This window comes from Oryctolagus cuniculus, chromosome 17 (assembly GCF_051225735.1).
Source record: "Oryctolagus cuniculus isolate XC-2025 breed Fujian yellow rabbit chromosome 17, ASM5122573v1, whole genome shotgun sequence".
NCBI lineage: Eukaryota > Metazoa > Chordata > Mammalia > Lagomorpha > Leporidae > Oryctolagus > Oryctolagus cuniculus.
Genome location: NC_142883.1, coordinates 70801620 through 70873708, shown reverse-complemented (window position 1 = coordinate 70873708; position 72089 = coordinate 70801620). Strand labels below are relative to the sequence as shown.

At 41.6% G+C, this 72089-nt stretch overlaps 1 protein-coding gene and 1 pseudogene across 1 annotated transcript; both read left to right on the top strand.

Moving 5' to 3' along the window:
- Positions 1-2171: 2171 nt before the first annotated feature.
- Positions 2172-5063, top strand: LOC138848319 (GDNF family receptor alpha-2 pseudogene; annotated as a pseudogene).
- Positions 5064-30157: 25094 nt separating this feature from the next.
- LOC138846270 (uncharacterized) lies at positions 30158-69226 on the top strand. The gene is given in 8 exon segments (XM_089317158.1): positions 30158-30767; positions 32758-32873; positions 62978-63104; positions 63354-63446; positions 64619-66769; positions 66772-67071; positions 67074-67140; positions 67142-69226. Coding segments are annotated over 7 exon segments (2973 nt in total). The 5' UTR covers positions 30158-30767; positions 32758-32822; the 3' UTR covers positions 67326-69226.
- Positions 69227-72089: the final 2863 nt, after the last annotated feature.

Genomic DNA, 72089 nt, shown 5'->3' with positions numbered 1-72089 from the left:
GAACCAGCGATGGAAGACCTCTCTCTCTCTCTCTCTGCCTCTCAACTCTTTATGTAACTCTTTCAAATAAATAAATAAATCTTTAAAAAAAAAAGAGATAGATTTACTATATTGGTAAAAGGCAGTTCTCATGGAGGGTACATATGGAAGCGACCAAGAAACCTTAGCAAAGTTTTTGGTTCGTTCATCCCACAATGAAAAAGCCAAGCAAGATGGACTAAGTTTGTAAGTGCTAGGATTGCATTAAAATGGATAATTAAAAACTTAATGAAGATAATTCAAGGAAGGACAATCCATTTATCTGAAACATCATGAATGATTATATATCCAAGTGGTAGCAGTAAATTCAGAGATGAACAAATATACAAAAGATATACAGTGCTCAAAAATATTGCATTTCCGTAAATAGACTTTTTTACTTGATAGGGACAATAATAATATAAAAGGCAGCTTAAAAGGGGGGACTTGGTAAAAAATATTATATTACAATTACAAAAAAGAAAAGAGCATATGTATTTTTTTAAGATTTATTTTATTTATTTGAAACAGTTATCAGAGAGAGGTAGAGCCAGAGAGAGAGAGGGAGGTCTTCCATCCACTGGTTCACTTCCCAAATGACCACCACAGCCAGAGATGTGCTGATCTGAAGCCAGGCACTTCATCTGGGTCTCCCACATGAGTGCAAGGGCCCAAAGACATGTGCCATCTTCTACTACTTTCCCAGGCCATAGCAGAGAGCTGCATCAGAAGTGGAGCAGCTGGAACTTGAACCAGCACCCAAATGGGATGCCAGTGCTACAGGCCGGGGCTTTAACCCATTGCCCCATAATGCTGGCCCCCATATGTATTTAAAATAAAGATCATGGCAATAATTAGGAAATTTTTCAAGGAAAAGTATTTATATATAGAGATACTCTATTTTTCAAGATTTAGTAATTTATTTTGAAGGAGTTATAGAGGGAGAAGGAGAGAGAGAGAATTTATATCGGCTATTCACCCCCTAGATGGACACAATGGCCAGCACTGGCCACAGCCAAAGCCAGGAGCTTCTTCCAAGTCTCTCACAAGGGTGGCAGGGCCCAGAGAGCTGGGACATCATCTGCTGCTTTCCCAGGCCAATTGCAGGAAGCTATATCAGGAGTGGAGCACTTGGGTGATGAACTGGTGCCCATGTGGGATGCCAGTGCTTCAGTTTGCAGCTTTACTTGCTATGCCAAAACACTAGCTCCTAGAGATACTCTTTAAAATGTGATAATGGAAGGCACTGTTGTATAGAACTCAGGAATAGACAAAACATATATAGCCAATAATGAGAACATTGTTCCATTAGACTATGCTGGTTCTAAGAAATGTGTGTAATTCAGTGGCTAAGAGAGAGTGTCAGTGGTCTCACAATTAAAATTGAGCAAGATGTCCTGAGGTGCACAGTGGGAGGAGTGGCTGACAGAATATAGATGATGTACACATCTGTTGGAAATAAATTCAAAGATAAACCTAAAAATACAAAAGGGCTGCATTTGTTAATATATATTGTTTATTGTAAGTAAAAACTGAATTTATAGGTGGAAGAATTGAGAAACTGCCAACCAGTTATGAGGACCACTTGGTGAAAAACCTCACTACATTTGCATCAAAATTCAAGGGAAAACAGAAATGAATGAAACATAAAGTGAAATTTTGCAGAATATCCAATAAATCTTGAAGGAAGCATACTTGTAAGCAGCACTACACCACTGAGTTCATAACAATATGATAATTTGTGGGTTATCAGAACTAAAGTAAGATTTAAAAATATACCACCTGGAATGTGAAAATGAATATACTGGACAAGATTTTAAAAACTGGGTACTTAAAATTGTTAACAAAATAGAAATTGTCATTTTGTTGATGATATCATATTGTTGTAATTGGCTGTCCCTAGGATACTGATGATTCACACAAGTGATAACAGTAAATTAAAACAAAATAGAACAAAATAAAGGCAGCTGCTGCCACGGGGCGGGGTGGGGACCGGGAGGAGGAGGAGGGTGCAGAGGCTCGGGTGGGTGGGTTTGCGCCCCAGCAGGACGGGTGGGGGGGAGCCAGTGAGTTTCCCGCCCAGGCACCAGGGAGAAAGCCAAAAAAAAAAAAAAAAAAAAAAAAACCCAAAAACAAAAAACCTGTGGGATTTATTTAACGTGATCTTGGCAAACGCCTTCTGCCTCTTCTTAGCCAAGACCCTCCGCTCTTCGGCCAGCCCTTCCTCCCTGCAGGGCCCGAGCTCCACCGCTGGCGCCCTGGTGACTGTGTCCAGGCGACTGAGCTGTGCGGAGCGGAATCCGACTGCAGCTCCAGCTACTGCACACTGTGGCAGTGCCTGGCGGGCCGCGACCGCAACCCCGGGCTGGCCCACAAGGAGTGCCAGGCGGCCCCGGAGGCGCTGCAGGAGAGCCCACTGTGAGACGGCCGCTGCAAGTGGGGCATGAAGGAGCTGCAGTGCCTGCAGATCTACCGGAGCCTCCACCCGGGGCTGACCGAGGGGGAGGAGTTTTAGGAGGCCTCTCCCTGCCAGCCAGTCACCTCCCACCTCTCCGACGTCTTCAGGCTTGCCTCCTCTTCTCAGGGACAGGGGCAGACCCTGCGGTCAGCGCCAAGAGCAACCAGGCCAGCAACCTGAACGGCAACTGCAAGAAGCTGCGCTCCTCCTACATCTCCATCCTCAACCCAGGAGCTCGCACACGGAGCTCTGCAGCTGTTGCCAGTGCCACAAGGCCCTGTGCCTGTTCTTCAACCGCGTGCCCAGCAAGTACACCTACCACATGCTCCTCTGCTCCTGCCGAGACCAGGCGTGTGCGAGCGCCGCTGCCAGACCATCCTGCCCAGCTGCTCCTACGAGGACAAGGAGCGCCTACCTGCCTGGACCTGCGTGCCCTGAGCCGCACCGACCACCTGTGCCAGTCCAGGCTGGCCAACTTCCACACCAACTGTCGAGCCTGCTACCAGACACTCACCTGCTGCCCAGGGGACAGTTACCAAGTGTGTCTGGGCTCCTACGCCGGCATGGTTGGCTAAGACATGACACCCCACTACATGGACTCCAGCCCCACTGGTGTGGTGCAGCTGCCACAGCAGGGGAACACAGAGGAGGACTGTGAGAGGTTCCTGAGGGACTTCACTGAGAACCTGCACCTCTGGAATGCCATCCAGGCCTTCAGCAATGGCACAGATGTGAGCATGTCCCCTGTGGGGAGCAACCCGGACTGGACTGAGTTACTGGAATTAAGACTTATTCTATGCATCTGCTCTCCCACAATATGGCGCTGGGAGAGGAGAAAACAGCTTCTACGCAGCTGCCTTTGCCAACTTGAGTGATGACCTCCAGGAGCTAATCCTGCTCCTGATTGGAGGAGAGCAGCGTACTCGGCGTGTGGGCAGCCGAGTTGGGATTGGCGGAGGAGGACTATAAAAGAGGAGAGAGACAGCATGCACCAGGAACATCTAAGGGGAACATCTATCTGAAGGAACACCTGTGCAGCCCCCAAGAGAGCCGGCCGGCGGTGTGCCGCTCCCCCGCGGAAGTGGGGAAAGTGGCAGGGGGAACCGCCCTTCCACGGAGGTGGAAGGGACGGTAGCCAACCCGGGAAGAACCAGCAGCAAACCCGGGGAGGGCCGAGCAGACAAAAGAACAGCGCAGGGTCCTGTGTCGTTCCCCCACGAAGACGGGGAGCGACAGTCCCCAAAGGGCCCCTCTTTCCTGGCCACATAGGCCCTCGGGTGGAGAAGATGCTTTCTCTGCTGGATGACCTGGGTGACAGCACTGGCCTGGGCACAAGTGCCATGACCACCTGCCCTTCTGTCCAGGAGCAGGGGTGAAGGCCAGCAGCTCCAGAGTTGGGCCTGTCCTTCAGGGAGCTGATGACAGACATCATCCCAGGAAGCAGCAAGGTGATCAAACCCAACTCAGGCCTCAGCCGAGCCAGGCTGTCAGCTGCCTTGACTGTGCTCCCCCTCCTCATGCTCACCTGGGCCTTGTAGACCCCACCCTGGGGAACTGTGTCCACAAGTCTTCTGGAAGCGCCTCTGACAAGAACTCCTGCCTGACACAGCAGACACAGAAACACACGAGACAACCACACACACCTTGCAAACAAAACAAAACAAAATAGGACAAAAGCGAGTCTTGTCTCTGAGCCTGTCTCCTCCCAGGTTTCTTCTCTGAAGTTTTTCTAAGCTGGACAGACAAGCGGGGGGCAGCCTCCATCCTCGGCTGGAGTTTTCTTCTCTGGACCCCTTTGAAGCAACAGACCAAGACCCCTGCTGCCAGGGGGACTGTGACTGTGCCTGCTGCAGGCTGAGGCAGGGCAGCCCATGCTGGACACCTGCCAGGGGCAGCAGGCACTGGGAACCTGTGGATCCCATCTGTCCCTCCTCTTAGCTGCAGGAGTGCTGACTGCTTCTGTGCCCTCAGCAGGCCGGTGGGCCAGAGTCTGGCATGGGTGGGGGACCCCTGCAGAAGGGGTGATGTACCCTGAGCTCCCTGGGAGGCACGGATGGCAGAGAGCCCAGCCCAGCCCAGCCCACCTGGGGCACCAGCTCCAGGGTGGAGGTGGGGGCTTCTGCCTCCTTGGTGGCAAGAGTTTTAGGGTCAGAGAGAAAAGAGGCTTTGTTGGTGCTGGGTGGGTGGGTGTCTGGTCTCACTGGACAGGGGCAGCAGGATCCGGCAGTGGGTGCAGGTCTCCAGCAGTTGTCTGCATGCCCCTCTCATGCCCATGCCCCCCTCCATCTCTGAGACCTAAGTCAGCTGTACATACAGTCTTTCCAAATGTGTGTATATGCACATCACATCCGTGTGTCCTGTGGTTCCCTGTTTTTTCTTCCTTTTTTTAAGAAATGGACCTATTGAAATAATACCCCTTCCACTCCTCCCTCCCAAGATGAATGAAAAGGTGTTATTCTAAAGTTTACTTTTTAATAATGTTGTCTACAATGGGAACAGACAGCCCCTGGCCCCTCCACTCCCTCTGTGTGCCTGGCTGCTGTCAGCCCAGCTGGGGCTGGGGCTGGGGCCCCTGTTCCGCATTCGTGGTTAATTAAGCAAAAGGCACCAATAAAAAAAAATACATCTGTTACAGTTATATGCTAATTACTGTAAGTAGTGTAGGAGCAATGGTAGAGTAAGAGCCAATAAAAGCAATTTGCTACACAATGTTCTGTTACAATTAAATAATAATTAGATAATTACAAAAAGCTAAACAAGTTAAATCAAGTAAATATCAGGGCAGTTACCAGGATAATATCTGCGGTATTCTCTTGTGTTGACTGATGCTACCAAAAATCTCAGTACCAGTGATAAATTCGGAGTTCCCTAAAACCATAAAATAGTTTAAAAATGTGTGATTCTCATAGTATGAACAAATACTTTGGTGATAAACCATTCAGAGATACTGTGTACATGAAGGATTCCAAGACAACTTAGACATTTTTCAGAGGGCTAATAATCTTACAATGAGAAAGCCAATGCAGCTGTCTATGGGCTCTTGATGCTAGATCAAGATACACTAAGAAAATGAAATTACAGAAATTATATGTAGGTAATATCTTTGAATTCAAAGACAAAAATGGATGGGTGTAATTTTTATAATAAAATGATGTTGTGATAACCATGAGTGAATAAAGTATTTTGGCAGAAACAATGAATGCCTTGAAATATAATCAAAATCATATAAAAAATTGCAGGAACTAAAATCCAGAACAGGTCTTGACCTTTCCAGAGTGATCTTAAAGGGAGAACATGAGCACTAGTAAATTTCAACATCAATAGGAAAGTAATCCCATAAAAAATCCAAAAAGGGTGAAAAGCATCCTTGAAACAAAGAGTACTCTGGCCTAGATGTCTCTGAGAAGTTTTGAAGATAGAAATTGCTTGTTCCAGAATTTGGAGTGAATTGACAGCACAATGAAAAAGCTAACAAACATGGTCACATGCTCAGGGTGCTAGTACTGGTATGCACTATGATTTGATGATATAATTGGGAAATATTCAGAAACTCAAATACAGGGCCAGCGCCACAGCTCACTAGACTAATCCTCCACCTGCAGCACCAGCACCCTGCGTTCTAGTCCTGGTTGGGGCACTGGATTCTGTCCTGGTTGTTCCTCTTCCAGTCCAACTCTTTTCTGTGGCCCGGGAATGCAGTGGAGGATGGCCCAGGTCCTTGGGCCCTGCACCCGCATGGGAGACCAGGAGGAAGCACCTGGCTCCTGGCTTTGGATCAGCGCAGCGGACCGGCCTTAGCGGCTACTTGGGGGTTGAACCAAAGGAAAAAGGAAGACCTTTCTTTCTGTGTGTCCCTCTCTCTCTCTCACAGTCTAACTCTGCCTGTAAAAATAAATAAAAAAATAAAAAAATAAATAAATAAAAAATAAACTCAAATACAAAGTAAAGCTTAAAAACCTTTTACTTATTAGATATAAATTACATTGTGGTTACTGAGGGTAGAAATGCTATTTTGTAGGAGTAATAATGAAGTGATAAACACATAAAAGAGAATTTGTTAAAAAATAGTTCATTCAATTACCTTTAAAGTGGAAAATAAGGGGAAAAAGTGAATGGAAATAAAGCAAAGGTCTTGGAAATTACCAGGAGCATCATAGAGAACAATATTCATATTTACAGGTATGCTTTGAACATTCAACATGGCAGTTTAATTTATAATTCTCTAGAATTTCAGCCAAACTAAAATAATATAACCTCTGGGAACTAAGAAATATTGAATGGGTCAAGATGACTCTAAGAATCTGGGGACATGAAATAGTTGCAAAGACACTTTTGATTATTTCCATGTCACAAAGAGAAAGCCCCCCAATAAGTCCTGGGATTAATAATAGCAGTTCTAATTCACAATCAGATACTAATGATAAAAATGGATCACACAAGTACATTAAAAACAATGATAAATAAAATAATGCATATTTAATAATATATAAGTTAAATAATAGTATGATCAGCAGATATGAAGATCCTTGTGGATTAAGAGTCTCATAAATTATTTTACTCCCAGAAAATGTTTAAAATCATAGATTTTTTGAAAATTTAAGTTTTTGTGAAATTGATTAAGCCACAATAAAAGTTTACCATGGTTATCTATAGTTTTATGTACTAGGATTGACTTGTACTACACATCATTGATGTATACATATTATAGAAATAAAAGTGACCTTTCTACTTTTTACTTGTTAAACCTTATGATAGCGGTGCATTATACTTGTAATTATACAGTAAATTGAAAGTATTTTATTGCAAAAGTTAAAGAAAAAAGGAAAAGAAAGCGAGAGGATTAAGGGAGGGAGGCTGAAGTATGATGGTCTTCTTAGAACCGTATCTATGAAATACATTAGATCTATTTTTTAAGGATTGATTTATTTATTTGAAAGTCAGAGTTACACAGAGAGAGGAGAGGCAGAGAGAGAGAGATAGAGATAGATAGAGAGAGAGGTCTCCCATCTGATGGTTCACTCCCCAGTTGGCCACAACTGCCAGAGTTGTGCCGATCTGAAGCCAGGAGCCAGGAGCTTCCTCTGGGTCTCCCATGTGGGTGCAGGGGCCCACGGACTTAGGCCATCTTCTACTGCTTTCCCAGGCCATAGCAGAGAGCCAGATGAAAGTGGAGCAGCCGGGTCTCGAACCAGCACCCACATGGGATGCCAGCACTTCAGGCCAGGAAGTTAACCCGCTGTGCCACAGCATCAGTCCCTGAAATCTATTTTCTTATATTAATAAAACATAAAAAATTAAAAAGGAATATGCATGTGAGTATATAACCTATATTCTGATGATGGGAAATAGCAGTAAGCAACAATGTAGCAGCTATAATAGCAAGACAAACACAAGAGAATTGGGTGAAGCAATATGTATTAGATATACACAAAACTTGAGAAATAACAGAAAAAAGTCAACAATAAGTAAAGAAAATACCATGTCAGTTACCAGAAAAGAGTCAAAAGTTTATCACCACGAAAGGGAGAATGATAATATGTGCCCATATATATGTGTGTGTGTGTATAGACACACACACACACACACACACACGTGTGGAGAATCATTACCCTTTACTAAGGTGGCTCTGAGGCACTGTGAATCTGAAGGTTTCCAGGACAGCTTATAAAATGTTGGAGCTGAGGATGACCTCACAATAAAAATTTATGTTGTCATGACTACAGGTTCACAGGGCTGGAACTGGTCTAGATTAGAATATTTTGAAGAAAAGTGAGCTCAGTGATTTTGAAGACCAAACAAAATCCTACATTTCTACACTGAGATTGTATTTCAATGTACCTGAATATCTATAAGGCTAAAATGCAAACTCCTCCTAATGAGGGAGATGAAATCAGCCATAGATTGTGCTTAGATACTAAGAACATATTTGATTGGACACCTTCCTAATCTATAGAACTGATGGCCTAAAACTGATAAAGAAAACTAAGGTAGCCTGAAGCCTCTGTGCAAAGACTGACATAAATTAGTTTATTGACAATTTACTCAGGTAGTAGTAACAAATTCAAATATAATATGAAAAATAGACAAATGTGTAATTTCAACACATTGTATTTTGATAATTGTGTTTATTAATGAAAATTTCAGTAGAAGCAGAAATAGGATCACAAAGAGATGTAATGGGTATAGATAAATAGTTTTTAAACACCTTTAAAAATACAGAAAATTTGCAGTCTCTTAAGTCACGGAAATGCTAAGCAGTTTAATTCAATAATATCTTGAAAATTTTATTAGTATAAAGGGATCTTTCATGTATTTCACAGCTACAAATTTGATGATAACCATATTTCCCTTCCCCCTCCCTCCATCCATTCACTTCCTTCTTTGTTTTCTTTAATTTTTTCAAAGACAAAATTTAATTCCACTCTTTAATCATAGGTTTAATTCATTGCTAACTTTAATATTCAACAAGTGAAAAGTAGAAAGACTAAAGTTCCACAGGAGTATGAAAAAGGGATAAAAATAATAATTATATACTAAGATGTCAGTTTCATTTCTGTATATTTTTGGTATCCTATGTTAATTGACACATATCAGAAAATATATGATATTTGTCTTTTTTGGACTGGCTTATTTCACTAAGCATAATGATTTCCAATTGCAACCATTTTGTTGCATAAGACAGAATTTGATTCTTTTTTTTGCTGAATAGTATTCCATATTGTGTGTGTGTGTGTGTGTGTGTGTATCACATTTTCTTTATCCAGTTATCAGCTGGTGGTCTGAAACCTAAGATAACAATGTCTTAATCTAGTGATTGGGAATTTTAAAGTGATTGGCCAATTATGAGTCTTTAGAAATAAAGAAAATGTAAAACCAGTGCACCCCAAGAAGGTCAAAGATCTCTATGATGAGAATTACAAAACATTAAAGAATAAAATAGAAGAATATACAAAAAATGGACCAATCTTCCATGTTCCTGGATTAGAAGAATCAATATCATCAACACATCAATACTTCTGAAAGGAATTTACAGGTTCAACAGGATATCAATCAAAAAATAAAGAAAATTCTTCTCAGATAAAGAAAAAATGTTGCTAGGGCTGGTGCTGTGGTGCACCATGTGGGCTCAGGTTTGGGTCCTGGCTGCTCCACTTCTGGTCCAGCTCTATGCTGTGGCCTGGGAAAGCAGTGGAGGATGGCCCTGGTTCTTGGGCTCCTGAACTCATATAGGAGACTTGGAGGTGGCTCCTGGGAGTCCTGGCTTTGTATCGGCATGGCTCTTGCCATTGCAGCCATCTGGGGAATGGGACAATGGATGGAGGACACCCCCCCCCCGCCTCTGCCTCTGCCTGTCATTCTTTCAAATAAATAAATAAATCATTTAAAAATTATGCTGACATTCATATGGAAACACAGGAGACCCCAAATAGCTAAAGCAGTCTTATACAACAAAAACAAAGCCAGAGGCATCACAACACAGATTTCAAGACATACTACAGGGCAGTTATTTTCAAAACAGCCTGATATTGGTACAAAAACATATGCATAGACCAGTGGAAAGGAATAGAAATGCCACAAATCAATCCAAGCATCTACAACCAACTTATCTTTGACAAAGGAGCTAAAATCAACCCTGGGGGAAGGACAGTATCATCAACAAATGGTTCTGGGAAAACTGAATTTCCACAAGCAGAAGTATGAAGCAAGACCCCTACCTTAACACCTTATGCAAAAATCCACTCAAAATTTGTTAAATACCTAAATCTAAGACATAAAACCATCAAATTATTTGAGAACATTGGGGAAATCCAGCAAGACATTAGCATAGGCAAAGAGTTCATGGAAAAGATCTCAGAGGCATAGGTGATCCAAGCTAAAATTGACAAATGGGATTCTATCAAATTGAGAAGCCTCTGTACTGCAAAACAAATAATCAGCAAAGTGAAGGGGCAACCAACAGAATGAGAGAAATTATTTGCAAGCCATGCAACTGATAAAGGATTAATAACCAGACTATATGAAGAGATCAAGAAACTCCACAATATCAAAACAGACAACCCATTTAAGAAATGGGCAAGGGACTAAACAGAGATTTTTCAAAAGAGGAAACCCAAATAGCCAACAAGCACATGAAAAAATGCTCAGGATTACTAGCCCTCAAAGAAATGCAAATCAAAACCACAGTGAGGTTTACCTCACTCCATTTAGAATGACTTTCACACAAAAATCATCAAACTTCAAATTCTGGCAAGGATGTGGGGAAAAGGCACCCTAATCCACTGTTGGTGGGCATGTAAGACAGTATGGAGAACCCTCAGAAATCTAAATAGTCCTATCATAAGACAAAGCCATCCCACTCCTGGGAATTTACCAAAGAGAAATGAAATCAGCATATGAAAAAGTTATCTGCACCCCCATGTTTATTGCAGTTCAATAGCTAAGACATGGAAACAACCCGAATGCCCATCTGAAGATTGGATAAAGAAATTATGGACTATATATGGATACTACACAACAGTAAAAAAAGTGAAATCCAGTCATTCACAACAAAATGGATGAGTCTGGAAAACATCAAACTTAGTGACCAGTCCCAAAGGGACAAATACCGTATGTTCTCCCTGAACTGTGATACCTAATAGAGAACCTGAAAGGCTCTCTCTCTAGTGAAATTGACACTTTGAGAAGCAGTGACTTGAACAGCCCTTATCTCGACTGTTTAGGAACAGTGTTTATTTTTCATGCTATTTGTCAAACTCTTTACTTAGCACAGAGTTAAACTGTGTGTATAAAGTCAATTGAAAATAGATCTGGGCCAGTTGGGGCTGCAGCTGAGGCGGAGGCTGAGGAGGAGGGTGATCCCCAGGCGACAGGTACGGCGCTGCGGCTCTGCCCGGTCCCGGCCTTGGCGCGTGGCCCGCACCCCTCCCGCGGGGGTCGCCATGCCTGTGGCGTTTCTGGCAGCGCTCAGGGCCTCGCGGGCGCCCGGTCAGGAGCCACCTGTGCGGCTGCATCCGCTGGTGCGTCCCTGGGACCCGCGGCGGGCGGCGTAGCCAGCGTGGCCCCGGCCACAGCGACGCGCGTGGTTCCTCTGGCGGCGGGGCGTGCCCGCGTGGCCAGCGCGTGAGGGGGGCGCGGACCGGCGCCGGGCCGGGAGTCTCTGGGGCCGCAGGGGAGTGGCGGCGAGGCACCCAGGGGAGTGTCCGGCGGGGCAGGCTAGTGGAGCCGCTGCGCGGTGGCCTCTCCGTGCGGTGTGCGGGGTGCGGGGGTCCCAGCGCTGTGTTCCGGAGGTCACGTGTGGGAGCCAGGCCTCTGGAGCGGTGGGGGTGCGTTTGCGGGATGACCGACAGCGGTCGGGGCTCCGTGATCCTCGGGGCGCTCCCCCGCCTTTGACCTCACCTGGCGCTCCTGCAGGTGGCTTGCCAGACTCGGGGACGCTGGGACGTGTCAGGTGTGCCCCTGCGGTCCGCTGGCATGGGGAACCCCGCAGTGGGAGGGTTTGCGGACTCCTGGGACACAGCCTGTCGCCTCCTGGCCGGTTGCAGGTGCAGTGGAGTAGCGAACCCTGTTTCAGGAAACCGACCCCGGGCGGCAGGTGCCTGTCGCAGGAGAGCTTGCGTACCCAGCAGGCTGGATTCAGGCAGAGGTGGAGCAGGCCTCTTGCAGGAGAAGCCTCGCTGCTCCCAGGAGCGCGCTGGATTCCCAGCTCCCTGACCGCTGGCCAGAGCCCACCGGAAGTGTTGCAGGGGGCCCGGCGGGACCCAGGGATCCCTTTCTTTATTGGTGCCTGTGGGATTGCTACAAAGGTCGCCCTCCTGGGGCTTGAGGATAAGGTTGTGCAGGCCCTGAGCTGTGAGAGTTTGCTAGGGCAGCGAGGCACCGTGAATTCTCTACAGGGTAACCCCCTGTCCGGTACGTGCTGCGTGGACAAGCATCTTTTCTTAACGTGGGGCGGGGGTTAAGCTCCAGCCTGACCCCGCTTGCAGTTCCCACCTCCTCCTGCCGCAGGCGACCGCGGTTAGCAGCTTGGCTTGGGTCCCCTCCGTTCTGTTTTCACATGCCATCCACACGTGTGCCCAGGACGGGTGGGCCTCCTGGCGCTCTCCTGCCTGCGTTTCCACGGGCTCAGTTTTCTATCGCTGTGGGCAGGGCCTTGACAATAGGACTTGTGGTTCTGGTGGCCTGTGGGCCAAAACCAAGGTGTCAGCAGGACCACGCGTCCCTCCTGGAGCCTCCAGGCTGGAACCGGCTTCCTGGCCTTCCCAGCCTCCGACACTTCCTGAGCTCCTTGGCTGGCAGCCCGGTGCCTCCCCAGCACTGCTGAGTGGAGCCTTTTGCTGCCTTTGCTCTGGTTCTCCTCTCCCTTTGAAAGCTTCACATGAAAAACAAAAACAAAAACAACTGTTGCAGATAATGTCAGGTAGCCCTGTAGTTTTCAAAAAAGACTTATTCATGTGAAAGATCCAGTGACAGAGAGAGGGAGGAAGCTCCTACCCTCTGGTTCGCTCCCTAAATGGCTGCAACAGCCAGATCTGGGCCAGGCTGAAGTCAGGATCTTCCATGCAGGTCTCCCCCGTGGGAGGCAGGGGCCCAAGCACTTGGGCCATCACCTGCTGCTTCCCAGGATGCATTAGCAGGGAGCTGGGGCTCTCACCTGGGCACTCCCATATGGGATGCGGGTAGGGTATTCCAGGTGGTGGCTTACTCCAGAGCTGTTCCTATGGCTTCACTTCTGAGTGCCCACCCGAGCTGTCCACAATAATCTTTTCATGTGGGGTTGTCTTTTTTTCTTATTGGTTAATAGCAGTGTTTTTTCTTTTTATGCATTTGGGATTCTAAGCCTTTGTGAATTAAAAATCAAAATTATTATATAATATATTTTAGAGGGAGAGGGAGGAAGGTAAGAAAGGAGGGGGGAGAGAGAGAGAAGGAAAAAGAGAGAGAGAGAAATTTCTCAGCCACTGCTCCACTGTCCAGATGCCCACAACAGCCTGGGCTGGGCCAGGCTGAAGCCAGGAGGATCCGGGAACTCAGTCCAAGTCTCCCACGTGGATGGCAGGGACCCAAGTCCTCCACTTCCCATGGTGCACAGCAGCAGGAAGCTGGAAATCGAACTGCAGTGTGGGAAGTGGGTGTCCCCAGTGGAGTCTTACCTGTTGGGCCACACGCTGCCCCTCCCCCACCTGCTGTGGAATTTGTGTTGATTGTAGCTATCTGATGGCCTAGGACATCCTGTTCCCTGGCTGTGCAGGATACGAATTTATGTTAGTGCCTGACCAGCTCAGTGATTGTGACCTCGGAAAAGAATGGCAGGGACCGGCGCAGCTTCAGTAAAGTCACCGCCTGCAGCGCCAGCATCCCATATGGGCTGCTCTACTTCCAATCCAGCTCTCTGCTATGGCCTGGGAAAGCAGTAGAAGATGGCCCAAGTCCTTGGGCCCCTGCACCCAATGGGGGAGACCCGGAAGAAGCTCCTGGCTTCAGATGGGTCCAGCCCTGGCCATTGTGGCCATTTGGGGAGTGAACCAGCAGATGAAAGACGGATCTCTCTCCCTGCCTCTACCTCTCTGTAACTCTGCCTTCCAAATAAATAATCTATAAAAAAAGAAAAAAAAAGGAAAAGAAAAAGAGAAAGAATAGCAGAAAAAAATAGATCTTAGTAAAAAATAACAATAGGAATAGGAGAGGGAGGAGGAAGAGGGGTGGGTAGGAAGGGTCACCATATTCCTAAAGTTGTAATTATGAAGTGTATGAAGTTTGTAACTATAAAGTAGTTCTACATACTTTCCATAGACTTACTTATAACAATACAGTTTAAAAACTCACTATGAGACCACAAATCTCCTTAAGCTGGGAGGTAAAAATACTATCTTAAGTGTTAAAGTGATCATACAGATAGGATTAAGGGTCTGGTAACAATCATAGATAGAATTAAAAAGGCGAGTGCTCCAACATGGGAAGCAGTCCACACAGCAGACTAATAGAATGACAGTTGCTTTAAGTAGCACTCAAACCTCAGAATCAGACCTTATAGCATTCTGGTCAGGCTGAAAAGTCCACGAGAGCATTTCAGGCACAGAAAGACACAATACTGTGGCAAAAAATGTCCTACATGAAGGATCTCCGTGGGTGAGACCCCAGTGGAAAGAAGTGGTCATCAAAGAACTAACTACTTTTCTCTGAAAGGAGGAGGGAACTTCCACTTTCCTTATGGCCCTGTCTAAATACTGATCATATTCTTAGAATTGTATGTTTTTAACTACATGGCATCTGTTCTTTTAATATTAATAAAATAAATTATTAAAAATATATACTTCATTCTGTTGAGTGTGACTAGGTATCACATTGAGGTTTTAATTTGCATTTCACTGGTGACTAATTATGGTGAGCATTTTTATGTTTTTTTTTATTTTTAAGATGTTTGTTGCTATTTATTTGAAAGCAAGAGTTACAGAGAGAGGTTTTCCATCTGCTGGTTCTATCCCCAGATGGCCACAATGACCAGGGCTGGTCTAGGTCAAAACTAGGAGCCAGGAGCCAGGAACCAGGAGGCAGGAACCTTATCTGGGATTCCCATGTAGGTGGCAGAGTGAAAGGACTTGGACATTTTTTAGCTGCTTTTCCCAAGCCATTAGTAGGGAGCTGGACTGGAAGTAGAGCAGCCAGGTCATGAATTGGTGCTCATATGAAATGCTCCATTATTGGCAAAGACTTTACCTGCTGTGTCACAATGCTGGCCCCTCATGTGCTCTTATTTATATGTGTTCTTTTATGAAGTGTGTTCAAATAATTTTTCTTTTTTATTGGTTTATTTTATTGTTGAGTTATAAACATCTGTATGTAAGTTGTATGAAGATGTATGCATTGCAAATTTCTGCTCTGTGTGATTTGATTGTTTTTTCCTAACAAAGTATTTATTAATTATCATGTTGTGCTCAACATTAGATGATATGTAAAATGCAACTGAGAAAGGGATATCAAAGAACTGTGCTTTCTCTTTGAACCAGACATGAGTAATAATGAGATGGTAAATTCTAAGCAGAGAAGTATTTGGTTCATTGTGTTTTTTGTATATTTTCCTTTGTTTCAGTTTCCTGTAATAAACTTCATATCTATTTCTTTGTATCCTATCATTCAATTTAATTATCACATATCGTTAGGCAGCCTTTAAAAATTTTTCTATTAACTATAAAGAGCATACTCAGTTAAGAATTCTTTATCACTTTATTTTAGAAGAAAAACATCACATATTCATGAAACTATTGTTAAATCAAATAGACATAGTTTTCATTTACCCACACATGAATATAAAATGCACTCAATTGGTAAATCACACAGAGATTACAAAGGGAATACAATTTTCATGTAAAATGGTTGCTAGCTGCAGCTATCGCAATTCAGCAATAATAGTTATCAAGACAATGTACATTAAGAAAACAAAAACTTAAAGCTAATTATCTATAGTAAACCGAAAGAAATTTGAAATGGAATTATTTGATTTAAAGTAAATGAACCTGCTATGAATTTAGAAAAATAACTTTGATTTTAAATGGAATAAAATAGAATTAGTTAACCGTGACTTGTTTCAAAGGGGAAACAAATACAGGGATTGATTTACTTGGTGAGAAAGGCACATAACAATTCAATTAAAAATCTGATCCAACATCAGCTGATTCCTTTCTGACTCCAGAGTAGTTAGTTCCTATATATCCTAACCACTGCAGTTTTCTCCTTTCCTCTCCTCCATATGTGAGGTTATGTTATGAGTTTTGCAGTTTATATAGACTAGGTAGGAAATTTCTCTTCTGTTCCTCTTAAAAATGTTTATTTAAAAAGACAACCTGAGGCAATTAACAAAGCAAACATAAGCAGTTTTTATCCACTCCATTAAAACATAGACACTGCTCACACTTTTGTCACCAAATTATGGTGAAGTGCATAGATAGCCAATACATTCAATTTTCAACAGTACTCAAAATCCCAACAATATACCTTATAACAAACTTTTTTTTATTTTTAATTTTTGACAGGCAGAGTGGACAATGAGAGAGAGAGAGAGACAGAGAGAAAGGTCTTCCTTTGCCGTTGGTTCACCCTCCAATGGCCGCCATTGCCAGCGCTCTGTAGCCGGCGCATCGCACTGATCCAGAGCCAGGAGCCAGGTGTTTCTCCTGGTCTCCCATGCGAGTGCAGGGTCCAAGGACTTGGGCCATCCTCCACTGCACTCCCGGGCCACAGCAGAGAGCTGGCCTGGAAGAGGGGCAACCGGGACAGAATCCGGCGCCCCGACCAGGACTAGAACCCAGTGTGCCGGCACCGCAAAGCAGAGGATTAGCCTATTGAGCCATGGCGCCAGCCTGACAAACTCTTAACATTAGTAAAAATAAAATTTCAGCAATTATAACTTATCAAATCAAACCATAAGGGGAAGAGTAATGATTTAATTCTAGATGCCGTCCTTGTTTGATGTGCCTGGTACCCTAAGAGCATTTTAATCACAGCTAGAAAAGCCATTTCTAAACTTTCAAATTTTACATTGTTTTGGTATTAAATATGCTATTAACATGCTGTCTTTAGCACATTGGATTGAACAGTATATCCTGATTAGGCTGCCATTTATGATGCTATTTTTCTAAGGTTTTGTCTAGTATAGTAAATTATTTTGAGACATTAAAATAATTCTGCTGAAAATAATTTAACATAACAAAACTTCTCTCTTTTTTTAATTTTTTTATTTTACAGAGTTATAGATAGTGAGAGAGAGAGAGAGAGAAAAGTCTTCCTTCCATTAGTTCACCCCCCAAATGGCTGCTAGGGCCAGTGCTGCGCCTACCTGAAGCCAGGAGCCAGGTGTTTCTTCCTGGTCTCCCATGTGGGTGCAGACACCCAAGCACTTGGGCCATCCTCCATTGCCCTCCCGGGCCACAGCAGAGAGCTGGACTGGAAGAGGAGCAACCAGGACTAGAACCCAGTGCCCATATGGGATGCTAGTGCTGCAAGGCGGAGGATTAACCAAGTGAGCCACGGGCCAGCCCCCAAAACTTCTCTGACCTTGCTCTACCGTGATTGATTTTAGTGAAACTGCAGTGACCAAGTTACAAAATGTTCAACCAAGTTGTTTTTATGAGAATTATGTTCGCATATTCATTCATACAAAAATTCAAGATAGTGTAATAGAAACAATAGTTGAACATTGTGGCTGTATGCATCTCCCTTTATACTATGTATTTAGAAACTGTTAAAAAAATCTTAGGTACTAGCAGTTGTGGCAAAACTAGGCAAACTTTGTAGTTGAACCATTGAAAAGGCCCTTCTTACAAGATAGTTACATGACCTTTTCAGGAGTGTGCTTTTAATTAAAGAGATTAATAAAGTGAATAGCTGTTAAAAAATCCAGAAAAGCCCAAATTTTACATTGTGGCTAATTGCATTTATACATCAGGGTTAATGATATCTAATCCCTGTCTGCATAGATTTAATTCAATTATCCATACTGCATATTGCTTTAATAGCTATGTTTAAAAAACTACTCTTTACTAAGTAGGGTCAGTTATTGTAACTTAAAAATTAATTTTTAGGGGCTGGTGTTGTGGCATAGTGAGCTAAGCCTCTGCCTGCAGCACTGGAATCCCATTTGGGCACCATTTTAAATCCTGGCTGTTTTACTTCTGATCCAGCTCTCTGCTATGGCCTGGGAAAGCAGTAGAAGATGGCCCAAATCCTTGGGCTCCTGCACCCAGAAGAAGCTCATGGATCCTGGCTTTGGATTGACATTGCAGCCAGTTGGGGAGTGAACCAGAAGAATTGCAGACCTCTCCCTCTGCCTCTCCTTTTCTCTCTGTGTAACTCTGTCTTTCAAATAAATAAACAAATCTTTTTTGTGTGTGTAAGGGTAAGGGTTTATTGGGGACAACCCAGGAGACTAGAGGGAAGGGGCGAAGAAGGACAAAGAAGGTAATAGAGAGAAGAGAGGGGAGCAGGAGAGAGGAGAGAGGGAGGGAGAGAGACAGCAGAGATGAGAGGAGCTGAGAGAGAGAGAGAGAGAGAAAGAGAGAGAGAGGAAAGAGTGAGAGAGAAAGAGAAGGGAGAAGAGACCAATAAGCAAATCTGGAAAAAAAAAAAAAAGAAGAAGAAGATGATGATGACCGAAGTATTTCGATACTGCCACCCACATGGGAGTCCCAGATGGAATTTGTTGGTCTTGGGTTTAGACTAGCACAGCCCTGGCTGTTGCAAGCGTTTGGGCAATGATCCAGAGGATGGAAGACAGCTCTCTTTGTTGCTCTGACTTTCAAATAAACAAATATAAAAATATTTTTAAGGGTTCATAAATAAAATTAAATATATGATTTTATTTTGGTGCAGTAACAATTTGGAATTCATAAAATGCATTTTTAGCTTACACACTTTCCATATATTAAAAAAATGTCTTTTTTGCCAAAAAACTATACCAAAGTAAACTCATACTTTTAAGTCTCTTTCCATTTACTTTCCAAATCTCCCCATGTTTCACCCACTGCAATGTAGGGCAGCCACAACTGATGTTCCCATCCAGGCAGTAGACTTACATTCTGAGTATTTATGGAGCCTGAAAATAAATTTTGATGCAATTTTAATTTAGAACCAGAGTGAAAAGTTTAGAATACAGTGAGAGTGGACATGAGTTTTAAGTACTCTTTTTCTTTAGTTTTTTTTTTTTTTTTTGACAGGCAGAGTGGACAGAGAGTGCTTCCTCCTGGTCTCCCATGTGGGTGCGGGGCCCAAGCACTTGGGCCATCCTCCACTGAACACCCGGGCCATAGCAGAGAGCTGGCCTAGAAGAGGGGCAACTGGGACAGAATCTGGCACCCCGACCAGGACTAGAACCTGATGTGCTGGCACCGCAGGTGGAGGATTAGCCTATTGAGCCACGGTGCTGGCTTCTTTAGGGTTTTAAGCTAGTTGACTGAATAATAAAAAAGTATTTAGACAAATATTTCTTCTTAAGTGTTTTTATTGAGTTTTAGAAATCCTGATTAAAACCACTTGCTAGTTAAATATCTTCATTGTCCCAACTTGGAGAAATGAATGTCTAGGTTAAACTCCCATGCAGTGTTGGTTAATAGTTTCTGTAATGCCTTTCAAAAAGCTTATTGACTACATTTTGCCCTATTTGAAAAATTAAATCAATGAAAATGAAAGATAAATTATGTATGTGGGGATTGTCCATAAGAACACCTGTAAAATTTATGATCTGCAATCTCAGTGTGCAAAGTTTTCCTCATTTAGACTGTTTAGCCTTGGCTTTCTTTCCCCTTTATTATGATACATCAGTGTGAATCTTAGAGATTGTCATGCTTTCTCTTGTCCAATGAAAGCTGGGTTAGATTAGCACTTCTCTACATAAGATTCTAGATTCCTGAGTGCTTATTAAGCTAGTTATGGGGGTCTGTGTGCTTGAGTCACAATTTGAAAGAAAATAATTGGTAACTAAAATGTTAACATTATTGTCATTAGCAGTATTACTAAGTATTTTCTTTTTATCTTATTGTTCATTTTATTCTTATTGGCTTTTGATGTTTTGAAAATTTACAGCATAAAACTGGGAAACTATGGACTGTTGTGCATTTGAAGGTCTATATATTTATTTTAAATTTCATGTCTGTGAACAGTGCTAGTATTTCCTTTGCTTTGTTTTTAAGTACAATCAAATTACACAGGGAAGTGACAGCTCGCAATGCATGTACCTGAGTGTAGACAGGCAATCTAAACAGTAAAGTTGGGCACTCTGGGTTTATTGGTAAACAGTGCCAAGTCTATGAGGGAATGGATAACAAACATCTTTAGCTTCCAATCAGTGAAATTTCTGTTTAAAAGTCCAAAATTTGGGGATTGGCATAGCGGTGTGGTGGTTAATGTTGCTGCTTGTAATGCTGGCATCCCATATGGGCACTGGGTTGAATCCCAGCTGCTCCACTTCTGATCCAGCTCCCTGCTAATAGACCTAGGAAAGTGGTGGAAGATTGCTTAAGTACTTGATCCCCTGCATCCACATGGGAGACCCAGAAGCCTCTGGCTCCTGGCTTCAGATTAGCCCATTTCCAGCCATTATGACCATTTGGGAGTGAACCAGTAGATGGAAGATATCTCTCTCTCTCTTCTTCTCTACCTTTGCCTTTCAAATAAATAAATACATCTTTAGGGAAAAAAGTCTGGAAATGAACAAGTGCAGATGTGCTGTGTTATTTATTTTTAGTCATAATGTACAACCTTAAAATAAGAAAGAAAGGACTCTGAATCCTGGATGGTACAGAAAGAACATGGGATTCATAGGAGATTGCTTAGCCTGAACAAGGGCACATTGAGAAGATTTTGGAAATATGGAATTAAAAGATAAGTATTCTTGCAAAAATATTTAAATCCAGGTATAGTTTTTACAGTCCATATTTTCTATCAATTTTTAAGACTCATCATGTCATCCTAGAGCTCCTCATGAAAACACAGTATTATATTTTTCTAATATAAGAATATTCTATGAGCATCACAGTTACCTGATTTCATGAATATTTATTGTAATTTTTCCACATGTCAGACATGTCCTAGAAACAAAGTGGGGGAAGTGACTGGGTCTTTTCTTTGCCCATTCCTTTCATTTAGTCTTGCCCACTCCCTTTAATATTTCATTGACCTACTGGAAACAAAGGCCAGTTGCCCCAAACTCACCTCATTGTCATCTTTTTCTCTGGATTCTCTTAGGTTGTCCTTGAATGTTTTACTCTAGAGCCTGAAAATCCTTCAGAAATGTAGTTTTAAAGCTAAGTTTTACAGGCTTCAGTTAAACATGTTTCACTGGAAGATAATATATCTATGCAGTATGTGAATCACATACTGCATTGCTAGAAGAGTGGGTCTGCCAGATAAAATGCAAGACACACTAATACTGTGTGGAACATCATCAAACCAAAAATAACATTGCCTAGCAGAAATTCAAATTTAACTATGGGCTTCATCTTTCTAAATCTGACCACTTTGTTCAAACAACATATAAAAGCTTTTCAAATTAACTAATGAATTGATGACAAACTGCTGCTTATACTGTATCATGATTAGTCCCCTTTTAACCTAGGGTGTGAGGATATTTTGATATTTGCACTTCCATCAACCAGTTATCTATCAGTCCAATTAGTTATACTTACTATTGTGAAGTCTATATATGTATAGGCTTCACAAAATACTTTTTAAATACAGTTCTATCTGTATTACCACAGTAACATTTTAGGGAAGAGAAAAACTTCCCTTGCCAGCTGTGGCTATTAGTAATTTCAAACTATAGTTTCTAGTTGAAAGACAGGCTCAATGCTTCTATAACAATAATCACTTCTTTATCTTTTCTCGAGTGGCCACAGCTCAAGCACCATGATTCCAAAGGGTAGGATTCCTTGTGTGATGAGACTAGATTGATCACACTATTTGACAAAGTAATTTCATTTCTAGAAGTTTATTCTAAGGAAACAAAAGGAATAGACCACAAAGACATCTACACAGGGTGTTACTTACAGTGTTTCTTGTAATAGCAATCAATCAACAAATAAATAGAAAAACAGAGGACAACATTCACAATGCCATCAGAAATGATTAGCTAAGTCAGTGATGGCACATCCAACCAGATTTGTCTCCTAACTAGATCTTACCATTTATTCTTATGCAGCTACTATCCAGTCTCAGCAAGATAAATGAACTTTCTAAAACAGCAGAGACTAACAAGAGACCTTGGGGCTTAAAAAAATAGTATAGAATTATGTAATATGTGGAAACATTCTTATTATCAGTATTAAAAACCCCACAGAGAAATGAGTCAGAAATATGAAGAAAATGTAAAACACCAAAGCCAATAAATAGCCATTACACTCTCCCTCATCCTAAGCAGGTGGCTGCAGCCTCCAGGTGGGATTCTCCCAGGAAGACCCGTGGGGAGGCAGGAGGGTCCCAGCAGGTGGCAGGGTCCCACTGGTGAAAGGGTGCAGCCCTGGAGGAGGTCCTTGGCCCCTGAACCCAGGCCTCACCTCTACCATCTGGAGCGGCCTGGAGTTCCCATCTCTGCTGTAAAGATGCTGATTTGTTGCATCTTCTGGGTCCTGTGTGTTGACGGCTATGTGAGCTGTCCAATCAGGCGCGGTGACATCACTGCCACATAATCACACTGGATTGTGACACCACAGAGTTCCAAATTCCTGGAGGAGAGAGGTCCAAGGAGGAGCCTCTGCTGCTTGGAGACTCAGGAGCTAGTGCGGCATCCGCTGTTCTCTGACCTTTTCCACCCAACACAGCCCATCTCATATGCCTGGGAATGGTGAGTGTGTGGGGCCAGGTCACCAGAGTGGGGGAAGGGGAAGCTGGTGGTACCTGCTGGCAGGATGCGGGCTCCAAGAGGGCGTCCCTGGAACCTGTGGGCCCGATCTCGCTGTCCCCATAGCACACTCCTGGGTTCCTTGTGGTCTAGAAGATGCGATCTGCCCTTGTAGGCCCCTTCCCTGTTCAAAGAGATGTCTCAGCCTCAGAGGCCTCTGTGAGGAGCTGTTTCATGGCAGCCCCACGTCTCCCCCAATCGTGCAATGGGGACAGGGCGTAACCATGGAGAAACAGTGCTGTGTGTATGGTGTGCATGCAGTTGAGGAGTTGTCATTTATAGGATTGTCAGTTCCTCTGTTCTTTGTGTGTGGGAAGCAGGGTCTCAGTTTCTAGGACCCGGCCTTCCTGCATAGCTTTCCAGGAAATACCCCATTAGTGTAAATATATGGTTTTACTAAGGAGAAACAGCGTAGTGGGGCCAGGGCTGTGGTGTAGAGGGTAAGCTGCACCTGCAGCGCTGGTATCCAATATGGGTGCCAGTGTGAGTCCTGCTGCTCCACTTCTGATCTAGCTCTCTGCTATGGCCTGGGAAAGCAGAAGATGGCCCAAGTTCTTGGGCCCCTGCACCTGTGTGGGAGACCTGGAAGAATCTCCTGGCTTCTGGCTTCGGATCTACCAAGTTCAGTCCATTGCAGCCCTTTGGGGAGTGAACCAGTGGATGGAAGACCTCTGTCTCTCCCTCTCTGCCTTTGCCTCTCTGTAACTCTGCCAACATTGTAGAATGCCTAATGATTTCTAAAATTTACAAGGAGGTGGAAACTCTTTGAGTTTGTTAAAAGCTTTTCTGTGAGACTGTCAATAAATCTTGAGAAAAGTTCCACTTTATCACATAAAATTAATCCATTTTTAGGGATTATATAAATTGGTTGTTATATATTTCAATTAAGTAGCAAACATAGTAGAAAAATGTCTTGAAAAAAATTCACTCAGCTCATGAACAAGTATACAAAGAAATTCTCCTCTGTCACAAAACAGCAAGTACTAATTTTCCAACCTTAATTTTTCAGAAAGTATAATCTTTAACCCTAGAAGGAGTATAACAATCAGGATGCCTAACTCTATATAGAATTACCACTGTGACATGACCTAAAACAACTCACTTTACTTCTCTGGGACTTAACACTTAGCATCCTCATGTGCAAAATGAGATTTGGATAAGACAAGTTGTACTCAAGATAGACATCAAGGATCTCTCAGATCCAATAGACATCGAGGCTCCCTTAGGCTCCAAAGTGGCACTTTAAGGTATCGGTGAAAATGTAAATCAAAGCTTGCATTCTTATACACACATATATTTTAAACTATTTCTGCAAATTCAAATGTGTACCATACCACTTTTCAACACTTGGGGATAATTAATGCATTAACTCATGATGCTAAGTTGAGTTTGGTGCAGCCTTCTTTTCTTAACAGGTCCAGTAATTCACGCTTTTAGCAAATCTATACCAGATTAAAATGGTTAGGTTTATACAAACCTTTGTTTTAATGCAAGCAATGCCTAAATGTTCATGAAAAATTGAGAGTAGAGACATCATGAGAGCAGGTGCTAGTCAAATGACTCAGTTGAAAAACTTAGCAAAACCTAGTAGTTAAGCAGTGGTACTATTACATATTTTCCCAATATCATGTTGTAGATAAGATTGGTACTTCTTTGAATTTGTGGTTTATTCTTCTCTGACAAGCTGAGTGAGTTTAATTTGTCAGTAGAGAAGTGAAACTGTTGTAAACAGAATTATTGAAGTAATATTAATAATTAGATGAATTTAATTTATCACAGTTTGATACCAAAATATCAGTCTTTTTATAATGGCATTATTAATACCATGTCAATTTCCATTTAAAAGCATTTTTTGTAAACTAATGATGGATTTCTTAAAAAATAATTTATTTGAAAAGTAGAATCATTGAGAGAGAGAGAGAGAGATCCTCCATCTACTGGTCCACTGCCCAAATGGCTGCAGTTGCCTGGTCCCAGCCAGGGCAAAGCCAAGAGCATGAGGCTCCATCAGATTCTCCTGTGTAGGTGGCTTAGACCAAGTACTTAGGCCATCACCATCAGCAAGCTGGGCCAGAAGTGGAGCTGCTGGCCTCTAACTGGCTCTGATTGGATACCAGTATCACATGCAGTGGCTTAACCTGCTGAGCCAGAGGCTAGCCCCAAACTACAAGGAATTTTATCTAAATTGAACTTTTTAAATTATAAAGAATCTGTTAATACTGTGTCTCCCTGTCACCCTGAAAAAAAAAATGAGGCCAGTGTTGTAGCACTGAAGTGTAAGCCACCACCTGCAAGTCCCAGATGCTCCCGCTTCCATTTCAACTCTATGCTACTATACTGGGAAAAGCAGTGGAAGATGGCTCAAGTATCTGGGTTCCCACCACCACATGGGTGACCCAGGTCATCGAGTTCCTGACTCCTGGATTCAGTCAGGTCCAGCCCTGGCTGTTGCAGCCATTTGAGAATATTTAAACCATCAAGATGAGAGACCTTATAATTCATGGAAAAGAAGTATGCTTGTATTTCAAGAAAATTTTGCACCACAATTAACCTACCATTCATTCAATATTTCTTGTTTGATGTTGCCTAATTCAAACTAACTCCATATACATGTAAAGAAATACTTTGTTTTTCTAATGTGAAACAATTTAAGATATATTACTCACCAATTTATGCAATGTACTGCTTCCTAATAGCTCCACTTGGCATTTCAAAATGTCAATTCAGGTATTTCTGGATTATAGTTGTATTAATATACTACTTTCAAAGATCATAATATTAGTTGTGATACTAATTTAAATATTTTAATATCCCTTAACCTTATACTACAAGTAAGATGGTGTTTTGAGTTTTTTTTTTATAATTAGATCTATCTATGTATCTATGTATGTATGTATGTATCTATCTATCTATGGGTTACAGTGTGAGATTTTAGTCCCTGGCTACAATATGTACCGATCAAATCAGAGTAAACAACGTTCTCCCTTCTATGACACCACACTTCATGATCAGAGCCTTGGAACACCTTTCTTCCATTTGCTAATAAAGTATGGAATACATTACTGTGGGGGTATAGTCAACCCATCAAGCTATGTAACATTGAAACTCATTCTCATAATCTAACTCTGATTTTGTAGAATTACTCCAAGTAGATTTTACAGATTTTTAATTAATTACTTTGAATGAAAAGGAGACACACAGAAAGATGGAAAGGAAGGAGAATGTGCCCACCCACTGGTTCACTTCACAAATGCCTAATAAAGGTGTGGCTGAGTCAGACCTCAACAACAGTTTAGACATGACACCCCATGCACAAGTGACAAAAACAGAAATAAGGAAGTAGGGCTGCAAAAAGCTAAATAAACAAATTCTGCATACTAAAGAAAAACTGAAAAGAGAAGGTAAGGAATGGGAGAAAATATTGGCAAACCTACTTTTATTAAGGGAGTAATGCAAAGAACATGCAGAGCTCAAAAGCAAATATAATTTAAAAATTGACAAGAATCTGATCATTTTTTCCAATGAAGACATGCAAGCAGCCAACAGGCATTTGAAAAGGAGTTCAGCACTGCTAAACAAGACCACAATGATTATCACCTCAGATATGTAAAAATGGTTATTAACAAAAAGTAAAAAAAGATAACAAGTATAAATTAGATGTGGAAAAAAGAGAACACATAAGTTGTGGAACTGAAAATTGGTATTTGCATTAATGAAAACACTCTGGACAGGCCGGTGTTGTGGCTTAGCTGGTAAAGCCACTGCCTGCAGTGCTGGTACCCCATTTGGGCATCAATTCTCAACATGTAATCTAACTATTCATGTGATTGTCGTCATCGTCTTCTTCTTCTTCTTCTTCTTCTTCTTCTTCTTCTTCTTCTTCTTCTTCTTCTTCTTCTTTTTTACCAACCTGGATGACTGGTCTGTATATTTTAACCTATCTTACCTGTTTTATTATATCTTGCTGTTATTGATATATTTTCTTAAGAATTTTTTTTTGACAGGCAGAGTGGATAGTGAGAGAAAGAGACAGAGAGGAAGGTCTTCCTTTTTGCCATTGGTTCACCCTCCAATGACTGCCGTGGCTGGTGTGCTGCGGCCTGCGCACCGCGCTGATCCGAAGGCAGGAGCCAGGTGCTTCCTCCTGGTCTCCCATGGGGTGCAGGGCCCAAGGATTTGGGCCATCCTCCACTGCCTTCCCTGGCCACAGCAGAGAGCTGGTCTGGAAGAGAGGCAACCGGGAAAGAATCTGGCGCCCCGACCAGGACTAGAACCCCGTGTGCCAGTGCCGCTAGGTGGAGGATTAGCCTAATGAGCCGTGGCGCCGGCCCCTTATGTAATTTCATTTGTTATATTAAGCCTTACTTGGGATACTTTTATCTCTGCTTATGAATAGGATACTTTTAAAAAACTTAAATTTTATTTTAAGTCCTTGTCCCCTGTATCATCATCAAAGTAATGCTGATTTTCCAAAAGAAATTTAAAAAGCACTATGTTCCTAAATTTGTATATGTGAAATGTATAAACTATGTATACCTAACATAAACAGTTTCTAGGTAAAAATAAATAAAGTTAAAGAATAATAACAATAAAAATGTTCTCTATTTCACTTTGGTAGATCTGATAAACATAGTTTTGCTTTTTATCCCTTAAAATTTGGACCATTCTGTAAATCCAGACCCAAAATTTTGAGTATGTGACTTTCTTCTTGGGTGATTTCTTGGAATTTTCATAAAATGATTCAGCTTTTTTGGATTCTATAGGAATTTTCATATTTTATGTTATATCTGTTTTTTGGAAACTTAATTTTTAAAACATAGTAGATTTTGTTCTCTATAGTCAAATTTTTATTCCTCAGAATTTCAGGGGTTTGGTGCTGTGGTGCAGTAGGTTAAAGCTCCAGCCTGCAGAGCTGGGATTCCCCATGGGCAACAATTTGTGTCCTGGCTGCTCCACTTCCAGTCCAGCTCTCTGCTATGGCCTGGGAAAGGAGTCGAAGATGGCCCAAGTCCTTGGGTCCCTGCATCCATGTGGGAGACCCGGAAGAAGCTCCTGGCTCCTGGCTTTGGATCAGCTCAGCTCTGGCTGTTGCAGTCATTTGGGGGAGTGAACCACAGGTTGGAAGTTCTCTTTCTGGCTCTACCTTTCTCTGTAACTCTAAAAAATAAAATAAATATTAAGAAAATAGAATTTCACACATTTCTCTTAGTATCTTGGTAAAAGCTATAACATCTACAAAAAATAATTCTATTTTCCCAGAAACCTTTGATTTAAGGAATATAAACTGCATACATTTCATAATTACAACTTTAGGAACATGGTGATTCTTCCCACTGTAACCACCCTCCCACCCACACTCCCTACCCTCTTCCTCCTTCCTCTTCTCTTGATGCGGAATGCCTTACATAGCAAGGGTGAACATTTAACCTGCTTGGCCCTAGCTGGTTTCTGTTCAGACACTTCAACTCTGTGTATTTATTAATATGCCCTTTTTATGATCAAACTTGTGTCAGAACAACAAATTATATATTCACCTAATAGTGACAGTCATGAGATAAATTTCTATTTCCTTGTCTCCTCTATTAGGCTGTAGTTGGAGGGTAGAAATATTATTTATTTACTTTGCATATCCTCATTTATTCATTCAACTAAAAGACTGACTCTGTCAAGATGCTGAGTTTTAGTATCAAAGCAAATACGTTCCTTGTCCCCATAAAGTTTACAGTCTGGCAAGAAAGAGCAATCTACCCAAAGAATATTGTCTGACATAGTAAATACTGGTGTGAAGTCAGTGGATAAAGATTTAAGCATTCCTAATCCAGCACGAATGCTAATCAGAAACAGAAGTCCATGTTACCTAGTTATCCACTTGCATTTCTGCTTGAAAAATAAAACATACCAAAAACACACAAATACCTAGGAATGCATAATATTTATATGCTATATCTTGATATTAAAAATAAGAAAAATAACCATGAAATAATAGCAACTTTGAATCTCCTTTCTTTTCTAGACACGTTGTAATCCTACGTGTTTTTCTATAGTGTAAATTATTTTTGTAGGTACTCTTTGTCTCTCTCACATTTTTTTCTCTATGAGAAATCTGAGATTTTAGAAACTGAGCCACAAGGCAAATAAACAATTTCTTAAACCAGTATTATATTTTCATTTGTTTTTTATAAAAGATTTATTTATTTATTTGAAAGTCAGAGATACACAGAATAGAAGAGGCAGAGAGAAAGAGAGAGAGAGAGATCTTCCATCTTTTGGTTCACTCCCAAATTGGCTGGAAGGGCTGGAGCTGTTCCCATCAGAAGCCAGGAGCCAGAGCTTCTTCCAGGTCTCCCACGCAAGTGCAGGGGTCCAAGGACTTGGACATCTTCCACCACTTTCCCAGGCCATAGCAGAGAGCTGGATCAGAAGTAGAGCATCCAGGATTCAAACTGGCACCCAATATTGAGTGCTGGCACTGCAGGCGGTGGTTTTACCTATTATGCCACAGCACTGGCCCCTTGATTTTTTTTTTTTTTGACAAGCAGAGTGGACAGTGAGAGAGAGAGACAGAAAGGTCTTCCTTTTTGCCATTGGTTTACCCTCCAATGGCCGCTGTGGCTGGCACGCTGAGGCCGGTGCGCCGCACTGATCCTAAGGCAGGAGCCAGGTGCTTCTCCTGGTCTCCCATGGGGTGCAGGGCCCAAGGACTTGGGCCATCCTCCACTGTACTCCCAGGCCATAGCAGAGAGCTGGCCTGGAAGAGGGGCAACCAGGATAGAATCCGGCGCCCCGACTGGGACTAGAACCCAGCGTGAGGCGCCGCTAGGCAGAGGATTAGCCTATTTCTATTGAGCCATGGCACCAGCCTCCTTGATTGGTTTTTAGCTTAGACTTTTAAATGATATTGCTATGGGAAATTTTTCTAAACACTTTGCACCAGTTTTTGCTATGTAAACTCCATGTAATACTATTCCCAGAATTAAATAAGGTATAAATGATATGATGTAAGCCATTTAGCCCCTTAACCTGCCTCCCTGAATACTCAGCTCTGTTAGCTCTGTGTCCCATTCCTTTTTTGTCTCTGTACTTGGTGAATTAAAAGACTGTGTAAAGTGATTTGAAAAGAACTAAAAGGGGTCAGCACTGTGGCACTGCTGCCAATTGGGGAGTGAACCAGCAGGTGGATGACCTCACTCTCTACCTCTCCTTCTCTGTGTAACTCTGACGTCCAAATAAATAAATAAATATTAAACAAAAGAACTGTAAACATCAATAAAACACAAATAAAAAAGGAATTCTCAAAACTGGATGTTAAACCATGCCTTCTACACCTCTGTTAAAAGTTACATTGTATTCATAGTCATCCATGATTTGGGAGAAGTTTCCAGGAACAAGGCAGTACATAAGATTTTTCTGGAAGAGACAGAGGTTATGAGGGAGCCAGGATTTGGGGTCAGTAGCAGCAGTGGGTGTCACTCTGTAAATTCTAATTCAGGAAAGGAAGAACAGCAACTGATCCTTGAGATTTTGGGGTGGGAAGGACAGGAAGGAGGGACTTAACAAAAGCAAATGCCCTCTGGTGGTGGGCACCCACCCCAGCCTGTAGCCCTTGGAGAGGGCCAGCTGGTGTCTCTGGGATGCTGCGGCCTGGACTCCATTTCCCAGAGTCCCCAGGAGCTCTGACGTAATCTGCGTTCCAAATGCCTGTGCGTATGCGCGTTCTAGTGCCTGCCTGTGGGGCTCTGAGTTGGAGCAGAGGGAGTTCATTCCCAAATCAGGGTCAGCCCTGAGGGCTGTGCTGCTCCTTCTCGGGCATTTACTGCCTCTCCTGCTCTGCACGTGCAATCCCAGGCAGTTTCCGAGCGCTCACCCTGAGTCTGCCTCCTGTGCTGCTTCCCTCTTCATCATCCGCCTGTGAGTCCCACGTGCCAGGGACTCTCTGCCCCGCACTCCCCGCTTCACTCCTCGTGGGTCCAGAAGAAAGGGTACCTGCTCCCGGGACTTGCTGCAGCAGGTTTGGGGTACAGGAAGGGGCGGGGATGCGTGTGTGGGAGGATGGGTGCTAGGGTGGCTGGAGACCCACAGTGAGGCTCACTTCTCAGCGATCATGGCAGCTTTCCCTGAGGTTAGAGCTGGAATGCTCTAGGGATGCTGCGGCCTGGACTCCATTTCCCAGAGTCCCCAGGAGCTCTGGCGTAATCTGCATTCTGAATGCCTGTGGGCGTGGGCGTGCTTGTGTCCGCCAGGGCTGTTCTGTCTCCCACCTCTGCTTCCCAGGCTCCCAGTGCCCGGCCTGTCCCCTGCAGAACATCACTGAAACTGTTCCTAAGGTGCTTTATTTAGTGGTTACAGGAGAGAGAGGGCAGCGGTCTGGAAACCTGCACACCCAGGGCAGCTGAGAGCACAGGGAAGCAAGGCAGGGAGACTTCCACTCTCCAGTTAAATAAGCCCGGTTCGCACTGCACTTGGTCTCAGAATGCAGTCTGAGCCGGGCCTCCTGCTGTTTCCTGGGCTGGTTCCTGTGGGGTGGGGCTGCATGGCCTTCAGCTGAGAGCCTGGGGCAGCGGGGGGGTGGGGGTGGGGGTGGGAAGGAGGGTCTGACTAGGCTCTGCCCCACTGCTCTCATCCTGCACCTCATCTTCCTGGTGGGGGTCCCTGTGGACACACCTGCCTGGTGTGGCCCTGAGTGTTCAGCTTTCTCCCAGAGGGAGCAGTGTGAAGCGTGTGCAGTAGCTTTGTGCATTGATCCCATTTCTGTATTTAATTATCAGATTTTCCAATCTGGAATTTGAGGCTGTTACAGAAACCTGGGGTGGGAAAAACTCCCTTCTTTCAAACAGGCACAAAGAGAGTGGAGGACCCAAGGGGTTTGTATTGATGGCCCTGGGCTCAGCTGGAATGATTTCCTGAGAATTAAGCCTAAATTCAACTTTTACAATATTTATAGGATCATCAGCATCAGACCTCAGCTGTTACAGTACTGGTGGGTTTAAATGCAGCCTACATGACTTAGGACCACATTTCCAAAGGTCGGTGGGTCCAGTATGTTTGTAAAAGAGATGCCAGGGACAGATTTATGAGGAAAGATTTATGACTGGAGTTTACAGAAGCAGAACTTAGGACATCTTCCCTCCCTAGACAAGATTTCAGTGGGCAGCTGTTTCACTCGTTAATTGTGAGCATCCACTTTTCAAGGTTTGTGTTGGATGGGGACCACTGCTCTTTCTTTGCCTCAGGTTGTGGCCGTATTTCTTCTAGAAGGCCATGGAATCGTAGCTGATGATTTCTTTGGCTGCTTTTCATTTTCTGTCCTCAGCTTTTTTTTTTTTCCCCTGTTAGCAAGGCTGTCAACTGTTTTACCTGCCCGGATCCCTTTGTAAAGTGACAAGTGAACTAAAATTTATGCAAGTCTACTGTGTGGGTCAATAACTGGAGCTATGTTTTTAAAGAATTATTTATTCATTTGAAAGTCAGAGTTAAAAAGAGAGAAGAGAGGCAGAGAGAGAGAGACATCTTCCATCCCGTGGTTCACTTCCCAATTGGCAGTAACAGCCGGTGCTGTGCTGATCTGAAACCAGTAGCCAGGAGGTTCTTCTGGGATAGAGCTATTTTTTAAAATAATTATTTGAAAGGTAGAGTTACAAAATAGCAGAAGCAGAGATAGATGGCTGGAGCTGTTTTGATCCAAAACCAGGAGTCAGGAGCTTTGTCCAGGTCCTTTAAGTGGGTGCAGGAGATGAGGGATTTGGGCCATCTTCCCAGGCCACAGCAGAGAGCTGGATGGGAAGAGGAGCAGCCAGGATCCCAACTGGCACCCCTGCTGACACTGCAGACAATAGCTTTACCCACTATGCAACAGTGCTGCCCACTAACTGGAGCTCTTTTTTTTTTTTTTTTTTGACAGGCAGAGTGGACAGAGAGAGAGAGACAGAGAGAAAGGTCTTCCTTTTGCCGTTGGATTACCCTCCAATGGCCGCTGTGGCTGGCGCGCTGGGGCCAGCGCATCGCGCTGATTCGAAGGTGGGAGCCAGGTACTTTCTCCTGATCTCCCATGGGGTGCAGGGCCCAAGGACTTGGGCCATCCTCCACTGCACTCCCAGGCCACAGCAGAGAGCTGGCCTGGAAGAGGGGCAACCGGGATAGAATCTGGTGCCCGGACCGGGACTAGAACCTGGCGTGCTGGCGCTGCTAGGTGGCGGATTAACCTATTGAGCCATGGCACCAACTTAGCTGGAGCTCTTTTAATCTGAGTTTGCATAAAGTGGAGAATTATAGCATCATGAATACAGATTAGTAACAGTTTTCCTCTGCCCAGTACTTTACAGTTCCCCAGTGATCCACTGAGAATCTTATATTCCATGCTGTGTAATTAAGAAGGCCAGTTACTTGTCTTATTTTGGTTTCTGTGTTTAAACCCATGACATTTTTGACATGGGAGGATATTAGTTCTATGTTTTCATAGAGACTGGTCTGTGGAAGCATCTCTAGAAGTTATAACTGTGAGAGTGGTAAGAAAGAAGAGGGGAAGAAATAAGTACCCCTTACCCCCCACAGAGATGTCCACATAGTAGAGTAGAAGATGTGCCCTTGAAAACTTGCTGACTTTATGTGAGAAACTGTGTTTGAGTGCTTCACATGTTCTGATAGAAAGGTATTGCCACCAGGCTGCTACTTTATTTATTTTTTGGATTTATTTATTTATATGAAAATCAGAGTTACACAGAGAGAGAAGGAGAGGTAGAGAGAGAGAGAGAGAGAGAGGCCTTCCATAGGATTCATTCCCCCAATGGCTTCATTGTTGTGAACTTTGCTCAGTTCCTAGCCTATACCTTTCCTTTAACATAGTACTTTGCCATATAGTAGCCCATGAAAACTGCAGACTGCATAAATGAATGACTATTTTGAGGGTTGTGATTTTTTAGAGGAACACCATGAGACAGAAGGAATAAAACAAAACAAAAGTATCCTCAGTATATAGAAGGTATACTGTTTTTGGAAGCCACAGAAAAGAGGCAGAAGAAGGAAAGTAGTGAGATGGAAAGTTTGTGGCAAAGGTAATAGGCACTGGTCAAGAATTTAACAAGCTCATCAGGAAAACATTAAGGTTTCCTTACTTTCATGTAGACTCTGCCCTCTAGTGGTGAACAGGGTCCTCTAAACCCACTTGTTGCACAAATGAAAACCCAAGGATTGTCTTCTCCCAGAGATGGAGTCTGCTATTGGTTTTGATTTACATTTCCCTAATGGCTAGCAACATTGGGCATGTTCATATATGTCTTGACCATTTAGATTTCTTCTTCTGAGAAACACCTATTCTGATCATTGCCCATTTCTTAACTGTACATTTTGCTTCTTGTTTGGGGATTTTACAGTTCTGCATATGTAAGTTCTGCCTATCAATCTTTTGTCATATTCAGAGTTTTCAATGTTTTCTGCCATTCCGTTCATTGTATCTTCACTGTGATGATACTTTGTTGTGAAGATGTATCTTAATTTGATAGTCTGTGTAGTTATAAGATTTTCAATTTTCTAAAATTACATAAATATTCTAAAAGAACTGTGAGCAGAAAAAGAAGTCACATCGTAGACTGTTTTAAAGTAGATCTTTCCAAGCTCTAGTTGATACATATTCATATTCTGAGTAAAGTAATGGAACAATTTGGATAGGAAATAAAAGTTGAACAACAGATGCATTATAAAGTATTCTACTGAGCTGTTAACTCTGTTAGAAAACTTCAAGAATATTGAGCAAATTTACAAAGAATAAAGCTAAATATCTTTCATAACTCATCAGATCCTGTGCTATTTCCCGAGGGCTGCTTTAACAACATAGCACAAACTGAGTAACTTCCACAGCAGAAATGTGTTGTCTCATTGTTCGAGAGGCCAGAAGTCCAAATTTGTATGTTTTTATTTTTGTTGCTTGTGCTTTTGGAATCTTACCCAAAACTGTTGTCTATGCTAGTGCTTTACAGTTTCTCCTATGATTACTTAGTTTTGGTTTTATATTTAGACTTTTAATTCACCTTGAGTTGCTTTTACATAGTGTATGAGGTGTTGGGGTATATTTTCAGGCTTCTACATATGGATAATCACTTTCCTCTAGACCATTTGCTAAAGGGATTCTTCTTTTTCCTGTCTGTTTTATTTCCTTTGTTAAATGTGAGTTGCCTGTAGAAACATCTGTTTATTTTGGCTACCTATTTTCCATTGAACTATGTGTCTGTTTTTACAACAGTGCTAACACTGCTTCTATTTTTTTAAAAATTGATTTATTTATTTGAAAAGCCAGACGCTTCTTCCAAGTCTCTCATGTGGGTGCCAGCACCCAAGAACATGGGCCATCTTCCACCAATTTCCTAGGTGCATTAGTAGGGAGCTGGATTGGAAGTGGAGCACCTGGTCTCCTAGCAGCATCATATGGGATGCATGCACAGCAGGTCAAGGCTTTAACCCATTGCACCACAGCACCAGCCCCTTCCTTATTTATTTCTGCAGTGATCTTTCATTATTCATATTTTTCTACTGCCCTGCAACTTGACTCATTCTTGTTTTTTTCTGGGTCCTGGGGAATGATGGTAGGTTGCTTCTGGGATATGTTTGTTTACGTTAGTAGATACTTGGTAATCTAAAGTCATAGTTTTTAGTTTCCATATGTCTCTGCTAATCATGAGGACCTTCTAGATGACTGCAGAAAATGCTGGCAGAAATGAGGATGTATTAATTTGCTAACAATATACCACAGATAATGTGATTTAAATCATGGAATTTTACTTCTGAGGGTTGTGGAGGTTGAAACTACAAAATCAAGGTCCTAATAGCCTTGATTTTTCCAGAAGCCTATAAGCAGATATTAAAAAGAGAATTAGAAAGAATGACAACAAAATCTACAGGTAGCTATATTTATGTATATATGTATGATATTCAATATTAATAGTTGCTAAAAGAAGAATACTGATGTGTGGGAAATAAAAGCTAAACCTTACCTTACAATATTGCAGCCTCGTCTACATGAAAGATGTCTTCCTAAAATCTTTCACTGGCACACACTGTGGCATAGTAGATTAAACCTCCACCTGCAGCACCAGCATCCCATGTGGGCACCAGTTTGAGTCCCTGCTTCTGCATTTCCAATCCAGCTCTTTGTGAATGGCCTAGGAAAGCAGTGGAATATGGCCTGAATGCTTGGGCCCCTGCACCCACATGGGAGACCTGGAGGAAGCTGCTGACTCCTGGCTTCTGGCACCTGGCTTCAGATTGGCCCAGCTCCAGCTATTGTGGCCACTTAAGGGGTGAACCAGTGGAAAGAAGACGTCTCTTTCTCTTCCTCTCTATATCTGTAACTCTGCCTCACAATAAATTAATAAATTTTTCAAAAACCTTTCATATTTTAAATTTGTTACTTTTAAAATATTTATGTATTTGAAAGTCATAGTTGCACAGAAAGCGGAGAGATTGGTCTTCCATCTAATGTTCACTCCCTAATTGGTCACAACTGCTGGAGCTGTGCCAGTCCAAAGCCAGGAGCCAGGAGCTTCTTTCAGGTCTCCCAGATGGATGCAGGGGCCCAAGGACTTGGGCCATCTTCTGCTGCTTTCCCAGGCCATAGCAGAGGGCAGGATCAGAAGTGGAGCAGCCGGGTATCGAACCAGTGCCCATATGGGATGAAGGTGCTTCAGACCAGGGCGTTAACCTGCCCTGCTACAGCGCCAGCCCAACACTTTAAATTTCTGATACTCTAAACTAGCTCAGAAATACATTACATGCAGTAAAGACACATTCAAAAATTATAAATTTAGTGCATTGTAGCAGAAATTTTAACAAATACTTGTGATTTTCTCAGCATTATATACTAAATTAATGACATAATGAGTCATTGTCAGAGTTTTAGCTCTTTGACAGCCACTTATAATACTTTTTCAAATTTATTGCTAGTGTGTTCTTTTCAACACATGCCCTGGATTTTACCAGTTTAATGAACATGGAGTTGCCTATTATAGGATTTGCATTTTAATGCATTTTAATGGCACATGTAATCAATATCTGAAAAGCCTCCAACACATAAATAATAACATGAATCAGGTTTTTTTTTTTTAAGATTTATTTATTTGAAAGTCAGAGTTGTACTGATAGAGGAGACGCAGAGAGAGGGAGAGAGACAGAGATAGATAGAGAGGTCTTCCATCTGCTGGTTTACTCCCAGTTGGCCGAAGCCAGGAGCCAGGAGCTTCTTCTGGGTCTCCCACATGTATTCAGGAACCCAAGGACTTGGGCCACCTTCTATTGCTTTCCCAGGTCCTAGCAGAAAGCTGGATCAGAAGTGGAGCAGCTGGGACTTGAACTGGCACCCATATGGGTTGCCAGCACTGCAGGCAGCAGCTTTACCTGTTATGCCAAAGTGCCGGTCCCACATTGCATCTTTTTAAGATGATACGGGTGTAAGTTCATGAGAAATTATTAGCATAGTAGGAGCCGACAGATATAGATGATTCAGGATGTCTTATTAGGAATGGTGATGCTGATTTTCTTATAAAATAAATAAATATAAAATCAAACATGGTCAGACATAAATGAAGACTAAATTTTATTAGTGGTGATCCAGAAAACACTGATCAGGTCTTTTCCTTCTAGTGTTGAGTTTATATTTTAAAATTCATTTTAAGTGAACAAATTTCATGTAATTTATATATATAGATTTAAGAGCAAAATGATACATCCTACTCTATCTTCCTTTGCCTCATACTTCCAACTCCCTCCTTCTTGTTTTATTTTCTTTTAATTTTTACAACTGCATGCTTTGAGTTTATTTTAGAATCACAAGCTTTAACCTTCTACAAAATAAAAAAAATCAGCACGTAGTAGCAGAAATATCAATGAGTATATTTTCTATACTCTATCAAAGAGTACAGAAAAGGGCTATGAACAATACTCAAATCTCAAAATATCAATTTAACTCAGATGCTACTTTTTGTTGTCTATATATTAATTACCACCAATCAGAGAAAACATATGGTATTTGTCTTTTGGGGACTGGCTTCTTTCATGAAGCATAATTGTTTCCAGTTGCATCCATTTAGTTGCAAAAGATAGGATTTCATTCTCAATTATGGCTGAATAGTATTTTACACTGTATATATAGCTCATATTCTTTTTCCAGTCACCAGCTGATGGACATCTGGTTTGATTCCATGTTAGCTATTGTGAATTGAGCTGTCATAAACATGAGGGTAAAGATAATGCAAGCATATTCGATTTCATTTCATTTGGATAAATTCCCAGGAGTGGGATGGCAGGATCATGTGGTACATCTGTTTTCAGATTTCTGAGGAACTTTTATACTGCCTTCCGTAATGTCTGTACTAGCTTCATTCCCACCAACAGTGGGTTAGGGTACTTTTTCTCTACCTCTCCACCAGCCTTTATTGTTTGTTGACTTTTTCAAAAGAATTCTTTATTTGAAAGGTGGAGTTACAGAGAGGGAGAGGCAGAGGCAGAGAGACATATGTATTTTATCTGCTAGTTTATTCTCCATATGGCCCAACAGGTGGTGCTGGTCCAATCTGAAGCCAGAGTTAGAAGCATCTCCCTGGTCACCCAAGTGGGTGCAGGGGCCCAAGCACTTGGGCCATCTTCTGCTGCCTTCCCAAGCACATTAGCAGGGAGCTGGATCAGAAGTGGAGCAGCCTGAACTCAAAATCACATTCATGTGGGGTTCCAGCACTGCAGGCAGCAGCTTAACCTGCTACACAAAACCTCCCTCCCCTGACTTTTGGTTTCTGTATGAGAGCCATTCTAACTGGGTGAGGCAAAAGGTCATTGTGGCTTTTATTTGCAGTCCTCTGGTGGCTATTGTTCCTGACATGTTTTCATGTGTCTGCTTGCTAATTGAAATCCATCCTTGGGAAAATGCCGATTTATATCCTTTGCCTATTTCTTCACTGGATTGTTTGTTGTTGAGTCTTGAGCTCTTTCTAGATTCTAGATATTATTCCTTTTTTCAGTTGCCTAGTTTGCAAATATTTTCTTCCATTCTGTCAGCTGCTTCATCTTGTCGAATGTTTACTTTGCAGTTCAGAAGGTTCTTAGCTTGATGTAATCCCATTTGAGTATTTATACTTTTCTTCTGTGCTTCTGGGAGCTTTTTCCAAGAAGGCTTTGTCGATGCCAATATCTTGCAGAGTTTCCCTCTAGGAATTTGATAGTATCACATCATAGCTTTAGATCATTGATCCATTTACACTGTATTTTATATAAGTTGTAATGTAGAGATCTTGTTTCATTTTTCTGCATCAGAAGGTCAAATTTTCCCAGCACCATTTTTGAAGGTTGTTCTTTGTCCAGGGATTTCTTTTAGATCATTTGTCACAAATTAGTTGGTTATGGATTTGTGGATTTATTTCTGGGGATTCTACTCTGCTTCATTCATCTACATGACTTTTTGGTGCCAGTACCAGGCTGTTTTGATTCTAGCTGTCTTGTAATAGGTCTTCAAGTTTGGTATTGTGAGGCTTCCAACTTTGTTTTTGTTGTTTAAGATTCCTCTAGCTATTGGGTATCTCTTGCATTTTCATACCAATTTTAGCATTATTTTCTCTAGATCTCAGAAGAGTGTTGTTGGTATTTTGATTGGGATCATATTGAATCTGTAATTGCTTTTGGGGTCTGGTGCTGTGGTATACTAGATTGAGCCTCTGCCCGCCACACTGGCATATCACATGGGCATCAGTTTGTATCCTGGCTGCTGCTCTAATGATCCAGCTCTCTGTGAATGGGCTGGGAAGTCAGTGGAAAATGGTTCAAGTACTTTGGCCTCTGCACCCACATGGGAAACCCTGGAGAAACTCCTGGCTCCTTGCTTCAGATCAGCCCAGCTCCAGATATTGTGGTCATTTGGATTCAATTAGCAATGTTTTTTATGAGGATTTTTGCATCTATGTTCATCAGGGATATTTTTCTTTCTTTTTTTTTTAATTTTTTTTATTTGACAGGTAGAGTTACAGACAGTGAGAGAAAGAGAGACAGGGAGAAAGGTCCTCCCTTCACTGGCTCACTCTCCAAATGGCCACAGTGGCCAGAGCTGTGTTGATCTGAAGCCAGGAGCCAGATGCCTCTTTCTGGTCTCCTATGCAGGTGCAGGGGCCCAGGCACTTGGGCCATCCTCTACTGCCCTCCCAGGCCAGAGCAGAGAGCTGGACTGGAAGAGGAGCAACCAGGACCAGAACCAGCACCCACATGGGTTGCCAGCTCTGCAGGTGGAGGATCAACTCAGTGTGCCATGGCACCAGTCCCTATCAGGGATATTTTTCTATAGTTCTCTTTCTCCACTGTATCTTTTTCTAGTTTAAGAATTAAGATGATGCAGGCTTAATAGAAGGAATTTGAGAGGATTGCCTTGCTTTGAATTGTTTTTGAATAGTTTGAGAAGAATTGGAAGTAGTTCTTCTTTAAAAGTGCAGTAGAATTCAATAGTGAGGCTGTCTGATCCTGGACTTTTCTTTGTTGGGAGGGTCTTTATTACTCATCCAATCTCTGTCTTGGTTTTTGATCTGTTTAGCTTTTCTGTGTGTCTTCATGACTCAATTTTGGTATACTGTGTGTGTCCAGGAATCTGTTGATTTCTTCTAGGTTTTCCAATTTGTTAGCCATCACAACAGATGCCCACATCCTATTTTGCAGTGCTAATCTGAGTTGGGTACTCCACTTCCAAATGAGTTTCATGTTAATATCCCTGGGAAACAATGTATGATGGTTCAAATTCTTTGATTCCTGTCATCTAATTTGGAGAACTGTAACCTAAATGGGGACTTGAGAACCTGGTCTTGCATAGTTGTAGCCATATAGAAAGTGAACCAGCAGATGGGAGATCTCTGTGCTTCTCTTTCCTTCTTTCTTTGTCTCTGTGTCTCTCTGCCCTTTTTTTTTATCGTATTAAAATATTTAATTATTTATTTGAAAGCATTACAGAGAAAGGAAGAGACAGAATTCTTCCACCACCTAATTCATTTTTGAGATGACTTCTATAGCCAGAGTGTGGCCAGGTTGAAACCAGGAGCTTCTCCTCTGATGTGTGTGACAGCAGCCCAGGCACTTGGGCCATCTTCCACTGCTTTTAAGTCCATTGGCAGGGAGCTGGATCAGAAATGGAATAGCTGGTACTTGAACTGGTGCACATACAGGATGCCAATGTAACAGATAGCAGCTTTGTCCACTGCACCACAACACCAGCTCCTCTTTCTGCCTTTCAAATAAATATTTTTTTTGAAAAAGAACTTAAGGTAGTAAAAGTCATCATGACTGAGCAATGGCAAATATATTGATGTAATCTACTTTTTAAAAGATTTATTTATGCATTTGAAAGGCAGTACTAGAAAGAGAGAATGGGAGAGGTTGATCTTCCTCCTGGTTTGTTCACTCCTCAAATGGCTGCTATGACTGTGGCTAAACCAGACTGATATCAGGAGCCAGGGGCTTTTTCCAGGTCTCTCACATGGGAGCAGGAGCCCCAATATTTGAGTCATCCTGTGCTGCTTTCCCAGACATGTTAGCAGGAAACTGGATCAGTTTGGACCATTAATGTCTATGATAGTCTCCTTGCAGTTAAAGGATTTAGAATACATCTGGATTATGGGTGGGCCAAGTACAACAGCTTCCAGTTGTCCAAGGTTTGGACTAGATGGGTTCTAAGAAATTTTGTTAAAATAGTTATTAATCATAACTCTCAGTTTAAGCTTTTCTTACCAAATTTTCATGTTTGCTGCTGTTAATATCTAAGGGAAATTTGGGTCTCTGGATTGCAATGGATGAAAGCATCCAGACTAACTAACTAAGGTCAACAGGCAGCAGAATGGTGTCCTCTGAACCTAAATCGCTTTTCTTGTTTGTTAGAGGGTGACCTACTGTGTTACCCTGAGACACTGACATAGATAGTAGATATTGGAGCCCATTCTTCTGCCAAATGGAGAATGCCACATTTTGGTCCATCATATATATACATACATATATATATCATATATATATATATAAAGATTTACTTATTTATTTGACAGATATAGTTACAGACAGTGAGAGAAAGAGACAGAGAGAAAGGTCTTCCATATGCTCGTTTACTCCCCTAATGACTGCAATGGCTGGAGCTGGGCCAATCTGAGCCAGGAGCTTCCAGGTCTCTCACATTTTTGCAGGGACCAAGGCACTTACCGTCTTCTACTGCTTTCCCAGGCTATTGCAGAGAGCTGGCTGGGAAGAGGACCAGTGGGGACTAAAACTAGTGCACATATGGGATGCTGGCACTGCAGGTGGAGGATTGCACTACTGCACCACAGTGCTGGCCCCAGTCCATCCTTTATTAAGGAGATCTCAGTAACCATGCTCAGGTTTTACTGTCCTATATTCATGGCCAAAGTCCTAGCAGACAACATGGTTTGGAGAATCCTAAGCACAAGGTGTGTAGGAACTTCATTTCCCATATGGCACAGTTAATAACAAAGATCCAAGAGGGAAATTACTTGCATCATAGTCTTTGAGAACTAATGGACATCACAGGTGATCTAGAGAATTTAGGAGTTTTGTGAGCGCCTAGAGTGAAAAAGTCACTGGGAGCACAAGGACAGTGCCTGGAGTTTATTTTGATGGATTTTAGCCCCTTTCATCAGAGGGAGGCCCATATAAGCTGGACAATTAATTTTGTAAATGAGGTATGCATTGCACTAAAACCCAAGTAGGATGATTAGGCTTGTATGTACTTGAGAAGTGTGTCAGATCATCTCATTCATGGAGCTTGTCATCTATGTGATGCATGCTTGTGTTCCTGATAAGTGGTGGGAGTGGTTAATTTGTTTTGCAAAAATTGTGTTTGATGGCAAAGTCAATGAGGTGCCCATGTATACCTCAGAAGAAGTATCTTTTCAAGGTGAAGGCAAACTGAGACTGAGGGGCTTTTGGAAAAACTTTGAACAAAACACATTTGCCACACTTGTAATAGTTAAGACACATCATTTATCTATTGAGATGCATCAGATTTGTTAACATTAGGTATAAGGTACAGTGGACATGGTGGGTGGCATACAGCAATATGATTTTAGTAATCTATCATGAAGTGCTATTTTTTTTTAAACTGTATTTAGCAGATTAAATTGGGATGCCTAATGGGGAATAGCTGGAGTAATCACCTTTTTGTTAATTAAACATGAGATAATAAATGTTAGTGTACGAAGACATTGAGTTTCCTTTTATTGGGCCATCTTTGTTATTTTAATCTGGGATCTGTGAATTCTCATTTTCCCTAGCCAAGTTGTATCTTAAAAACTTGATTTTATTCCTCATCATGTTAACTCTGCTGCTTCTGGGATTTTTTTTAGTACATCTGACAATTGGAAATGTAGACAATAGTATAGTTAAAATGAGATATACCAAGTAAAGTATTTATTTTTCTTCTGATACATATTTTGGCATTCTTCTAAAATTCCTATTGAGTGCCCTTGTTAAATTTAGTTGAATCCCTGGTTAAGACTCATTGGAGCCACTCTACTGATTACAACTATGAAACTTTGTTCATAAATGCATATAGAACCTGGGAAAGTTGATGTATATCTTATGCTGTAAAGACATAGATGGACATCTTTTTTATCCTTTTTCATTATATAATTTAAAAACAAATTTTAGGTTTTCAATAGGATCAAATTATGTACTTTTCAGAAATGTACACATGCAGGCCACTATAATTTATGATTTTACGTTTTCCTTCTTCAGATTTTTAAAAAGCTTTATTGACATTAGTGCTGTGATATAGCAGGTCAAGCCCAGCTCTGGTCATTGTGGCCAGTTGGGAGTGAACCAGTGGGTGGAAGGTGTCTCTGTCTCTGCTTCTCCCTATCTGTAACTCTTCCTCTCAGATACATAGATAGATTGATCGATAGATAGATAAATAAATAAATCCTGTAAATATTTAAAAATAAAAAATAAAGAAGACTGACCTCCCTCAATTTGCAGAATAAAGTCACTGAGTTCAGAGATGATACAGGAATTTGAACAGCACAATTCAGACATTATATCTAGTAAAAACTGACCAAAAGCTGTGGGCCAAGTGTCAGTGCCCATTCACAGTACCACTCAAATCCTCAAGAACTTGATCATATGAAACTTCTCTGGAGACACATGGAGCCCCAGCCATGAGCTCCCCTCCTACCTTTGTCACAACACTTGCCCTCCCTGCCATTGTGGCAAATTCACATGCACGGTGGGTGGCAGGCACTGTATTGGCAGCCAGGGCTCTTCATGCAGCCCGCATAGTGCTGCCCCTCCTGCCTCTGACTACCATCTCCCTGTTCTCATTTCAGACAATGCTGTCATTTCTGGGCTCTGCTACCCCTGAGATCTGACCTTAACCCAATATTCTTACCTGACACTGGCGTGGCATTCACAAATGATGTAGGAGAATCTCTTGTGCACCTACATCCTTTCTCACATGGTTTTGTAGTTGTCTATGTCTTGTCATCTGTCCCCCAGAACTGGAAGTGCTGTTAGGGTAAGCATTATATTCCCACCATTCATGTTCTATCATTACACCCAAGAGAGTACCAGGCATGATGCAGACAAGTCATCCCTGTCTCCCTCCCTTCTCTGCTCCACACTCCCACAGTGCTAAGGGCCCTCGATCTTCTCTTCCTCCACCCCTCCCTCTGCACAGCTACCACCAACATGAGACCCCCACACACCATTCTCCTCCACCCCCTATGACCCCATGTGCTCTTCAGTTCCAGTGGCTCCAAACAGAAAGATGCAGCAAGCTTAGTTCTGTCCATGAAGCCAAGATACTGTGATCTATCATCACTCAGTGAGTTGTGGATGTTGGCCTTGAATGCTCTGATGGTGCTCAGTTCTCCTAGAGCATTGTAGTCTCCCAGAAATCAAATGTCTGCCTGCATATTACATTCAGATAGGGCCACGGAGCTCCGCAGCACTCTTGTTGGAACCCTTTCAACTTATTCACAGTTCACATCTATTGCTTTCCTCTTCTCTGTGTGCCCAGCCACTCCTGCCAGAGCAACCAAGACAGAGTGAGTTTATTTAAGAATCACTATGCTGAGCCTGTGGCAGGACACCTCACTTGAACCTTATAATGCATATTTTGGCTATTCTGGGAAAAATTTTTACTCATGTTCTCCTTTATTGTACTTTGAGTACCTGAGGTTGGTGGACACATGAACTCTGAATTTGTGAGGTATTCCAAATTCAGCTTTGAATTAAATAATTCTTTGGGCTTTAAATTTAACTTTTTAAAGACTGTTCTTACAGCCTCTGATTATGCCTTGTGGTTTCAAAGTAACTGCATCATAATGAGGACCATTGTATACAGTAGCAGTTAAAAATGTTTGGCTTGATGATAGAAATAGGGATTACAGATCACATATTCCTATGAGATTGTGTCCTGGATTTATGGGCATTTTATAAGTGGATTGGAGGAAGTATGTAGTACTGATGAACATTAATATGCTGAGAACACCTTGTCCTTTAATAATACAATCCAAAATCAGATTTACACATGACTTTTCTCCTGCTTTCATCTGCCCTAGTAAAGCATTGAACTCCTGTTGATTCTACCTTTTAGATCTCACTGTAATCTGTTGCTTCTTCTGCATTCCCACTGCCACAGTTCCTTGGTTCAGGTCCTTCTAAATTACCTTTAATAGACTTTTTCATTATCCTCCCTACCTTTTGTTTCCTTACTTTTGTGTCCAAAGTCTTTTGTCATTCAGCCTACTCTCCCTGCCTACATCTTGCTGCTGAGTATCTCTTACTCCAATTTCTAGGGAAATCAAGTGGCTGCTAATTCTTTCAACATACCACACAAAGGAATGCTCAATAAATGCTTATTAAAGGGACTGGTGCTGTGGCTAGCCAGATAAAGCCACCGCCTGCAGTGCTGGCATCCCATATGAGTACAGGTTCAAGCCCTGGACGCTCCACTTCCAATCCATCTCTCTGCTGTGGCCTGTGGCTTGGGAAAGTAGTAGAAGATGGCCCAAGCCCTTAAGCCTCTGCACCTACATGGGAGACCAGAAGAAGCTCCTACCTCCTGGCTTCAGATTGGCACATTTCTGGCCATTGCGGCCAATTGAGGAGTGAACCAGTGGATGGAAGACCTCTCTCTCTCTCTCTCTCTCTCTCTCTGCCTCTCCTTCACTCTGTGTAACTCTGACATTCAAATAAATATTTAAAGAAATGCTTATTAAATAAAGAAATGGAATGCCTTCCATAGGTAGGGTGAACATTTAACTTGTTTGGCCCAAGATGATTCTGGTTTATACATATCAACAGTGTATAATTATTAATATGCCCTTTTTATGATCCAACTTGTGTTGGAACAACAATTACATATTCACTTAAGTGTGGCAGTCATCAAATAGATCTCTATTTCCTAGGCCTATCTATTAAGTGTTTCTTGGAGCTCAGAAATCTTATTTATTTATTTTGTATATCTTCAAATATTCATTTAACTAAAATACTATCTCTGTCAAGATGCTGAATTTTAATTTCACATCAAATATGTTTCTTGCCCCATGAAGTTTTCCATCTGGCAAGAAAGAACAATCTACCCAAGGAATATTGCCTGACCTTGAAAATACTAGTGTGAAGTCAGTGGATAAAGATTTAACCACTCCTAATCCAGCAACAAATTTAATTCCATGAACTCTAATTCAGAGAAGTAATCATAAGCAAAGAACTTGATGTCACCCAGTTATCCATTTGAACTTCTACTTAAAAAATAAAACAATCCAAAAAACACACAAATACCTAAGAATTCATAATACATACATTCCATTTGATATTAAACATAAGAAAAAATGACCATGGAATAATAGCAATTTTGAATCTCCTCCCTTTTTCAGACAAATAATAATCATATGTGGTTCTCTACAGTGTAAATTATTGTAGGCACTCTTCCCTCTCATTTTTTTTTTTTTTGCCCTATGAGACATTTAAGGTGTTAGAAACTGAGCCCCAAGACAAAAGAATGATTTTTTTAAAACCAGTATTATATTTCATTGGCTTTTAGCTTAGACTTTTTAATGATATTGTCATGGGCTTTTTCTGAACTCTTTCCACTCAATTTCCTGTTTGAAAATTGATATTATTGCCCACAGAATTGATCTAAGGTATAAATGACATGATGTAAGACATTTAGCCCCTTAACCTGGCTCCTTGAAGATACTCAGCAATGTTGGCTCTGCATCCAGTTCCTCTGTTTGTCTCTGTACTTGGTAAATTAAAAGAAAGTGTAAAATTTGAAAAGAACAATCAATACAACACAAATAAAAATTGTATTCTCAAAACTGAATGTTAAACTGTGCCTTCTACACCTGTGCTAAAAGTTACATTTTATTCATAGTCATTTATGATTTCAGAGAAGTTTCCAGGGACAATGCAGCAAATAAGATTCTTTTCTGAAAGAAGACAGAGGTTATAAGAGAGTTAGGATTTCGGGTCAATTAGCAGCAGTGGTTGTCACTGTAAGATTTTGCTTCTGGGTCTGGCGCTGTGGTAAAACCACTGCTTAAGTGCCAGCATCCAATATGGGCACCGGTTCAAATTCCAGCTGCTCCATTTCCCATCTAGCTCTCAGCTGTAGTCTGGGAAAGCGGTGGAAGATGACTCAAGTCCTTGGGCCCCTACACTCGCGTGGAAGAATTGGCAAAAGCTCCTGGCTCCTAGCTTTGGATCGGCTCTGCCCTAGCGGTTACAACAAATTTGGGAGTGAACCAGTAAATGAAAGACCTCTCACACACTCTCTGTGTCTCTCTCTACCTCTCTCTCCCTGTCTTTCACTTCCTGCCTCACCTTCTCTCATAACTCTGACTTTCAAATAAATAAATAAATACATCTTTAAAAAAAGAGGAGAGAAAATTCACATATAAAAAGAAAAGATTTTGCTTCTGGAAAGGAAGGACACCAAATGATCCTTGAGATTTTGGGTTGGGAAGGACAGGAAAGAGGGACATAAACAAAAGCAAACACCCTCTGGTCATGGGCACCCACCCCAGACTGCAGCCCTAGGGGTGGGGGCCAGCCTGTGTCTCTAGGGATGCTGTGGCCTGGACTTCATTTCCCAGAGTTCCCAGGAGCTCTGACATATTCTGCATTCCAAGTGTCTGTGCGCATGCGCGTGCTAGTGCCCGCCCATGGGCCTCTGAGTTGGGACCAGAGGGAGTTCATTCCCTGATCTGAGTCAACCCTGGAGGCTGTGCTGCACCTTCTCCCACATTTACTGCATCTCCTGCTCTGCACGTGTGATCCCAGGCAGTTTCCGAGTGCTCACCCCGAGCCTGCCTCCTGCTGCTGCTTCCCTCTTCATCGTCCACGTGCAGGGACTCTCTGCCCCTCACTCCCGCTTCACTCCCCGTGTGTGCAGAAGAAAGAGTACCTGCTCCCGGGACTTTCTGCAGCAGATTTGGGGTACAGGAAGGGTCAGGGACGCATGTGGGAGAAGGGTGGGTGCCAGGGTGGCTGGCGGCCCCCAGTGAGGCTCACTTCTCAGCGATCATGGCAGCTTTCCCCCGAGGTCAGGACTGGAATGCTCTAGGGATGCTGTGGCCTGGACTCCATTTCCCAGAGTCCCCAGGAGCTCCGAGGATTTCTGTGTTCTGAATTCCTGTGCGCGTGCACGTGCTACTGCCCACCAGGGCTGTTCTGTCTCCCACCTCCGCTTCCCAGGCTCCCAGCGCCCAACTGTCCCTCATGTGCTTTATTTAGTGGTTATGGGAGAGAGAGGGCAGCGTTCTGGGAACCTGCACATGCAGGCAGCTGAGAGCACCGGGAAGGAAGGCAGGGAGAGACTGCTCTCCACAGTTAAATAAGCCCGGTTCCCACTGCAAGTGGTCTCTGAATGTAGTCTGGCCGGTCCACCTGCTGTTTCCTGGGCTGGTTCCTGCGGGGTGGGGCTGCATAGCCTTCAGCAGAGAGCCTGGGGCAGCAGAGGGGTGGGAAGGAAGCTCTGACTGGGATCTGCCCCACTGCTTCATCCTACACCTCATCTTCCTGGTGGGGTCCCTGTGGACACACCTGCCGGGTGTGGCCCTGAGTGTTCAGCTTTTTCCCAGAGGGAGCAGTGTGAAGCGTGTGCAGTAGCTTTGGGGATTGATCCCATTTCTGTATTTAATTAACAGATTTTATACAATCTGGAATTTGAGGCTGTTACGGAAAGCTGGGGTGGGAAAACTCTCTTCTTTCAAAGACATAAAGACAGTGGGGGGTCCAAGGAGTGTATTAATGCCTCCAGGTTCAGCTGGAATGATTTCCTGTGAATTGAGCATCAAACTCAAGGTTCTTAGAATATTTGTAGGATCATCAGCATCATACCTCAGCTGTTACAGCATTGGTGGGTTTAAATGCAGCCTACATGACTTAGGACCACGTTTCCAATGGTTGGTGGGTCCAGTATGTTTGTAAAAAAAGATGCCAGGGACAGATTTATGACTGGAGTTTACAGAAGCAGAACTTAGGACATCTTTCCTCCCTAGACAAGATTTCAGTGGGCAGCTGTTTCACTCGTTAATTGTGAGCATCCACTTTTCAAGGTTTGTGTTGGATGGGGACCACTTCTCTCTCTTTGTCTCAGGTTGTGGCCATATTTCTTCTCCAAGGCCATGGAATTGTAGCTGATGATTTCTTTGGCTGCTTTTCATTTTCTGTCCTCAGCTTTTTTTTTTTTCCCCTGTTAGGAAGGCTGTCAACTGTTTTTACCTGGCACTGATCCCTTTGCAAAGTGAGAAGTGAACTAAAATTAATGCCAGTCTACCGTGTTGTCAATAACTGGAGCTATGTTTTTAAAGAATTATTTATTTATTTGAAAGGCAGTTACACTGAGAGAGGAGAGGCAGAGAGAGAGAGAGATGTCTTCCATCTGATGGTTCACTCCCATTTGGCGGCAATGGCCAGAGGTATGCTGATCTGAGCCAGGAGCCAAGAGCTTCTTCCCAGGATGGAGCTATTTTTCTTTTAATTATTTATTTATTTGAAAGGCAGAGTTACAAAGTGGCAGAAGTAGAGATAGATGGCTCTAGCTGTGTTGATTTGAAGTCAGGAGCCAGGAGCTTTGTCCAGGTCTCCTACCCCTAGGTGCAGGGGATGAAGAATTTGGGTTACCTTCTTCTGTATTCCCAGGCCACAGTAGAGAGCTGGATGGGAATTGGAGTAGCCAGGATTCCAACCAGCACCCATATGGTTTGCTGACTCTGTAGAGAATAGCATTTGTAGAGAGTAGTCACTCTTGCCTCAGTGCTGCCCACTAACTGGAGTTATTTTAATCTGAGTTTGCATAACGTGGAGAATTACAGCTTCATAAATACAGAAAAGTAACAGTTTTTCTCTGCCCAGGTCTTTACAATTACCGAATGATCCACTGATTATCTTACATTCCCCAGTGTTTAATTAAGAAGACCAAATACTTTTCTTATTTTGGGTTCTGTGTTTAAACCCATGACATTTTTGTCATGGGAGGATAGTCTATATTTTCATAGAGACTGGTCTGTGGAAGCATCTATATAAGTTATTAATGTGAGAATGGTAAGAAAGAAGAGGGGAAGAAAAAAAATGCACCCCCCCCCCACAGAGATGCCCACATAGTGTAGAAGGTGTGCCCTTGAAAACTTGCTGACTTTATGTGACAAACTGTGTTTGAGTACTTCACATGTTCTTATAGATAGTTGTTGTCACCAAGTTACTGCTTTATTTATTTATTTGAAAAATCAGAATTACACAGAGAGAGGAAGAACGGCAGAAAGAGTTAGAGATGTCTTCTATCTGCTGTTCACTTCTGCCATTGGCTGCAAAGGCCAGAGCTGTGCCGGTCTGAAGCCTGGAGCCAGGAGCTTCTTCCAAGTCTCCCATGTGGGTGCAGAGACCCAAGGACATGGGCCATCCTCCACTGCTTTCCCATGCCAAAGAAGTGAGCTGCATTGTAGGTGGAGCAGCTGAGTTTCAAACCAGTACCCATATGGGATGCTGGCACTACAGGCAGTGGGTTTACTGGCTACGCCACAGCACTGGCCCCCAAGTTACTAATTTATGAAACTCATTTAGAACAATGAGGGCATCTAGAAAGTAAAAATAGAAACTGAATTCCGGTTTGAGGTATTAGGGTGACAGCATTTCTCCTCTTAACCCCAGTGTGTTTGAACTATTCTCCTGTGCACTTCCTATCACAGAGCTTGTGAATGGACAAGGAGTTTTGTGTTTTTGCTGGGAAGAGCTGCTTCACACCCATGAAACAACAGTAAAACCTTTTTCTGAGCAAACATGCTGTGTGCCTGTTAATAGGACTTGGAAGCAGCAAGGATTGGATTCCTAGATTCATCTCCCTAACTGGCTGTCCTTGGCACATCAGTCCCTTCACTACTGTCAGTTTTGGCAATGTACTCAAAATTTGTAAGAGACAAATATTTCATATGAAGTACATAATCTGGTAACATAGCAGTGATGGCTTTAAGGAAAGATGCCTTGTGAGGAAGCAGTCTGATGGTGTCCATTCATCTTCCCATTAATTACATTTATGATGTCTACCACAGGTTGGGAGAAAGGAATCCTCTTTCTGAATTGCATTAATGCGGGAACACTCATCTACAGTTTATCAAAGATTTTCTGTGTGAGAGAATTGCCAAAATACTACATTGTGTATGGTTTATTTTTATGATTTATTTTATTTACTTGAAAGGCATATGTACCGAGAGAGAAGTTTAGGCTGAGAGATCTTCCATCAATAGGTTCACTTCCCAAATGGCTGCAATGGCTGTGGCTAGGCTAGGCTGAAGCCAGGATTTAGGAGTTTCTTCCTAGTCTCCACTTGGGGACAGGGGCCTAAGCACTTGGGCCATCCTCTGCTCCTTTCCCAGGTGCATTAGGAGGGGGCTGAGTTGGAAATGGAGCAGCAGATCTTCAACCAGTACTGTGTGGGATGCTGGCACTGCAGGCAGCAGCTTAACCCACTATGCCCACCCGAGGTTGGTTTTTTCACAGGGAATGAACATTTTTTTTTTCCTAACTCTCAAGATAAAGATTATAGTAGATAATAGATAATGATGTTTGGTTATAATTTGAGTTTCATTAGCTTTTTCTTTAGTGTAGATTTTTGAAATTAGGAGTCCTACTATTCATCTTATGCTCTCCTTGCTTTGATAAATAAAGTTTCTCCTATCTTTTAAAATACTTTTAAAAATATGTTTTAAAAAAGGCTTACTTTGTGAATTTGAAAGGCAGAAGGGGAGAGAGAGAGAGAAGAAAGAAAGAAAGAAAGAAAGACAGAAAAGAAAAGAAAAGAAAAGAAAAAAGAGGAAAGAAAGGAAAGAGGAAAAAAAGGAAAGAGGAAACAAAGAAAGAAAGAGGAAGGAAAGGAAAGGAAGAAGGAAGGAAGGAAGGAAGGAAAGAAAGAAAGAAAGAAGAAAGGAAGAAAGGGAGGGAGGGATCTGTTTTAAACTTCCCCCAATGGTTGCAGAACTTCCCACAGTGGTTGCAGTGGCCAGACAGCACCAGATTGAAGCCAAAAGCCTGGAACTCTTGGACTTCCATGTGAGTGGCAGGAACCCGACTTTTGGCCCATCTTCTGCTTCCTTTCCCTGGCATATTAATAGGGGACTGATTTGAAATGAAGCAGCTGGGACTGGAACTGGTGCTCATGGGATGCTGGCATTGTTGGTTATAAACCATGTAAGGCTGATCAGAAATTTCAAGTTGAAAGACCATATTGATTTATTGTTCTTTTAAAGATTTTTTTTTTGACAGGCAGAGTGTACAGTGAGAGAGAGACAGACAGAGAGAAAGGTCTTGCTTTTCCATTGGTTCACCCCCCAGTGGCTGCTGCAGCAGGTGCACTGCGGCCAGTGCACCGTGCTGATCCAAAGCCAGGAGCCAGGAGCTTCTGGGTCTCCCACATGGGTACAGGAGCCCAAGGACTTGGGCCACTTTCCACTGATATCCCAGGCCACAGCAGAGAGCTGGATCATAGAGGAGCAGCCAGGACTAGTACCAGTGCCCATAAAGGATGCTGGCACTCCAGGCCAGGGCATTAACTTGCTGCGCCACAGCACCTACCCCGATTTATTGATTTTTGAGCTGTGTATTTGATTAATCACTGCTAACCAATGAAGATAGTGCTGGAGGATATTTGTTCCTATTTTTATGCTGTTAAGTATGGAAGTGTTTTCCTAATTTCATTTTCAAATAGCTCATTGTTAGTATAATGGAATGCTTTTGATTTTTAAAATGTTATTGAAACAATTTTTGATTTTAATGTGTACTAGTCATTCATTATTATAGGGTATACTGCACTATTTGATTAGATGAAAGTGATTATGCTAAACACCTACTGTTTCTGTTTCTTCTTCATGATTTGAGGCTACCAGCTCCTCTTCAGTTCTTTACAAAGGACCTAATATGGTATATTATCATCATCTAATGATTTTGTGGAACACCAGCAGTTACTTGTGAATCACTGTAGTTTGGTACCTGTCATCCAATCCTCGTCTGTCCCTAGCCTCTACCCTTCTCTGACAAGAACAATTCTCTGTTCAGATGCATTATTTTTTTTCACTTCCATACGTGATAAGGTACATGTGACATTTGTGTTTCTGTTTCTGGCTTATTTCAGTTAATGTAACAATATTTATTCTTTTTTGTGTCTAAATAATGATCCCTTGTACATTTTTTTATTCAGCTAGGTTGGTTCCAAATCATGGCTGCAGTGAACTGCGTTATACTGACAATGGGAAAATTGCTGTCTCTTTGATATGCTCTTTTCATTTCCTTATAATTTCCTTCTAATAAAATTTTCTTCTAATATATAGCGAAGAGCAAAATAATTCTGTCAAATGGTAGATTTATTTTTCTTTTTTGAGGAATGATCATTCTTTTCTCCATAACAGCTATACTAATTCATGTTTTCACCCTCCATGTGTGAGGATTTTCTTTTCCAATATCATCTCTAGGATTTGTCCTTTTTTGTCTTTTTGGAATAAGATGATAGGATATTGGGTTTTTGTTTTCTAATCAGTTTATTTGTTTATTAAAGATTTATTTATTTGAAAGGTGGAGTTACAGAAGGAAAGACACCATCTGCTGGCTCATACCCCAAAGATTTGCAACAATTGTGGCTGGGGCAGGCTGAAGTCAGGAGCTTCATTTAGGTCCCCCACATGAGAGGCAGGGGCCGAGTCCTTGGTCCATCTTCTGCTTTCCCAGGTGCATTAGCAGGGAGCTGAATTGGAAATGGATTAGCTCGAATTCAAACTGCAACTCACATGGAATGGTGGCATCACAGGTGGCAGTTTATCCCATTTTGCTGCAATGCTAGCCCCTTTGTGAATTTAATTCCTCAAAAAGTGGTCAGTAGTTTTGCATCCATCTCGCTTCCTTTCCTTTCTGTTATTATTCAACTTATTGGAGTCTTATTTTTGTCCCCACTATTCCTCTCAAATTGGTCTTCCCAAGGTCATTAGTGATATCTGTGTTGGTTACATGCAATGTTTGCTTTAAATACCTCATTTACTGAGTGCACATCATTCACGTAGCACTTCACTGAAGTTCTACTATGCGCCAAATCCTCTTCTAAGCACAGAATACAGGCCACTTCTCTCTTAGGAGTTAATATGACAATATGCTAACAGGAAAATGTAAAATATAGTTTCCTTAAGAATAAGTTGCATTATGAAAGTGAAGCAGAGGGGCCGGCACTGTGATGTAGTGGGTAAAATTGCCGCCTACAGTACCGGCATCCCACATGGGTGCTGGTTCGAGTCCTGGCTGCTCAACTCTCTGCTATGGGCTGGGAAAGCAGTGCAAGATGGCCCAAGTGCTTGGGTCCCTGCACCCATATGGAGGACCTGGAGGAAGCTCCTGGATTCCAGTGTTGGATCTGTGCAGCCCCAGCTGTTGCAGCCATTTGGGGAGTGACCCAGCAGATAGACCTCCCTCTCTATTTTTCTCTGCATAACTCCAACTTTCAAATAAATAAGTCTTTAAAAAATATAACATGAAGCGGAGTAAAGAGGTTTGGAAGGTAGCATACATTTCTTAGCTCCCTCCTCAAACACTGCACCCTCACCATTCATCACCTCTCATCTCCTTGGCTTTTCTCTATCATTTCAATTACTCTGTTTCAGTTCATTTGCCATTTCTTCTGCCTAAAATTAGATGTGGATATTGCTCAGGTGTTTACCATTGCAGTGCTTGTCCTCATACTTTACAAATATGTGTAGTGCCTGGGTAAACTCATCTACTCCTCATGACTTAATACTTATTATTTTGTTAAAGAAATTTACATTTATCCTGAACACAGAACTCATATGCAACTATGACCATCACAGGTTCCTCAAAAGCAATATCAGAAAAATTAAAAGTAAAATTTGCTTTCCCTTTGTTAAAGCTTACCTCAGAATATATCACTGACATTCTTTTTTTTAAATATTTTTTAATTTAGTATATATAAATTTCCAAAGTACAGTTAATGGATTACAATGGCTCCCCCCCCCATAATTTTTTTTTTTGATGGACAGAGTGGACAGTGAGAGAGAGACGGAGAGAAAGGTCTTGCATTTTTGTTGGTTCACCCCCCAACGGCTTCTGCGGCTGGTGCACCACGCTGATCCAATGCCAGGAGCCAGGTGCTTCCCCTGGTCTCCCATGTGGGTGCAGGGCCCAAGCACTTGGGCCATCCTCCACTGCACTCCTGGGCCATAGCAGAGAGCTGGCTTGGAAGAGGGGCAACTGGGATAGAATCAGGTGCCCCGACCGGGACTAGAACCCAATGTGCCGACGCCACAAGGCGGAGGATTAGCCTATTGAGCCACGGCACCGGCCGCAGTTATCTTTCATTATTCACTTTTTTTCATTATTCACTGCCCTGCAACTTGATTCATTCTTGTTTTTTTCTGGGTCCTGCGGAATGGTAGTAGGTTTCTTCTGGGATATCCTTTTTTGTGTTAGTAGATATTTGGTCATCTAAAATCATAGTTTTTAGTTTCTATATTTCTCTGCTAATCATGAGGACCTTCCAGATGACTGCAGAAAACACTGGCAGAAATGAGGATGTATAAATTTGCTAACAAAATTCCTCAGAGAATTTGATTTAAATTGTGGAATTTTACAACTGAGAGTTGCAGAGGTTGAAAATATCAGATCAAGGCCCTAATAGGCTTGATTTTTCCAGAAGCCTTTCTCCTGATGTGACAGACATATATATCATTTGACCTGCTTAAAAGCACTTTCTTCAGATAGAGTCACATTGGTGGTTAGCACTTCAATGTTTGAGTTTTAGGGAGGCACATTTCAATCCATAACAGCAAAAGGGGCCCTGTGGTCTGCCTGATAGACAGCCAACTCTGGGGAGGACAGAAGTTTTGAAATGAGTGTAGGATTTCTTACAGTATTACTTTCAGTACTAACTCCACCAAAAGTTGTGCATTCATGTACACACAAACAAAAATACCTATACACATTAACACATTCTACAGTGGAAGTGCCTGATGGTTGTGTACAGGTAACATCAATATAATGCTTCATAAGATGCATATGATAGTCAATATTTATAATTGCTAAAAGATGAATACTGATGTGTGGAAAATAAAAGCTAAACCTTACCTTACAATATTGTAGCCTAGTCTACATAAAAGACATCTTCCTAAAACCTGTCACTGGCCCACACTGTGTCATAGTAGAATTAAGCCTCCACCTGCAGCACCAGCATTCCATGTGGGCACCAGTTTGAGTCCCTGCTTCTGCACTTCCAATCCAGCTCTTTGCTAATGGCCTAGGAAAGCAGTGGAATATAGCATGAATGCTTGGGCCCCTGCACCCACATTGGTGACCTGGAGGAAGCTGCTGACTCCTGGCTTCTGGCACCTGGCTTCAGATTGGCCCAGCTCCAGCCATTTTGGCCACTTGGGGGGTGAACCTGTGGGTAGAAGCCTCTCTCTCTTTCTCTTCCTCTCTATATCTCTAACTCTGTCTCACAATAAATATTTTTAAAAACTTTGCACATTTTAAATTTCTGATACTCTAAACTAGCACAGAACTACATTATACATTGGAAAGATACATTCAAAAATTATAAATCTAGTGCATTGCAACCAATTTTTAACAAATACTTCTGATTTTCTCAGCATTATGTACTAAATTAATGACATAATGAGTCATTGTAAGTTTTTCAGCTCTTTGAAAGGCAGTGCTATAAAGTGAGAGAGGGAGAGATCTTCCTTCTGATTTGTTCACTCCTCAAATGGCTGCAATGACTGTGGCTAGGCCAGACTGATGTCAGGAGCTAGGGTCTTCTTCCAGGTCTCTCACATGGGAGCAGGAGCTCAAATAATTTGAGTCATCCTGTGCTGCTTTCCCAGACACATTTGCAGGGAACTGGATCAGTTTGGAGCATTAATGTCTATGATGCTCTCCTTGCAGTTAAAAGAATTAGAACACATCTCGATTATGGGTGGGCCAAGTACAACAGCTTCCAGTTGTCCAAGGTTTGGACTAGATGGGTTCTAAGAAAGTTTGTTAAAATAGTTATTAATCATAACTCTCAGTTTAAGCTTTTCTCACCATATTTTCATGTTTTCTGATGTTAATATCTATGGGAAAATTGGGTCTCTGGATTGCAATGGATGAAAGCATCCAGACTAACAGTAATAAGGTCAACAGGCAGCAGAATGGTGTCCTCTGAACTTAAATAGCTTTTCTTGTTTGTTAGAGGGTGACCTACTGTGTTACCCTGAGACACTTACATAGACAGTAGATACTGGAGCTGAAATAGAGTATGCCACATTTTGGTCCATCCTACATATAGTTTTTAAGGTTTATTTATTTGACAAGTACAGTTCAGACAGTGAGAGGAAGAGAAAGAGAGAAAGGTCTTCCATACACTGGTTCACTCCCCTAATGAATGCAACAGCTGGAGATGGGCAGATGCTAGGCCAGTAGCCAGGAGCTTCCAGGTCTTCCTCATAGGTGCAGGGGTCCAAGGCTATCTTCTCCTGCTTTCCCAGGCTATTGCAGAGAGCTGGATGGGAAGAGGAGCAGTGGGGACTAGAGCTAGTGCATATATGGGGTGCCAGCACTGCATGTGGAGGATTACACCACTGCACCACAGTTGCGGCCCCAGTCCATCTTTTATTAAGGAGACCTCAGTAACCATGCCCAAATTTTATTGTCCTATATTCATGGCCAATGTCCTAGCAGACAACATGGTTTGGAGAATTGTAGGCACAAGGTGTGTAGACTTCATTTCTCATAGAGCATAGTTAATAACAAGATTCCAAGAGGGGAAATTACTTGCATCATAGTCCTTGAGAACTAATGATCATCATAGGTGATCTAAAGAATTTAGAAGGTTTGTGAGCCCCTAGAATGAAAAAGTCACTGAGAGCACAAGGACAGTTTCTAGAGTTTATTTTGATGGATTTTAGCCCCTTTCATCAGAGGGAGGCCCATATAAGCTGGACTGATTTGTAGCAAAGGTGACAATTAATTTTGTAAATGAGGTATGCATTGCACTAAAACCCAAGTAGGATGATTAGGCTTGTATGTACTTGAGAAGTCTGTCAGATCATCTCATTCCTGGAGCTTGTCATCTATGTGATGCATGCTTGTGTTCCTGATAAGTGGTGGGTGTGGTTAATTGTTTTTGCAAAAATTGTGTTTGATGGCAAAGTCAATGAGGTGCCCATGTATACCTCAGAAGAAGTATCTTTTCAAGGTGAAGGCAAACTGAGACTGAGGGGCTTTTGGAAAAACTTTGAACAAAACACATTTGCCACACTTGTAATAGTTAAGACACATCATTTATCTATTGAGATGCATCAGATTTGTTAACATTAGGTATAAGGTACAGTGGACATGGTGGGTGGCATACAGCAATATGATTTTAGTAATTATCATGAGGTGCTTTTTTTTTTTTAAAAATAGATTTAGCAGATTAAATTGGGCTGCCTAATGGGGAATAGCTGGAGTAATCTCCTTTTTGTTAAATAAATCTGAGGTAATAAATGTCAGTGTAAGAAGACATTGAGTTTCCTTTTATTGAGCCATCTTTGTTATTTTAATCTGGGATCTGTGAATTCTCATTTTCTCTAGTCAAGTTGTAACTTAAAAAGTATTTTATTCCTCATCATGTTGGACTAACTCTGCTGCTTCTGGGATTTTTTTGTACATCTGACAATTGGAAATGGAGACAATAGTATAATTAAAATGAGATATACCAAGTAAAGTATGTATTTTTCTTCTGATACATATTTTGGAATTCTTCTAAAATTCCTTGTTAAATTTAGTTGAATCCCTGGTTAAGACTTTTGGAGCCACACTACTGAGTACACCTATGAAACTTTGTTCATAAATGCATATAGAACCTGGGAAAGTTGATGTATATCTTATGCTGTAGAGACATAAGATGGAACATCTTTTTTTATCCTTTTTCATTATAAAATTTAAAAACAAATTTTAGGTTTTCAATAGGATCAAATTATGATAAATTTAAATATAATTCCCAAGAATTCTTTCCACATTTGAATTTCTCCACTTATACTATGTTTCTTTAGGTTGTAAATATGTCAAGCATTAATGAGGAATTGATTATTATGTGGATATCTCTTGTGGTTAGACAAGTTCTGATGTAACCCCTCTGTGTCCAAGGAGGCTGATTTTCTAGCTGATGTATGGATCATCTTCATTGCTTCTAATGGAGACATGCATTGGTATCTGGGAATCTAGCCTCATCTGCCCATGATGTCAGCACGTCAGGACCATGGGAAATCTCCTCTGGCTTCCTTCTCAGCATGTGCCATTCCAACCACTCCCACCATCTTCACAGAATTTCTGACTCTGGGGCTTTCCTCATATTGCTCAAGAACTGTGGGGTTGGTTTCTGTGTCTGTGGATGTTAGTGTGAGGGTGAAAGGAACCTTGGAGAGCAGGACAGGTGTCTGTCTGTTGGTGACATAGGTGACAGTCATAGATCTGAGGTGTTAAGTTATGTCATTCAGGTGCACCCTGTAGATCTTGGCTGGCCTAGGAAGGGACACCAATGCCACATCCTCAGTTCTGGAGGTGGAGAAAGGGTGAATAAGGTTGAGATTTTAAAGATATTTTTGTCAAAAATTGGTGCACTGAAACAAGACCAATGTGTCTCCAGTTGTACAGAGGCAGCTACAAAAGTTCTGTAGAAAGACTGTTTCATCCAGAGCCAGCACTGTGGTGCAGTAGGTTAATCCTCCATGTGGGGTGCCGGCATCCCATATGGGCACCATTTCTAGTCCCGGCTGCTCTTCTTCTTATCCAGCTCTCTGCTGTGGCCTGGCAAAGCAGCAGAAGATGGCCTAGGAGCTTGGGCTCCTGCACCTGGGTGGGAGCCCAGGAAGAAGCACCTGACTCCTGGCTTTAGATCAGCACAGCTCCATCCATTGTGTCCATTTTGAGAGTGAACCAATGGAAGGAAGACATTTCTCTCTGCCTCTCTCTCTCACTGTCTGTAATTCTACCTGTCAAACAAATAAAATTCTTAAAATAAGAAAGAAAGTCTGTTTCATGCAAGATGGCAATGTGATGGAGCTGGGTGTTCAGGCCATTTGAGATGAAACCTGTATGGGTGACTGTCGATTGCAGCTCTGTCACTGTTTTGAACCGTCACTCACATGGGATACAGGCAGCAGCTTTACCCACTAAGCCACAGTGCCAGTCCCCAAAATAACTTTCATTAATGTAATTTTTACTGAATGTAATTCATTTCAACAATAACAAAGTTTTACTGTTTTTTTTTATTATTACAATATCATTTAATAAAATTTTGGCAATGCTTTCATTAAACCAAAGATAATTTCTGATTAATCTCTGCCACTTAATAGAGGTGGGTTCAGTTGCCATGTATTTGCATGTTTAAATAATTTTTCTTCCGTGGTGAAGTTTATGTTTTCTTTATTTATGTATTCATGATTCTTTATTCATTCTAGCACTCCTTTTTCTACAGTGCAATGTAGAAAGAAAGCCATGAAATTTTCTTTTAAATCCTTGCATTTATGTTTTCTTCCAGGTATGATTCAGGGCACCTCCAGATATTTCAGAGAGCAAAGAAAATTTATACATCACCTGCAGATTGTGTACTTTTAAAAACATATTTATTTTATGCATTTGAAAGACAGAGTCACAGAGAGTAACAGAAAAAGAGAGAGAGAAAGAGAGTCTTGCATCTGCTGGTTCATTCCCCAAAAGGCCACAATGGTCAGAGCTGAGCCAATCTACAGGCAAGAGGCAGGATCCTTCTGCATCTCTCACATAGGTGCATGGGTTCCACGCCCTTGAGTCATCCTCCAGTACCTTCCCAGTAAGATTTGTAGGAGCAGGATTTGAGGTAGAGAAGCCAGGACTCAAACTGGCACTCATATGGGATGCTGGCTCTGAGGGCTAGGGCTTTATCCCACTGTGCAATAGCACTGGCCCTGTAAGTGTTTTTTTTTTTAATTATTCTCAGGTTGCTGTCAGTTTTCTTTTTAGATTTATAATAATTTGTTAATAAAAATGGAAAAATAAAGATAAATTTTATTCTTAGGGAATATATAAAAACAAGACAAATGAATTTGTCATGACTATCAAGCATTGAAGTACTCTAACATAAGGCAATTTGTTCTCATCTTTCTGTTGCCATAGCAAATACATATTATTTATATTTTTAAATGAGGCTTCAAGGATAATATTCGAAATTGGGGGTCATGATGTCAAATACAGTCGTTATTGTTATATAGAAGATGTAGTGGGCAGTGTTTCAGTACCACCATGGAAATAAACACTGAACATTCTGCAAGGGTAAGAGTTAGCTAGTGCTAAAACACAAATCAGTTGCATTTATTTTTTTAATTGTTAGAGTAATGCAGACCTTCATAATTTGGGGAGCTGACCTTGATTCAGAGATAGCATAAGGGCTGTGTGAGGAAAAAAATCTATTGCAGGTTCTTTTATGTTTTAAGTTTTTATTTAAAAATTTATTTTTTATTTGAAAGTCAGAGTTACAAAGAGAGGCAGAGAGAAAGAGAGAGGAGAGATCTTCATCTGCTGGTTTACTCCCTGGCTGCCCACAATGCCCGGAGCTGTGCTGATCTGAAGCCAGGAGCCAGAGCTTCTTCTCAGTCTCCCACATGGGTTAAAGGGCCCAAGGGTTTGGTTCTTCTTCTACTGCTTTCCCAGGTCATAGCAGAGTGCTAGAGCAGAAGTGGAGCAGCTGGGTCTATAAATGGCACCCATATGAGATGTCAGCACTTTAGGCAAGGGTGTTAACACACTGCACCACAGCTCTGGCCCCAAGATTTATTTATTAACTTATTTGAAAGGCAAACAGAGATATAGAAGGATGGGTAGTAAGAAAGAGATACCTTCCATCTACTGGTTCATTCACAAAATGACCACAGGCATCCCATGTGGAGCACCAAGGACTCAAACTGTTCACATGGGATGCCTGAATTGCAGGTGGAGGGTGCAGGCTTATCTGCTGCACCATAATACTGGTGCCTACTACAGGTTCATGAACAAATCTCTGCATTTCCCTCAGTCACAAATGCAGATTATAGTACAGAATTTCTCAAGGAAATTTCTTTGGAAATTTGATGCAGAGATAGAGTATCTGAGCTGGCTTCATAAACACTAAGTTAAGTCTGTAATGTCTCTTTTAAAATATTTTTTTCTCTGCCATAATTGCATTGACTGTGCATGGTGTTTTCCTGGAAATTCTTCTCTGTTCAATCTCTTCATAGCTTCCCTGATGGATTCTTGTCTTTTTCCCTGAATACTTCTGCATTCTTCTGAACATTGCTCATTCCAGAGTGACTATTGTCCCCCTTTCAGCCTACTGTGCAATTGCCCTTGACATAGTCAGGCCTTTCTGAACAGAAATTCCTGTTTCCCTCCAGCTTGGGCATTTTTCACAGCCTTTATACCACAGGTTTGATCCCCTGTTGAATGCTTCTGTGTGGCTGTCCAAATGCTCAACAAATCTGAAATGAAATGGCATCCTTCCTTCTTCCTCCATATGCATGCAGAAGTTATACAACTGCCATTTTTTGTTATGTGACAGAGTTGACATGTTGACCAGGAGTGTTCTATCACAGGTGATGATAGCATTTGAAGACCTGGCTGTGTACTTTACCTGGGAGGAATGGCAGAACATGAACCAAGCTCAGAAAATCCTGTACAGGGATGTGATGCTGGAGACCTACAGCAGCCTGTTCTCCTTGGGTGAGTGACACTCATCACATGCCCAATGGTAACATTTTCTCACTATTTGACAAATAAGTGAGCACTATTTATCAACTTTATAAATGAGGGACAGGAATAGAATTTGAGTCCATGAAGAATCTGATTATATACCATCTGAGAAGGAATTCAAATTGGAACATTTGTTGCATAGCTCCTGGACCAAGCTGTTTACCTTTAATTAACCCAAGACAGTGATTTCACAAAGTGTTACATTATTTCCATTAATAGGGCATTGCATGACCAAACCTGACTTGATCTTGAAGTTGGAGCAAGGAGCAGAGCCCTGGATGGGGAAAGAATGCTTACATCATAGCCTTCCAGGTCAGTGTGTACATAATGGTCAGGGAGGCCAAAGTAGAATCATTGCAGCAGATGTTGAGTGGTGCTCTTTCTATGAATTTTTTCCAAGTCTTACTTCAGACACAGTTATTCTACAGTATCTGTGGAGATCAGTATCTCATAAAGGCAAAGGAAATGAAGTTTCATGTGTAAATCAGCAACTGATCAAAATCTCCAGAATTGCATATTATCACAGAGGAGTGTTTATGTAAAAAATGAAAGGAGGTCACCAGGAATGACAAATTCACAATGAGATAGAAATAAATTTTGAAGAAATTAAGCAGATTCTGGTCTGCAGAAACAAATTTTTTAAATTGCTTGTGAATGTATACCGAAGGTGGTACATTGGGTCTTTCTGTAACTATTGTAGTTCTCAGAGGCTGAGGATATCAGGTTGCCTTAGAAATATCAGAAACTGTAATAGAGTGCAGATAAAACAGTTTTTCATTAGAAAAATCCCACAAATGCTGTTTCCCTGGGAAGACAGAACATGAGACAACCACAGATGGAAATCTTGTCCTTTAAATGTGATCCTGCTTGGAATACAGACACATTAAACTCTTCTCCACCTGCAAGAAAATGATCCAGTAAAAGTTTCCCATATTGATGTTTGAAATATCAGAGAAGTACAAAACAGACAATTTTATAAAAATGAACTGGAATGAATAGGACAAGGAAAAATTGATTTCTTGGCAATAGGTGATTATTTTTACCAAACATATGTCCTTTCTTTAAAATCTTATATAGTTGTTTCACCTTTGTGAAAGGCAGAAAGTCAGTGAGAGGAGAAACAGTGAGAAAGAGATTTCCTATTAGCTGCCTCCCCAGATACCTGCAACAGTTAGGTCTGACTAATTTGAAGCCAGAAGCCTGGCATTCCAACTATTCTAATCTGATGTATCACAGGGTCCCAAGCACAAGAGCCATTATCTCCTGCCCCCTGGTATACATTAGTAGAGAGCTGTATTTGAAGCAGAGTATCCTGGGCTTAAATTGGCACTGTTTTTGGATGCAGACATTCGAAGCAATGACTTGTATTCATTTTGTTAATTCTATCCCTGTTAAATACAAGTAACTTCATTCCTTTTACATGAGTATGCCAGGAAAAAGAATTGTTTGATTTATTGACAGCACTGTTTTTTTTCTCACTTCAGTTGCCATGAAAAGGGGTGACCTGATTAGGAAAAAACAGAAAAGTCAGGACAAAAATCTGAATCAGAATGTTATGAAAAACAATAAGACATCAACTCCCAAGATAATTGAATTAAGAAAAACACTTCATTTAAGTTCAAACCATATTCCAAAACTGAGTATCAAAAAGAGAATCTATTCAGGAATGAAACCTGAAGAACGCAATGTATGTCACAATGTGTATCCGCACTGTGGGCCTGTTCAACTACAAACTGGAGAAAAATTTGATGCTACTAATGTGCCTGGGAATGCTCTCCAGATCTGTGAGGCTCTTAATCAACAGCACAAAAATCAGACTGTGCAACAGGCATTTGAACCAATCGGAAAAGGGAAAGTCTTCAAAAGGAAAAATATATTTTGTAAATCTGAGAGGCATTTTATGGTAGAAAGTAAGAAATCAACTGCCACCATTGGCAAGACAACTCAAATAGAACAAGATTTCCTTAAAAATTCTAACCTCAGTATGCATCAACAAAGTCCCAGAAGAGAGAAAGTTTATGAATATAGTAGTTCTTTGGAACCTGTCATTGATCAATCACCTCTTAAAATAAATCATAGACCACATATAGGGAAGAAACCCTATGCATGTAAGCCTTGTGGAAAATCATTCAGTTATAAATTCTGCCATGCAATTCATTACGGTACTCACATAGTGGAAAACTCTCATGTGTTTAATCAACATGGAGAAGCCACTTACCAGAAGTCACAACTCATAAATCATCAGAGAATTCACTCAGGTGAGAAACCTTATGAATGTAATGACTGTGGAAAATCCTTTGGCCAGAAGTCACACCTCATAAAGCATCAGATAATTAACACAGGGAATAAACTTTATGAATGTAATAACTGTGGAAAAGCTTTTGGCCTTGAGTCACACCTCATAAATCACCAGAGAATTCACACGAGAGAGAAACCTTATGAATGCAGTGACTGTGGAAAAGCCTGTAGCCAGAAGCCAAACCTCATAACTCATCAGAAAATTCACACAGGAGAGAAACCTTATGAATGCCATGAGTGTGGGAAAGCTTTTGGCCAGAAGTCACACCTCATAACTCATCAGAAAATTCACACAGGGGAGAAACCTTATGAATGTAATGACTGTGGAAGAACCTTTGGGAAGAAGTCACACCTCATAAATCACCAGAGAATTCACACAGGGGATAAGCCTTATGAATGTAATGACTGTGGAAGAACCTTTATGTGGAAGTCACATCTCATCCTACATCAGAGAATTCACATGGGGGAAAAACCTTATGAATGTAATGACTGTGGAAAAGCCTTTGGCCAGAAGTCCCATTTCATAAATCATCAGAGAATTCACACAGGGGATAAGCCTTATGAATGTAATGACTGTGGAAAATCCTTTATGTGGAAGTCACATTTCATCCTACATCAGAGAATTCACACGGGGGAAAAACCTTATGAATGCAATGACTGTGGTAAAGCCTTTAGCCACAAGCCAAACCTCATAACTCATCAGAAAATTCACACAGGAGAGAAACCTCATGAATGCCATGAGTGTGGGAAAGCCTTTGGCCAGAAGTCACACCTCATAATGCATCAGAAAATTCACACAGGGGAGAAACCTTATGAATGCAGTGACTGTGGAAAAGCCTTTCGCTGTAAATCAACCCTCACAAATCATCAGAGAATTCACACAGGGGAGAAACCTTATGAATGTAATGACTGTGGAAAAACCTTTGGCCAGAAGTCCCATTTCATAAATCATCAGAGAATTCATACAGGGGATAAGCCTTATGAATGTAATGACTGTGGAAAATCCTTTATGTGGAAGTCACGTCTCATCCTACATCAGAGAATTCACATGGGGGAAAAACCTTATGAATGCAGTGACTGTGGTAAAGCCTTTGGCCACAAGCCAAACCTCATAACTCATCAGAAAATTCACACGGGAGAGAAACCTTATGAATGCAATGAGTGTGGCAAAGCCTTTGGCCAGAAGTCACACCTCATAACGCATCAGAAAATTCACACAGGGGAGAAACCTTACGAATGCAGTGACTGTGGAAAAGCCTTTCACCGTAAATCAACCCTCACAAATCATCAGGGCATTCACACAGGGGAGAAACCTTATGAATGTAATGACTGTGGAAAGGCTTTGGCCGGAAGTCCCATTTCATAAATCATCAGAGAATTCATACAGGGGATAAGCCTTATGAATGTAATGACTGTGGAAAATCCTTTATGTGGAAGTCACATCTCATCCTACATCAGAGAATTCACACGGGGGAAAAACCTTATGAATGCAATGACTGTGGTAAAGCCTTTAGTCACAAGCCAAACCTCATAACTCATCAGAAAATTCACACAGGAGAGAAGCCTTATGATTGCAGTGAGTGTGGGAAAGCCTTTGGCAAGAAGGCATACCTCATAAATCATCAGAGAATTCACACAGGTAGAAACCTTATGAATGTAATGACTGTGGAAAAACCTTTGGCCGGAAGTCACACCTCATAAAACACGATAATTCACACAGGAGAGAAACCTTATGAATATAATGACTGTGGAAAAGCCTTTCTGAAGAAGTCATCTCTCATCCTACATCAGAGGAGTAACACAGGGGAGAAACCCTATGAATACAATGACTGTGGGAAACCATTTGGTCACAAATCAAGCCTCATAAGTCATCAGAGAATTCACACAGTGTAGAAAGATTATGAATGTAATGACTGGAAAAGCCTTTCTGAGTAAGTCAGCTCTAGCACCCACATCAGAGAATTCACACAGGGGAAAAGCCTGATGAATGTAAAGACTGGAAAGTCTTTACCCATAAGTCAAACCTCAAAAGGCATCAGAGAAGTCACACAGGGGATAAACCTTCTGAATGCAATGACTTGGAAAAGCCTTTGGCCAAAAGTCAAGCCTTGTAAATAATTAGAGAAGCCATACAGGAGAAACCTTATGAATGTAATGACTGTGGAAAAGTTTTCTTTGCAAATTTCTATGCAGTTCAGAGCTCAATGAATATCAAAGAAGTCACAGGAGAGAAACTTCATGATGGCAATGACTGCAGAAGCCTCTGTTCATATGATAAACATCACAAAGCATCAGAGAATTCACATGGGGAGAAATGTCATGAATAATGATAGTAGAAAGTCTTTTGTTATAATTTTAAACTAATAAAACATCACAGAATTAACAGGGAATTTTCCACACAATTGCCTTTTTGTGCAAGTTCCTTTTCATTAAATAACAGAATCCATTAAGAGGAGAACAATAAGATTATAATCAGTGTGGATATGCCTTTGGTGCCAATTATACCTCATCAAGCATAACAGAATTCACATGGGGAAAATCTTATGAATGTAATGACTCAAAGTCTTTTACCATAACTTAGCCCACATTACACATCATCAAATTCATACAGGGAAAAAAACCTTTGAAAGTAATCTTGTGGAAAAGCCTTTACTTAGAAGTCGTACCCCACAAGACATCAGAGAATTCACATGGGGGAGAATTCTTATGAATGTAATGAGAGTTGGAAAGGTCTGCCAAAATCTCAGCTTACAACATCAGAATTCACAAAGTGGAGATCTTATGAATGAAATAAATGTGGGAAAGCTTTTTGTCATAGGTCATACCTCATAATCCATCATCTAATTTGAACGGGGAGAGACTTTGAGAATATAATAAGGGATTGGCTCTGTGGCTCATTTGGTTAATCACCCCCCTGTGGTACCGGCATTTCATATGGGCACCGGGTTCTAGTACTGGTCACTCCTTCCAGTCCAGGTCTCTGCTGTGGCCCAGGAAGGCAGTGAAGGATGGCTCAAGTCCTTGGGCCCCTGCACCAGCATGGGAAACCAGGAGGAAGCACCTGGATCCTGGCTTTGGATCGGCATAATTCCAGCTGCAGCAGCCACTTGGGGGAGAACCAATGTAAGAAAGATGTTTTTCTCTGTCTCTCTAACTCTATCTGTCATAGAAAGAAAGAGTGAGAGAGGGAGGGAGGGAGAGAGAGAGAGAGAGAGAGAGAGAGAGAGAGAATGTATATATTGCATGTGGAAGAGTTTCCCTTCCCTGTAGTATGTCCTGAAATCTGGTATTGTGATGCCTCCAGCTTTGTTTTTGTTGTACAAGATTGCTTTAGCTATTCGAGGTCTCCTGTGCCTCCATATGAATTTCAGCATCATTTTTCCAGATCTGAGAAGAATGTCTTTGGTATCCTGATTGGAATTGCATTGAATCTATAAATTGCTTTTGGCATAATGGGCATTTTGATGATATTGATTCTTCCAATCCATGAGCATGGAAGATTTTTCCATTTTTTGGTATCCTCTTCTATTTCTTTAAGGTTTTGTAATTCTTATCATAGAGATCTTTGACATCCTTGGTCAAGTTTATTCCCAGGTATTTGTTTTTGTAGCTATTGTGAATGGGATTGATCTTAGCAGTTCTTTCTCAGCTATGGTATTGCCTGTGTACATAAATGCTGTTGATTTTTGTGCATGGATTTTATTACCTGCTACTTTGCCAAACTCTTCTATGAGTTCCATTAGTCTAGTAGAGTTCTTTGGATCCCCTAAATAAAGAATCATATCATCTGCAAAGAGGGATAGTTGACTTCTTCCTTCCCAATTTGTATCCCTTTAATTTCTTCTTGCCCAATGGGTTTGGCTATAACTTCCAGTACTATATTGAATAGCAATGGTGAAAGTCGGCATCCCTGTCTAGTGTAATGAATGTGGAAGACATTTTCTGGGAATTCAGGCTTGTATGAATATAGAATTCACAACAGGTCATATTTTTTGAATGCTGTAAGTATGAGCATTCCATTAGCCAGAAATTAGACATCAACAGACTTCAGAGAATTCATAAAGAGAAAAATCAATGTAATGAATGTGAAAAAAATCCTTCTGCTATAAGTCAGTCTTCTATTCACATGAAGAGGCTCAGAAGTGAGAAAACTTGTAAAAAAAGAAAAGTTTTGTGTGACCAGTCACCTCTAGATGGTAAACTGATAACTCACACAAAGCAATAAGCATATGAATGTAATGGAATTGGGAGTACCTTTACTGTAAAGCAAATTTCCAGAAAACAAGATTACATTTACAGAAAAGTCTCTGAAACTGTGAAGTGTCTGAAGGAATTGTTTTTTTGGAATCACACCTCAGCAAGTGTGATGAATTGCCATGAAGACTGGTTAACCATTCTTGAGAGATTCTTTCTCTTATACTACCTTCCTTTTTTAGTTTCCCATTATTATGAATGGAACCAGACAAATGAACTGTGTTTTCATGTATAAAGTTTGCTGACAAATATTCAACAATTGCAGCAGTTGATACAACAGTTATTTCAACAGTTTTTTGAAATGCCATCTTAATCTCTTAGTAGAGTTCTTTGGATCCTCTAAGTACAGAATCATATCATCTGCAAAGAGGGATAGTTTGACTTCTTCCTTCTCGATTTGTATTCCTTTGATTTCTTTTTCTTGTCTGATGGCTCTGGCTAAAACTTCCAGAACTATGTTAAATAGCAGTGGTGAGAGTGGGCATCCCTGCCTGGTGCCAGATTTCAGTGGAAATGCTTCCAACTTTTCCCCATTCAATAGGATGCTGGCTGTGGGTTTTTTATAAATTGCTTTGATTATATTGAGGAATGTTCCTTCTATACCCAATTTGCTTAGAGTTTTCATCATGAAAGGGTGTTGAATTTTATCAAATGCTTTCTCTGCATCAATTGAGATAATCATATGGTTTTTCTTCTGCAGTCTGTTAATGTGGTGTATCACATTGATTGATTTGCGAATGTTGAACCATCCCTGCATACCAGGGATGAATCCCACTTGGTCTGGGTGGATGATTTTCCTGATGTGTTGTTGTACTCTATTGGCCAGAATTTTATTGAGGATTTTTGCGTCTATGTTCATCAGGGATATTGGTCTGTAATTTTCTTTCAGTGCTGCTTCTTTCTCTGGCTTAGGGATTAAGGTGATGCTGGCTTCATAGAAAGAATTTGGGAGGATTCCCTCTTTTTCGATTGTTCTGAATAGTTTGAGAAGAAATGGGATTAGTTGTTCTTTAAATGTCTGGTAGAATTCAGCAGTGAATCCATCTGGTCCTGGGCTTTTCTTTGTTGGGAGGGCCTTAATTACTGTTTCAATTTCTGTCTCAGTTATGGGTCTATTTAGGTTTTCTATGTCTTCATGGTTCAATTTTGGTAGATTGCATGTGTCCAGGAATCTATCCATTTCTGATAGGTTTTCCTGTTTGCTGGAATACAGGTCCTTGTAGTAATTTCTGATGATTCTTTTTATTTCTGTGGTGTCTGTTGTTACGTTTCCTTTTTCATCTCTGATTTTATTGATTTGGGTCTTTTCTTTTTTTAGTTAGTTGGGCCAATGGGGTGTCAATTTTGTTTATTTTTTCAAAAAACCAGCTTCTCGCTTGGCTGATTTTTTGTAGTGTTTTTTTTTTTTGGATTCAATCCTGTTAATTTCTTCTCAGGTTTTAATTATTTCTCTTCTCCTACTAGATTTGGGTTTGGTTTGCTGCAGTTTTTCTAGGTCCTTGAGATGCGCTGAAAGCTCATTTATTTGGTACCTTTCCAATTTCTTGATATAGGCCCCTATTGCTATAAATTTACCTCTCAATACTGCTTTTGCCGAATCCCATAAGTTTTGATATGTTGTGTTGTTGTCTTCATTTACTTCCAGAAAGTTTTTGATTTCTCTTTTGATTTCTTGAATGACCCAGTGTTCATTCAGGAGCATGTTGTTCAGTCTCCATGTGTTTGCATACTTTCTGGGGTTTCCTGAGTTGCTAATTTCCAGCTTCATTCCGCTGTGGTCTGAGAAGCTGCATGGTATGATTCTAATTCTTTTAAATTTGCTGAGACTTGCTTTATGGCCTAGTATGTGATCAATCCTAGAGAAGGTTCCATGCACTGCTGAGAAGAATGTTAAGTCTGTAGATGTAGGGTTGAAAGTTCTGTAGATATCTGTTAGATCCATTTGGGCAATAGTGTCAATTAAATCTGCTGTTTCCTTGTTGATCTTCTGTCCGGATGATCTGTCTATTTCTGAGAGTGGAGTATTGAAGTCCCCCAGGACTATTGTATTGGAATCTAAATCTCCCTTTAAGTCCCTTAACATATCTTTTAAATAGACCGGTGCCCTGTAATTAGGTGCATATACATTTGTAACAGTTACATCTTCCTGTTGAATTGAACCCTTAATCATTATATAGTGTCCCTCTTTGTCTCTTTTAACGGTTTTTGTATTAAAGTTTATTTTGTCTGATATTAATATGGCTACACCTGCTTTTTTTTTTTTTGGTTTCTGTTGGCATGGAATATCTTTTTCCAACCTTTCACTTTCAGTCTGCATGCCTCTTTGTTAGAGAGATGTGTTTCTTGTAGGCAACAAATAGTTGGGTTGTGTTCTTTGAGCCAGTCAGCCAAACGGTCTTTTAA